At 35.4% G+C, this 72089-nt stretch overlaps 1 protein-coding gene across 2 annotated transcripts; it reads left to right on the top strand.

Annotated features, from left to right (window-relative positions):
- Positions 1–23547: 23547 nt before the first annotated feature.
- Positions 23548–48667, top strand: LOC114079864 (leucine-rich repeat protein SHOC-2-like). Of its 2 annotated transcripts, XM_027921316.3 has the most exons (8): positions 23548–24250; positions 27589–27726; positions 36044–36174; positions 42185–42373; positions 45131–45253; positions 46670–46807; positions 47113–47230; positions 48459–48667. In XM_027921316.3, exons 1-8 carry the CDS (start codon positions 23548–23550, stop codon positions 48665–48667), a joined length of 1749 nt encoding a protein of 582 aa, XP_027777117.3. The 2 variants fall into 2 exon arrangements, with proteins under 2 accessions (XP_027777117.3, XP_027777119.3); XM_027921318.3 differs by lacking the exon at positions 27589–27726.
- Positions 48668–72089: the final 23422 nt, after the last annotated feature.

Genomic DNA, 72089 nt, shown 5'->3' with positions numbered 1-72089 from the left:
ATACTGTTGTGATTTAGGTAGGCAATGACGTCCAAAAGCTCATTTATGATACAATGTAGTAAAGTTTATATGTGAAATTACAGAGTTATGAGAAATTTAATTTAATCAATGCATTAAACCCCTGATAGGGATTAACTGAGTGGTAACTATAGGCAGGTAGAATGAGGCTGGAAGAAGTGGTTCTTTAAAGGCATGCCTTTAAAATATACATTTTTCCCCATTATTAGGGGATCCCAAGTTTGCCTGCCTCTCAATTCTTTTTCCTTTCTGTTTCCTTCTTCAGGGCTGCTTTCATCCACCACACTCTTCTGACATGTCTTTCAATTTCACCTGAGTAATTAAGTGGGTAATTTTTGAACTAAGACCTCTGAAACTATGAGCCTGAAAAATAGATGTTTTCCTTTAAAATTGTCCATATCAGTTACTTTGGTCACAATGGTGAAAAAGATGACTGAAAACGAAATTGGTACCAGAAGTGGGGTCATTGTTGTGACCAATGTGACCATGTAATTCAGAAGATTTAGGAGATTTGGGGGATTTGTTCAAGGAATTTTAAAAAAGTTTAGAGATGCAAACTGAAAAAAAAGTTGTTATTGTTTTATGTGGACCTTAATGGGCAATTCTAGTCAGATCTCAGAAGAGCAGAATGATGATAGGATGGTAAAAAAAATGCCTTTATGATGTTTCAGAGGAGAAGGGAGACTCTTAGAAATTGGACTAAATGTCATTCATTTTATATTCTGGGCAAGAAGTTTTTAATATTTTGCCCATTTCCTGACAATTTTTGTGAGGCTGAATTTAAAGAGATGAATTTGTTAATTTGGTGGAAGAAATTTCAAGGCAGCATTTTATTCAGGTGTTGACATGGGTGTTGAGCTAAGATTATTGTGATAATCATGAACAGAAAGGAGAACAGGAAGATTTTAAAAACTTGAAGTTTGGCCAGAAAACAGAGTAAAATTGGGGCTAAAAATATGGGTGGTCTTGGGGATGGGGATGTGGCTCAAGTGGTAGCGCACTCACCTGGCATGGGCGCAGCGCTGGGTTCGATCCTCAGCACCACATACAAATAAGATGTTGTGTCAGCAGAAAACTAAAAAAATAATATTAAAAAATTCTCTCTCTCTCTCTCTCTCTCAAAAAAAAATATGGATGGTCATTAAAAACCTTATAGCTACCAAAGAGACACTATTAAGTACCTTACGCAGAAATAATAAGAAAGATGGCTTGAGGGCATCTCAGTGGATTAACCACACCTGTCCCAGGGATTAAATCCCTCTGTAGGGATTAAAAGTAAAAATTCTTTTGAGAAGAAACCCTAGGTCACCCTTTTTGTGCTGGGAAGCCTTGGGAGTTTTTTCACAATGCTCAGTCACCTAAGCACTCAGAGGCCATTATAGCCATGTTACCTAGAGACTTATCTACTGCTTGAGAGGGCAGCATATCTTGGTGTCAAACACATGGTACTTGTTCTGCATGTACCTAGGAGGCCAGGCAAAATACAATAGGTTTATATTCTCTACAGGCAGTTCCTGAGAAGACAATGCATTAAAAATATGAGTAGTAAACTAAAGTTCATTAAGAGACCAGATTTGAAAGTACAATGAAGTCTCCCAGCTGGTCTTTCATTTGCAATCCTCTGAACTCAATTTCCCAAGTTGCTAGAATTACAGCTATGTATTAAAGTGACTCTAAAATAGTTCTTTGTTGTTGGTAAATTTGTGTGATACTCATATAGATGGTGTCAGGGGTCTTCTTTATGACCAGGTTCTTATTTCTCTGGGTTTATTCTATTAGTTAATACCCTGTGACCTCTTCTCAAACAACTCACATGGTTTGTTCTTTATAAACAGAAGGATATGAGCCAGGTGTGGTGGTGCTTGCCTTTCATACCAGAAGCATGGGGAGATGAGGCAGGAAGATTGCAAATTCAAAGCTATACTTAGCAAATTATTGAGGCCGTAAGCAATTTTTATAGACTGTGGTTCAAAATGAAAATCAAAATAAATAAATATGTCTGAACATGTGGCTCAGTGGTTAAATATATATAAACTTGAGGATTGTCTCTTGCAGTCTTCATGTATCAGGTTATTTTTCCACATGCTGGTATATGTCCTATATAGCAGAAAGAGAGAAAGATGAAGATGGATTTTTTAGTTGTTTCAGTAAAATCTTGTATCTATGTCCTCTAGTCTCAGATCCGCGATCTATGTACTAGTGCAAATAAGAGTGGTTTCCAACAATGAACTACATACAAAGCAGGAGTGACAACTAAGGCCTTGTGAAATTGATCACACAAATCAACAGGTAAATCAAGTTTAGATACAGATGAAATTCACCACAGTCCCTTGCTGAATATAGACAACTATCACTTTTTCTCTGATCTTAGCACTTATGAATGTGTAGATCCTTTCACAGCACAATGTAAATTAAAATAGAAAGCACAGAAAACTGTTTAGTTAGGATGTCATATATATGGTCCCAGTCTTGCTCTTCTCAGGGTGACACTGGCTGTTGATGTTTCTGTTTCAATTATGCAGCACACTGTCTCAGGCTGGACTGAGGCCTAAGGCTACCCTAGCTTTTTTAAATCATCAAGTGGCAGATATGTCCCCAGTTGTGCACAGATATAAATCTCTCAACAAATGAACACACACAAAAAAATGATGAAAGTAGATTAAGAACAAAGATTCGCTTGACCAAATCCATCTCCCAACAAACCGATTAGCCAAGAAGGAAAGAAAGCACTGAGAGGAGGAGTGACCGGTGGTGGTGGCAGCTGCTAAGGCAGAGTTGTTGGAGCGCTGGGTTTACTACAGGAGTACTCCTGGTTGGACGGGAAGGCTCAGCATATGCTTTTTCCTCTTTCCGCTTTCCTCTCTACCTCCTCCCACCCACCCCCCACAAGTACTGATGGACAGAGGGTGACTAAGGAGCGGAGGGAAAATACCTTTGGCTGGTGATATCAGAAAGCTGTTTGAATTCCCAGCGAGGAGGGAGGCGAGAGAGGGACAGAGACAGTACAGCTCAGTCTCCAGTGTGTGCGCTGGCGAGCCGCGCTCCATCTTCCCTGGGCGCGCTAGAGAGGTGCCCGACCCGGAGCTCGCGCCGCAAGACGGCCCCCTGCGCGCTTGTGGGCGCGCACCCACTGCCTGCACTCGCGCTGTGCGCAGGACGGCTGGCCTGAGGCTGCTGGGGTGCCGCGCGGTCGGGGAGCCTCCTTGGACCTCTGTCTCCAGAGGGCGGGTGTGTGCAAGAGCAAGTGAGGAGAGCAGCTGGGTGGGAGAGGAGGGAGGGCCCTAAGGGCGGGCGGGAGAGAGAGGGGGGCTGGTGAGAGAGAGAGAGAGGGGCGGGAGAGAGAGGGAGGGGCGGGTGAGAGTGAGAGACAGAGGGGCGGGCGGGAGAGAGAGAGGGGCTGGTAAAGAGAGAGAGAGGGGAGGGGGGAGGGGGGCGGGCGAGACAGGGAGGGCGGGAGAGAGAGGGAGAGGCGTGGGCAGGAGAGAGAGAGAGGGAGGGAGGGAGAGGCGGGCGGGAGAAAGAGAGGGGCGGGCGGGAGAGAGAGGGAGAGGGAGATGGGGGCGGGAGAGAGAGAGAGGGGCGGGCGGGAGAGAGAGAGGCGGGAGGGGGGAGAGAGAGAGGGGCGGGTGGGAGAAAGAGAGAGGGGCGGGCGGGAGGGTGCGCCCTGGAGGTCCAGCCGGGGCCACAGTGTGCCTGCAGGTGGCCACTACTGAAACCCAGGCACGTGCCAAAGCGGTGGTTTCTGTGTCTGTGAGGGTTTTGCGTCCTTGGTTCCTACGCTGGTGCTGGCGGCGACAAACTGTAAGAGAAACTGTGAGGCAGGTGGGGTTTGGTGGGGGGCCTATGGCGAATGGGAAGGCGCCTCTGAAGGGTGGGAAGTAAACGCTGGACTTGACCATCTTCCTCCTCGTGTCTTTCAGCGTGTACCTTGCGCAGCGGGAGAGCTGGCATTTCAGTGTCAGGATTCAGAATTGATCCAGTCCACAGCAGAGGGGCCCATATCGCAGCTTCCATTGCTGTGCGTCTCGGCCTGGAACAATGGTAGCTTTTCTCAGCAAGTCTGCAATTAACATCTTATTTGTTCAGGTTCGGTACAGGCTTTGTAGGGACTGTGGTGAAGCGACCTAGGCTGGGAATCTTGCATTGATTTTTGCATAGCAATGGGATCCTGGTTGTGACATCAAAACTTTTGTTTTGTTTTGTGGTCTTAATGTATCTTTTTCTTTTTCAAGTTTCCCTAGTAACAAGCTTGAGGAACCAGTGGGAAGAAACCCGGGAACACCAAGAGAAGGACCTGATTCTCCATGTAAGAGGGAAGGAAAATATAAATTTCCACCGCCCCCCCCCATATTTTATTATTTATTTGTTTAGCCTCCTAAACTGTAGGCTCTTGAAGTATTTGCTGAACTAGCTTCAAATATAGGGACTGCAAAAATATCATTGGACTCCTTACTATGTCTCTACTTGTAGACTCAGTTGGTGGTTTGCAAAACAAACGCTAAAACAGTGCAGTGATGTGTGGGAGGAGACCATAAAGGGTAATTCACTTCAAGTGTGGAGTCTTCCTAAGGGTGAGTTGCTTGAGTCACAGATAAAGTTGAATAAAGCAATTTCCCATCATTTTGTCTCCTCACTCTTCTGCATTTTTATTCCTCTTTTATTCCTCTCCCCTGGGGCGATTATGTAGCCAAGAACAAGATATTTTATTAAAATGTTAGAGTAACAACAGCTGAGTGAAAACAACAGAGTGGTTTGAAATATTAAAATTGGCCCTTTACTTCTTAATACATGTTAATAGAATGACCCTCTTCAAGGCTTTCTCTTCTAGGATAAGTGTTTAAAGAAAAACCCTGTAAGGGAAACGTTAATCATTCCCCAGTTGGCTTTAAGAGTATTTGCAGGAACAAATCACCAGTGAGAGAAACTTGGGTGGCATTTTTGTTTTGTGTCATTTTTGGTTCATTAAAACAATTTTTATTTATTGAAACAAATGTGCAAAGAAAATATTGTTTATATGTTCAAGGCAAAATCCAAACTCTGTAAAACAAACACATTTTTCTTCAAAAACAAAGAACATTCAGCAATACAAAGAAGAAACACATTTTATTTATTTCAACTTCCAGAGATTGGAATCATGGTATCTCCAAAACATTTTGGTCAGTTCTGTGATTTTATCCAGAGAAAAACACAGACTAATGATAGATGTGTAATAAAAATTGAGAGAAAATGCTTTGCACAGTTTGTACTTTAAAAAAAGGAAAGAAAAGTAAGGTTTAAATATGCTTCTATTTTACCTTTAGTGTTTTCTCACATTATCCTTTAACATAGTGATTTTGATGTTTCTTATAAATTCTTAAATGTCAAAACTCAGTGATGTAAGAATAACATCCAAAGGGAATTTTAAAAGGCTTAATTCTAAATGCTAAAGAGCACTCATTCTCTGGATCATTTCTATTCAAGTAGAGTGCAGGGCTGGGTCAGAAAAGAAAGCTACCCTTAAGTGCTTCAGCCTTCACACTGTTTCCTGTAACCTTCATAAATCACAGGTTCCTGAGCCAGCCTGATGATGAGCCTGCTGAGGTATATTTATAGCAGATGATTTGTAGATGATAAATATGCCAAGCAAGACATCATCTCCAGTAACCCCAGGCTCCACTGAGTTCCTCAGGGGTTCATAATTAAGACTCATAAAATAACCCTGGGTGTGGAGAATCTGTTCTCTTAACCCTGACAATAGTACAGTCCAAAGGCAAACCAAGGAGTAATCACTTTGTTTGATGTTTGCACTATGTTCCACATGAAAGCTTTGCCTACATATTGACTCAACAACCAAAGAGAATAGCAGTTTGCATACCCTAGACACTGTCTTTTCCTTCCTATTGACATAAGCCCCTTTATGCTTTAAAGTATTTTAAAATCACCATTTCAAATTATAAGCTGCTTAACCTCTTAAGTCCCAGTGCATGTCCATGACATCTGTATGTGTACAAACACATATTTCACACACATATATAATGCACATATATCCTTCTATTGGAATACATACATATATAAATAACATGCATGTTTTTAAGTTGGAACATGTTTTTGAGGATGTTTCACTACATTGCTTTGTGTATCTCTGCTAACCAAATGAATTTTACCCCTAATTGCCAAATTAATGGTTTAAACTAATTTTGTTTCCTTTTTGACTTTCAACAGAACCATTGAGAAATCAGTTTAACACATCAAAATATGGACTGACATTGCATTTTAAATTAGCCCAGGTATTTAAGGTTAAAGTCCATCAAATTTATCTCTCCTATTAAATATCCATTTGGCTAAGAATTCTTTAGAAAAATGACATTTCTAAGTGTATTTTTATATATTTTCCTCTTTTTTGTTAATTCTTCTGTATTTGAGAATAACATTATTCTCCAAGATTCCTGCTTAAAATTCAGTGTCACCTGCAAAATTCTTCTACTCAAAAATATGTTTCTCACACTGGTTTACTCAGTTTTAGAAAGTTTTTTCTTCTTTTGTTCCTCCCATATCTTGGACACATTGAAATTTTCTAAATTGTTAGTTTCGATCAGGCTTTAGAAAGGAGAAATAGGTTTGTAGATTATTCCTTGTTCAAAATCTTCTGATATATCTGTCTATATTGTCTCCAATATGCACAGAAATGGCTTCTGGAAATAATTTCTATAATTAAAAAGAGAATTACCATTCAACACATTAAGTTTCCTACCTTGTCCCCCAAGAGTCTTAAGGTGCATAGTTTAATAAAGGTATTGTGAAGAGTTAGGGGAAAAGAAAGTTTTAAGTTTGTTGAAAGAGGTTTCCCCAAGATTTTGGCCATGGAACAATCCCTACCCCATTTTTCCATGATATCTGTTAAATTTCTGCAAAATTTGTGTTCTTTGGAAAAATACCTTGGGGACTATTGGCCTAACCCCATTTCTGAATTTTACTGGTGCAGAAACAGACACCTGAGAGGGGCTGAAGTTGTTAGAGAATGTTAGAGGGGAAGTTGGAACTAGAACCCCATCTCCTGACTATTTGGCCTGAGTGGTCGTCTGTACCCTAAGATGGGTCCCAGGATGCCAGGCATCATGAGTAGTGCTGCGAACCTCTTACTCCCTTATGAGTTCTTCTTGGGTCGATTTGCTAAAACAGAGTTTTTTGGATGTTCTTTTAAAAATGGTATCTATATCCTATTGTTATATAATAAATCTTAGGATATCCGCCCAACACAGCATGGCTATGGCACTGGTACTTAGTAAATGTGCTCAATGAGCATGGAAGTGAACGCTCCTAGAAGGGCTTTAAGAAGAGGTTGATCACAGGAAGGAAGAAGGAAAGGGTCAAGAAATGAAATCAAGTGAGAAGGAAAAACATGAAAAAAAGAGGGTTGGGGGAAAAAGAGCCTCTCATGGAAATGAGACAGAAGAGAAAGGCTGGCTGCAGAGGATGAAAAAGATCATGAAACCGAGTGGGAAGCTGTGATCTTCACATGCAAACATGACCCACGAGGCTGATCCAGACGCCCTTTTCTGAATGATGGGGAAGACTACCAACTGCTGAGAACCTTTATGAACTCGTATCAAGATGCATTCGTTGCATGGGTGCATTAAGTTGATGAGGCAGTTTCTTAGGCACCACAACAGTAATGAGTGAGACAAATCTCGTCCTCAGCAAGGTTACATTCTTGTTTGTTACGGAGAAGAGTTCAGACAGGGACTCATATAAAATAACGCTAGGTAAAATTTGATCAGGGCCTCTGGTACTGGGAGAAATCAGGGAACAGGAAAACAGACCATGGAAATTATGAGGCAAAATAAAGACTAAGTGGGTGCGGCATGGGGCATGGATAGGATTGCACCAGGTAGAAACGGAGTAGGACAGACGCATTTCAAGGTGATATGATAAAGAAATGGGGAAGCATGTGTAGCTGTGTCTGATGCCAGTGGGTTGGAGTCAAGGTGGGTATGTGCTGCAAAGAGCATAGAGACATGGCCAGAAAGCCTTCAACCACACTGGGGTTCTTGAAAGTTTAGCTGAGGTTCTGACACTCCAGAAATTGATGAGAAACTAGTGAAGGGCGTTTGATTTGGTGCAGAGAAATAGTAGTACTAGAGGTGATATGTAGGCATAGTGAGGTTTGAAGACAGGAGAAAGAGCCAGCTGGTAGGGGAGGAGGCAGTTAGTTTTGGAGAGACCAACACACCACTCAAATATTGTTATTCAGACAGCTTGTGAGGAAAAGTCACAGAGACCAGCCACAGGAGACTGTTTCAATAGAAAAACCGCCTGCATGGTTGAGAACCACAGCCTTGAAATTCCATATGTGTGCATTTGAATTCCAGCAACCTGCCTAGTTTGCAAAGGAACTTCAAAGCTTGTTTTAGTCTCTTTATCTGTGAAATGGCAACTATTTCTATATCAAACGGTTGCGGATATTCACAAAGAGAAACTTCTTAGCACGGGAACTTCACACAGCCAAGGAGTGAGCATGGGCCACTGAGAGAAGGAACTGCAGAGTTGGGGTTATGCCCCTGAGGCGGTCTGGAACGAATTAGGGCCCTCGGGAAGCCCAAAGCCCTGGCTTCAGCTGAGTCTGGTGAAGGCCTCCTGGAGAGAAGGGGTGAGCTGGGGCAAGGCGGCCTTGTCCTAGCTCCCATCCCAGGTTCTGCCCAGGTTTCATCCAGACAAGTGTCCCAGCAACTCCGAGCTGCCGGACTCCGAGTGCCTCCACTGCAAGGAGCCAAAAGCGCAGGTGCCCCGCTGTGCCCCTCCCCCCCCATTCCCAGGAGCTCTCGAGCTCCGCAGCTATGATTGGCCAGAGGACCGCTATGTCTTGGCCAATCAACGCCGCTGTGACTGGGTAGAAGAATACAAAAGCTGCGAGAGGGGCCTGGGTGGCCCGAAGCGGCAGCCGAGGCTGAGGACCAGGTACCTGGGCGAGTGGCGGCCAGGCTGAAGGGTCCGTGCAGTGGGCCCGGCTGGTAGGCTCAGGAAGACCCTGCCCTCTCCCCCAGTCCCAGCCCCTCCTCGGAGGCCACCGCACCTGGGGAGGGGGCGGGGCCTGGAGGCCCTGGCAGGGTCCTGGCCTGGCGGTGGACAGGACTCTCGGCCCCTCCAAACCCGCCGGCATGGGCGAGTGGCGGTGGGACTGAGGGGTTAGTATGTTGGGCAGCGCCGGCAGGCTCGGGAAGGCCGTGCCCTCTGACCCCGTCCTGGCGCCTCCTCGGAGGACACCACGCCTGGGGAGGGGAAAGGGGCGTGTCCTGGCGGGCGGGGCGCGCCACCTGATCCAAAACGGGCCCTGTGCTGCAGGGGCCTGGCGGTTCCCCTTCCCCCCAGACCCCTCCCCACCTACCAGGCGCTTGTGGGCGTGGGCGCTTGGTCGGGGATGCAGATTATATTTGAATCAAGAATTTATATTTGCAGCAGAGTTTTAATTTTGGAGACGGATCGAAGTGTGTTTCCGCGAGGCCGAAATTCTGGGAGGAGGGTCTACACCGTCCCCACTTTTCTGCTTCCCCCAGAGAAGCCCAGGCACCTCCCGGGAGCCGCGGGGCGGGGGTCCCTGGGGGTCCGGACACGCGGCTGCATTGCAGCAGGTGCAGGGGGAGTCAGACACGTGCCCACCACCCAGGCCTTCCCTGATTGTGCTGTGTCCCTCCACTGGAAAAGCGTCTCCATAAATTAAATATAATCTCAAAGAAACAGGACGCAAGGGGTTCTTGTTGTGCTGCATATGTCAGTTCTGTAGGATGCACGTTTTTTTTAAGAGCTTCGAGCGCTCTGCAGTCGTCGTGTCTCCCAACGCCCCCATGCCCGTGTGCCAACCGGCTGCCTAAGCAGCATCAATAGGATCCACAGGTGATTAAAAATGCAGCTCGGTGTGCGTCAGGATGGGCAGGATGAAACGTTGCCACCTGTTTTTAACTTTAAATTGTTACTGTTGCTTTCCAGAAATTTAGTGTTTTTGTTAAAGGGGTACTATTTGGGATGCCGCCCTATACCTTTTAAAAAAGTGACCACAGCAGATATGTTCTAAATTTAACTATTATTAGGCATGGCTTTAATGTCACTTCATTATAGGTTAATTTAATTCCTAAGAATCTCAGTAGGTGTCTTTTAATATAGTTTGTTCTTATGTAGTAGTAAATGTCAAGGGAAAATAGGAATTCAAAAGTAAGTGCTACTTGGATAATTTCTATAACGCAATCTTTTGCGTTACACTCCTAGAGTGTTTCTGGGTAATTTTATGTTGCTGATAAGGATGATTGGAGCCAGGGAATGCAAAAAAGTAATTTTCTATTTTAAAAAAGAAGTAATTTTCGATTTAAAAAAAATGACTTCCAAAATGGCAGAGTAATTTATCCGATAAATTTCAGGAAGAACATTGGAGAAAAAAATATTCAATTTCAGCCTTTATATTTTCCAACTTAATGTTTCCCATCTCTTGTTTCCTCATTGAAAATTAACTTTTATTGATTAGTATGAAAGAACTAGGGTTTAGGGTTTTTTTCCCCCTACACATTTTCTTAATTTGAAGTTGAGAATATTTTAAGATTGTTAAATAGAAAAAAAATCTACTTTGAAGAGTGGAAATGTGGGATTTTTTATCCTTTCTTTTTTATTTATTTTTACTTTTTTATGTAAAAATGTTTTAATCTTTATCCTTTCAACTACTTTGCTGTACCAAATATGTGGCTGAATTCTTGATTTCTTCATAAGGTTATCATTGTCTACAGATACTACTTTTTGTGATTACTTAATAAAAACAAATTTAGTAAGTTATAGATAATAAGCAAAATCTGATAATTTTATTTGTCTAACTCAATGCCTTCTGTATAATATTTTTAAATAATTTTATTGTTCAATAAGCAGTACTTAAAATTTTGATTTAACAATAGAAGTCTATGCTTTAATAAGCTTCTCTCTATTAACCCTAAAAAGAATTTTCATGTAGAATATTGTAAAATGTTTTACTTCATTTATTAGGTCTGAATTCTAACCTTGGTTATTCCATTGAGCAGCTGTCTCTCCTTGACCTGATAACCTACCTTCTATCAATCTGTTTAATTGTGTGCAAAGCAGAATAAACTACCTCAAAATTGTCCTGTGAGGTGCATAAAATGAAGAATGTAAAATGATTTTGAAATATAAAGGCTTTATGAGCTTCGGTTATAATCATTTTCTTTCTAAGGTTCTGTAGGAAAAACTCTTATAGATTATATTTGCATCGAGAGTGAAACACTTTAAAATATAACTTTAGTTTAAAAAAACTCAACATATATTATATGACAGATGTAACACATTATCCCTTTCCTATAATATACTGAAATTAAACAGTGTGTGGCATTCTTAGACATGGAAAGGGCTAAATGTTTTTGTTTACAAATTATTTTTATTCATATGTGTTTGAATCACTGTACATGCATTTTAAAAAAATATTTTTAGTTGTTGCCGGACACAATACCTTTATTTATTTTTCTGTGGTGCTGAATATGGTACCTAGTGCCTCACATGTGCTAGGTAAGCACTCTGAGCTACGACCGCAGCCCTCTTATGCATATTATAAGATTCATTTTTTTTTTCCTAAATCCAGAGTTGGTTGGAATTATAATGCAGAGTGATTATATAGAATCACATATGCCAATTTATTGTGAATAGACTTGGATAATGATATTTCTGTTTTCTTAATTTCTGAATCTATATGATAGCATCTTACACTAAGGATTACCCTATGTTTATAACTTTAGCATACTCTGTATTTGTGTTGGTGTCACAATTTCATAGCCTCTTATTTTGAGAAAAGAGCTATGGACTTAAGAAGTATTGAGGAATTCAAAAGTCAGCTCATCTTTGTGTTCCTAAAGGCATCATATATCATTTTATCCTAAAATGACATCTAACAGCAAGTCATTGTATATGAAAAAAAAATTTTTTTCTGAAGTTAGTTTTTCACTAATTTTGCATTTTATTTTGAAAGATAAGCACACTGCAGCTGTAATCACTGTAAATTACTGAAAGAACTTATATCCAGAATTTATGACTTAAACAGTATAGAACACTTATGTACTTTAAACTACTTTATAAAAAAATATCCAGAGATTCTGAAATCTTACTTCAGTTTTGACATATGGCAATATATTTTAAAATACATTCCCAAGAAACAAAATTTTAAAGTCTTTCTTTAAAATAATGAGTAGTTCTTATAAGTAATTGGTAGAGAGCTTGCCCATATTTATATATGTGTGTGTATGTAAACATCAGATTTGGGGGCTTGGTATCCTTAAAAGATTTGGGATATGTGTATGTCCTTAACTTGAAATATATACATACAGAAAATGTATGTTTTAATTCCAAGTTTCAAGGGTGCCACATACTGAAATCTTGTGGTATTTCATATAGTTAAACTTGTCAAGAAAATTTGAATCAAATGTTAATTAACTTATTCCTGCTTTGTTGGAGTATAAATTGAACTCTTAAAAATAGAACTGAGCCTGTCACAGTGGTGTGTGCCTGTAATCCCAGTGGCTCAGGAAGCTGAGGCAGGAGGACCACAAGCTCAAAACCAGCCTCAGGCAAAGAAAGGCACAAAGCAACTCAGTGAGGCCATGTCTCTAAAAAAACAATACAAAATATGGCTGAAGATGTGGTTGAGTACCCCTGAATTCAGTCGTCAGTGATCCCCCAAAATAGAATTATGTAATTTTTTACCATGTTCTTAAATATGATGGATTTACATTAGTTTTATCAGTTTAGAACATGTTAAAATTTTGTGTTTTAAAAAATAGATTCTAAAGGAAGTCTTCTATTTGGTAATTTGTTGAATCAGTGCAAGTGAAATGAAAAACCAGTATAAAAATGAATGTAGAAAATGAGCAGATACTGAGTGTAAATCCAATAGGTGAGTAGAGATTTATGACAAGTGCAGGCCATTCGATAGTAAAACCCTACAGTCATGATCATGATTATTCTGTACTTCTATTTACACACACACACACATACAGGTGTGTGTGTGTGTGTATCTGTGGAAAATAGATAAAAATGGTACTGGTTTCCCAGGAATAAAACTAAGCAGAATTTATTTCAAAATGGAAGAGAGATTTTTTTTTTTTTAACAATATCTGCTAACATTGCGGTAGAGGTATGTATTGACAACATATTAGTACTTAAACCACCTTTTTGTCATTTATTGCCTCAGTAACAGCATTGTCTTCATCATTAAAAAATAGAAAGGCACTGAATTTATCAGGACCTTTAAGAGCAAAAAGGAAATTAAAAAATAAGTATTTTAAGTATCCACTGGCCTACCAGGTGATGTCCCAAGTTTAATTAGGGTGACTCTCATGAAATTACCATTTCTAACTGTTAATATAGCAGTTACAAACTGGAAATGTCTCAATCTCATAATTGACAACTGAATCAGATTACATTTCCCATTATCAAGAAAGGTAAACTAAAACACTGATTTTAATGAACAAGATTTCCTTAAAATATGCTATCTCATGTTTAGATCACAACATCTATGTTAATATCAACATCATAAAATCATTATACATTTGGGAGCAAAAATAATTAAGCAATTAAAAATATTAAAATGAAGAATCTTGAAAAAAGGAGATAAATTCATGTTTCCAGAAAATCTATTATTTATTAAGCATTGCACTCTATACTGTGTCGTTTACCCACAAGACTGGCAGGTAATTATTTTACCATTCATACAAATAAGTAAACTAAGTTTCAGAGTGTTTAAATGACTTGCCAAACATGTTGAAGCACAGTTACCCTGTTAGGGTTAGGAAATATAAGTAACTCAAAAGAGCGTGAAACACATTTGGCCAACAGATGATCAGATGTGATTAATGAGCTCAACTGTTGATGGTCCACTGCCTTCAAGATAAGGCTTACTTCAAGTCCATCATCTAAAAACTCTAATAATCTCCCCAAAATTGACACATATTATTACACTTTCCAGACTCAAGAAACTTTCCAGCCTAAGGGCAATATAACCTAAAAGAGAGCAACAAATTTAGAGTTCTTTATGGTCCCTCTATTAATTATCATCCTTGCTCTTTCTGTTATCCAAATCTTTTAGGATATACCTCAATCCGACTCCCTCCATGAAGACTTTTTGTAACAACTCTATAGTCACAGCTACACTAAGATCATATACTGGTCATTTAACACATCTTGGAAATAAGTTTGTTATTTCTTTTTGAAGCAGCCTTGCTTTTCCACATGGCCATGACTGTGATTACTGTGTACCAACACCTGGCAAATCATCCTTCATTCTGGCAACTCAGAAGTTCATGGAGATCACATGGAGACAGTTGATCTTTGCTCTGAAAACTTTTTAAATCAGAAAAGCTATTTTATCACTATGTTGGTTTTATTCATCAATGGTTATCTCAAGTCAGAGCTCAAAAAGTTTTTTTTTCTTATGCAGTAGTAGGGACTGAACCCAGAACCACATGCATGTGAGGCAAGCACTCTGCCATTGAGCTACATCCACCACCCATTGTATTTTATTTCATTTTGAGAGTGGGTCCAATTCAGTTGTGAGGCTGGCCCTGAAATTACAGTCCTCTTACCCTGGCCTCCCATAGTAGCTGGGATTACAGATGTGCACCACTATTTCAAGATCTTAAATGTTTTTAAATATGCGTACTTATAATTACCATGCATCAGATCTATGTGCATGGGCTATAACATATTTTAAGTTGAAGAAACAAATGTTAAATCAAGCTCTAAAAAGGTTAACACTTAAAATTCCTGACATAAGGTATAAAAGTTAATAACAAACATCATTGTAATTTTAAAAAAGCATGACAGGTATGGTAGCATATGCCTGTAATTCCAGTGCCTTGGGAGGCTGAGACAGGAGGATCATGAATGAGCTCAACACTAGCCCTACTGTATTATTTTGATTGTATCAATTTGTGATCATGAAGCCTTGTATTAGAAAATATTAAGAATGATACTAGAGAATATAGTCAGGCACTATTATTAGATTGGTTTTTAGTTCTTTAGTATGTCTTACTGTTGATTCCTTTTTTAACTGAATCTGAAAATTTAACTTTGATGTTTTAGATTCTGCCACTCAAATAATTTTACTTTAAGACCCTTGATATAATAACAGTAGTTATACAATATATTTTTTCTGAATGACATTTTGTTTTCAAAGGAAAATGCCAATTATTTTTCTCACTTAATGATACTTTTAAAATAAATATTTAAAATCCTTATGTTCTCTGATTTGGATATATTCATTTGACTCAGTTCCATTCTCCCTGTCATTTTGGATTTGCAAGAGCAGTATAGCAGTTGGGAGGATATCAGTGTTTTTCCCCTTAATTTTTCCTAGGCAATGACAAGTTTACTTTTTTAGTTCCAAATTAAAAATATATCTGACAGGGCTGGGGTTGTGGCTCAGTGGTATAGTGCTTGCCTACCACGAGCAAGGCACTGGGTTTGATTCCTTAGCACCACATAAAAAGTAAATAAATGAATAAAATAAAGATATTAAAAATGACATCATGTTTGATTCCTTAGCAGCACATAAAAAGTAAATAAATGAAGAAAATAAAGGTATTAAAAATTATATCATGTTTACAAACAAAGTACATCTGACAACATCACAGAATATTTTAATATTTGGTAGATTATTGGAAATTTTAATCTCAACTCTTTATCATTCCAGTTACTGGTAACTTTATACTTTTTAAAATCTCAAAATTTTAATGGTTTTAAAAATATATATCAGTGTTCTAGTTTGTTTGATAAATGACCCGTGTTTTCCAGGAAATGGAACTGTGAATGCTTAAAATATTACGAGATTAATAGATATTCCTGATAAAATGTTTTGTTATCCTCATAAATTTTAGAATTTTTGTGTATAATGTAATGATGACCCCATGAAAAATATAAAGAGCACAAATAATTTCTTCTGAAAAGGCAATCAACATTGATGTTAGAAACACATTTTATCCCAAATCTCTTTGACCATTAAAACTAGAGGATATTGAAATACATTTTGGGGAGATGTTGAGAATGTATTACAGAATATTTTCAGATTAATATATTGTTAGGATAATCATAAATATGTGTTTGGAGACAATCATGGTTACCTAAGGCCATAGAGACCTAATATACTTTTAAATATTAAAATATCTCAGTGTGTAAATATACTCAGAACAATTAATAATGTTGGTGTCTTCTATTGTCAAGGGTATATTTCTATAATCCTAAGAATTTTATTAGAATTGATTTTCAACATTATGTATTAAACTTTGTTTTTTTTTTGGGAACTACATTCTATTAAGACTTAGTAGTAGAAATTTTGGTGTTTTAAGGAACCTATGAAATCATTTAATGTACCCTCAAGACTTAATTTTCTTATAAAACAACTGAAGCCCAGAAATATATTTTTTGCTCAAATCATATTGCAGTTCATCAAGGGATTGAGAACCAAAACCCCAGTTCCAGATCTTTTGTTGTCTTTTTTTTCTTTTTACTGCATTTTCATTTATGTATTATTCTTTTGAGGACATTCCTTTTGAGATGGAAATTAGTTAAATGATATCTCCATTTAACAAGAGAATTGAGGGAAAGGGTTGTTTGTATAATAATATGAGGTGAGTCATATTTAACCAGAAACTAAGTAAGCCACTAGACACACAGTTCTCTCCTCAATAATCTAAATTATTTTTCTCTTCTCTTTATCTCTCATCCACCTTTTGTTGCAACCCAAACATAAATTACAAGTTTTAAGATAAGCATGTATCTTTACTGGTTATACTACTAAGCGAATTATCAGGGCTAGGTATTAAGACTAGGGAAATGGGCCAAGGATAGATGAATTCAATTCTTTTCTGAATTGAGCTGCATCATCACTTCCTAGTGGTTGGTTATGGAAATATTTATCTATATCATCTAATCTTATTAGACAAGTATACTTAAATGACTAGAGTTAATATCTACATTTCGAATTTAAATGTATTTTAAAAAAAACTATTTTGGCACGCTTTTTGCATAGAAATATTTAGTACAATTGGACTTTATGAATTATGCATTTGATATAAGTGTATTATTGAAAGACATTTTTTTTTAAGTTCCAGAATGATCAGTAAATTACTAGTGCGGTTATAGGATCAGGACTGAATTGAGGGGGGAAATAATTTCTAAAAAAAAAAATCTGAGTTTTTTGTATTCAGTTGGCAATTCTTCCCTTAAACCATAGAATGTAATCCTACCTTTAGAAATCTTTTTCTGTCAAATAGTTTTCTTGGTTCATATGTCCAATTCAAATTATTTACATGATTTTTTTATATTTACTTATTGTATTCTGAAATACAAGAGGCATATATTATTATAGGTGATCGTCTTATGACTGTCAAAAATATCTTCTTGGATAGGTAATTTAATTTCTTTAAGCCAGCATTTCCTTATCTATAAATGGGCCTTAATCTGCCTCAGAATTACTTTAGCAACTTAATGAACTGACTGATAAAAGCACTTAGCACAGTGCTTGGCATAAACCAATTGCTCAATAATTATTTTTTGCTGATGCAAATACTGTTGTCAGATTCAAATCATACTATTTGGCAAATCATTTCACTAGACCTTGGTTATCTGTTAAATGGGAATACTGCTACCTGGGATGCTTGCTTTTTTAATAATTGTTTTGGAAATCAAATGTAATAGTTGGTAAACTCTCCTGTCTGAGCTGAAGTAGCAAATTTTATACTATTAGAACCAAGTGGGGTGGGATGGGGGGTAAAAACATAGAGTGGATATCTGCTTTTAGGGAAAGAGTTTAACTAAAGGCTCTAAAACAGATTTGCCTTTGCTGAGTTCTGCCAGACTTAGACACATGGGGATATACAGCTTCCTTCCAGGCCAGCCAGACAAATACAGACTCCTTTGTTGATTGTCATTTAGAGATACCTCATCCCTTGCAAATTGAAAATTACCAATCAAGATATTGATTTCATTGGTGTTATTGATATATAGTACCCATGAAATCCTAGAAGAGGAATCTGTGGCAGGGTATAGACTCTTTTAACGGAGTATCCATAGCCTTTTAGAATCTGGCCTCAAATTTTTTACCTTGTTCAACTTTATGCCCTAATTCCCCCCCCCCCCCCCCCCCGCCCCGGCCTCATCATCTCAACTCCCACATCTTTTCCTGGGAGAGATTAAGCAGGTAAGTTAGGTGTATAGTTTTTTAGTTCTTCTGTGCTCTTATATAGATGTGTAACTCTCACATAAATTTATACTTTTTTATTTTAAAAAGATTAAAAATATTACTCATTATGAGGAAGACACATTTTTGGAATTTACATCCCAATACCAGCACATATGATAACAACAGTCTATAATTACAAAATCTCCTTCAAACTTCTGTAAATGCTTATAAAGTATACTACATGTAACTTTGGGAGATATTACATATGATTTAGCATATACAGTATATGTAAATATAGTGATTTATATAGTTGTGTAATTTTATAGAGATGGTTAGTGCATTATTTAGGTATTGCTTATGTATTATAAGAAATTTATTAACATTCAAATTTACAGAGTCTTGCTTCTTGTCACCTTTTGTTCCTGTGGTTTTTATCAGTTATTAGTTAATTATGTTTTTCTGTTGCCTTTTCTGTGACCAATTTAGAAACCATTACCTCCACTCATTCTGGTCTCTTGAGTAATTGGCAAAGAAGGGGGTGTTGAAATCCTCAATTATAGATGAATATTTGTGAGTTTTCTTTTTAGTTTTATCATGGTCATCTTGAGACTTATGAAATAATTATTTAAAATTTGAAACAGTGACAGGATAAGGCTTGTTAAACCATGGACCAGTGGCCAAACATAGGTTGAGGCCTGGTTTGCTATGAAATTTTGTTGAAACTCATCTACTCCTGTTTGTTGTGTGTGGTCTTCTTCTGCTCTCATACTGAAATAACAGAATTCATGTTCCTGCCACACAGACTTAATTTGGTCTGCAAAGCCTATGTCCCTCTACAAAAAAGTTTTTGACCTCAAAGTTTCGTGTCTTGAAGGCCTGGGCCCCACCTTATGGCCCATTTGGGAGGCTTTGGAACCTTTTATGAGGTAGAATTTAGTGGAAGGAATTTAGGTCTTCAGAGGCACACCTTTAATGGGAATATTGAGACTCTGGGATGTTTTTCCCATTTTGCTTCTTGGCAAGCATGTTGAGAGCAGTCTTGCTCCTGGTGTATTCCCTGCCATGATGTACTGCCTCACAATAGGCCCAAAGGTAACGGGGCCAAGCAACCATAGCCCAAAACCTCTGTAATATGAACCAAAACAATCCTTACTTCCTTAAAGTTGTTTATCTGATATTTTGTCACAGTAACAGAAAGCTTCATGACAGAACCCTGACTTAGAAGATACTGGAAGTCTAAATTAATCAACATCCATATGCAATCATGATATGGATACTTATCTTTGTAACTGAGCATGTTATAAGGCAAAGGATACACATGGAATTTAAAATCCAGCATCCTTTTTTTAAAAATTTTTCCACTTATTAGATGTGTCATTGTTCTTATTTATACATAGGGAATAGAGTTGCTTTTCAACTTAGAAATTCAAAATTGTTTTCATAATTTGTAACATTGTTTTTGCTCATGAAAGTTACCTCAACCTAAACCTTTGCAAGGGGGTGGGGGGGAATCAGTGCCATTTTCTGGTTTGATGCCATTTTGGATTAATAGTAAAATGGATTTAAGAGAGTTAACTTGGTTATAAGAATGGGATTTGTTTAACATCTTCCTTAGGATCTGATTGTGAGACTTTGAAATAAGATATATTAAAACCTCATATAAAGTGCTCTCTTTACAGTAGTTATTAGATGGTTGGAAATAAGAGTTACCAGGAGTGGTGACTATCTCAGTATAAAAACACATTGCTGGCATCAGTTTAATTATTAATACAATTTTAGGATTTCTTCCTCAACTGGATTTGAAGCATTTGAGACTGAGTACTATGTATACTACTACATGAATGAATACAAAATTCTCAATTTTTGTAAATGTAGCTGTCCCTCCAAACATTATGCAATTAAAGTAATTACATAAAGCCCAGACTCTTGAATATCTTATTTTCAAGCAACATCAAAGATTACTCTGAGTACATTTTCCCTTAAAAAGTTTGGCAGTTTCAATTGATTCAGAAATAGATTGAGAATTTACTATTGGACTGTCAAGTCAGTTCGCCTGAACAAAATGTATTTTACTAGATGTGAACTTTTTAGTTAATAGTCCAGCCTGGTTATTTAATTAAAGAATAAAACGCATGGTGAACTGTGAGTAAACTGTGTAGTAGCAAATCTCATTAGGTACAGGAGCTGCAGGATGGGTATGTGACTCAGCTCAAATCCATCATGGCTAGAGTAAAATCATTGAAATAGCTCAAGTATTGGTAGTCTGAATTTCAAATATAGTGGATGATGTTAATAAACTAAGGGAACTCCTTTAGACTTCAGGAGGACCCTGAAATTATGAGTAATGTTTTTTTTTTCATTAATGTACTTATTTCAGGAACTGTCCTTGACCTTCAACCTTCATTGTTTTAGAATGATACTTGAGAATACATTTACTGGTTTTCAGATCCCACATTTGGTCAGATCAAATGTTTCCCAAACTTGACAAGCTTTTATGCAGACACTTTGTTTTAGGTTTTAGGTTTCCTGGACTCTCTTCCATAAAGGTTCTGATTGAGTAGTTTGAGATGGAGCCTCAGCTTTTGCACTTTTAAATATTATTTATTTTTACACAGGAACATTGGAGTTTTCCTTCTAAATTGTGTGTGTGTATCTAAATAAAAACTGAATTTTCAGAAACTTAGTATGATGGCCTTTCTTTCAATGCTTTTTGTTTGTTTGATTTTAGTACCAGAAATTGGACCCAGGGGTACTTATCCAATGAGCCACCTCCCTGGCTTTTTTATATTATTATTATTATTATTGTTATTATTTTATTTTGAGATAGGATCTTGCAAAGTTGCTTAAGGCCTCACTAAATTTCTGAGGCTGGCTTTTAACTTGTGATGCTCCTACCTCAGCCTCTGGGGAACTACTAGAATTTACAGGCATGTGACTCCATGCTTGGCTCATGATGACAGTTTAAGTACATGTAAGCAATGCTGTATCCCTGAAATGATGCATATTTTCCATTATTAATTGTTGTATTGTTGAAGTAAAAGCACTTCATTGATTTGAAGGGGCCATAGTGGTGAATGGCATGAGCCAGAGCTTTCCTGGTATGCTAGCAAATAATAGCACGTTTATTTAATTGTATTTACCGTTGTAAGTTCATGCTTTGCAGGTTCAGATTATAGATCCTTCATTCCCTAGCCAACTGCTTTTATCATTGCAAGTCTCCTGTTTGATCAAATTCCTACCTTTTCACAATCATATGCAAAGTAAGCCCATTCATTCTTATTTTAGGCAAAATGTCCCCTTTCCTGATGTACCACCCACCTGTCCTTGTTTGAACTCTACTCCATTAATAATGGGAGAGTTAGCCTAAGTTCATCTCAGCTGTCTTCACTGATAATGATTGTCCCAAACGTTCTATAGCTTGTGTCACTCATATGAGGAATTAATATACCACACTACCTAGTTACTTAGTTATCTTGAGTGTTCTGACACTCTAACCTGTAAACTTGTGTGGGTGAGGGGCCATAGCCTACAATTTTTCCTGTTCCTGGGATCAAAGCCAGAGTCCTTATTCATGCCAAGCAATATGTATCATCAGTTAAAGCTAACAAGAGTTAAAAACAAGAATTGTGTATTTTAAATTTAAAAGTTTGGGAGAACTGATGCCTTCCACAAAAGTTTTCCATACCATTTCTTCACCAGTGAAATTTTTATACTTTTCCTGTGCTATTAATCTTTCACTTTTCCAAGAATATAGACATCATTAGAGATTGCTGTGTCATGGATTCTCAAGGGTGATCCCTCTGATTAACCTGTATGAGAATCAAATAGAGTGCTTACAAAGTACACAGTTTAATACTGTTTTCCCTTATTTTAAATTTTTTTCCATCTATGTAATTTTGTTCCTTTTGTTCTTTTGCCGCACTGCTGGCCCATTCTTTTATCAACTTTATAACCCTTCCTGTTTTCTAAAGCTATAATTAATTTCAGGTAGAGAAGTTTTAGGGTGCTGGTTAGGAATATAGCCTGTAGATATATGCCGATTTAAAATGTTGGCTGTTTTTCACTTTCCCGATAACAAAGCTAATTATCTAAAAGTACTTCTGTGTTTCAGTGTCCCTTTGTAGAAAATGTGGATAATAGTTCATCTCATAATGCTGTTATATATATATCCACGTAAAATATATAAATATTTGTAAATTCTTCAGTGTTTGTATTAGCACTTAGTAAATGTTAGCTGCTGTTGTGATTTCTCTCACTTTAACTTCCATAAAGTTTTACAACAGAGTGATTTGTAATCATATACCTCTATCAGATTCCAAATTCCTTGATGGGAGAGCCTGCCTTATTTTTTAAGTTTTCAATTCATTAAATTTCAGTAAATACTGTATCAAGTAATAGGAAGATGGCAAAATCCTGTAACCAGTGTAGCCAAACTAGCAGGTTCTGGCGAGGGGCAAAGAGGGATAAGAAAAAAAGACTCACATACAGACAGATGTTTTTGAAGGTAAAGCTGGAGTTGGTGCAGTGCTGTTCTCTGAAAAAGCAGATGATCTAATGAATTATGCCACTATTCTTTATTTATATATGCCTCATTTTCAGGTTAGAGCCTCTAGAAGCATTATTCTTTGTACTCAGATGTTTATAGGGTTAGCAACATCATGCACTATTCCACAATCCACAGTTGCAGTGTGGAACATTAGGAGCTTTGTGTAACTCTCAAAGTTTATTGTCTGAACTTACTGTTAGGTGGGCAGGTTCAGGAGAGGCGGAACTGGTGGAACACTGTGGTATTCTAGCAAGAGATTTCCTCTATTCCCAGGAGCTGTGTGTCTGATTTGAGGCTGATAAAACTCTAGCACAGAGTCTCCTCATGGAGGGCATTACAACAGCAGGTAGGCATTCTGCACCTCTGCAAAGAAACATTCTTGTCTACCAGGCGTGCCCCAGCCATGAGGTCATGTAAGACACTAGTCCCAGACAGTGTTCTCCCATTCTCTGTGACCACTCTTCACAGCAAAGTTCACAGAAAGACTGTTTTTCTGAGACTGTTTACTTCATATTAATTATAACATAAGGTGATTTAATACTCTCTATTATATTTCAGGAATTCTAATGAATCATTGATTGACCAGCACCATTTTACCAGTTCGAATGAGTTTTCAGAAATGGACAGTGTACTTTTGGATCCGACATGTGACAGATGGGTGTAACTCCATGCTAATTACCTTTTCAAGCCAACACTTGTTTGATTGTGTAAGGTGTTTTTCTGTTCAATGTTGAATTTTATTGCTAGAAAATAAAGTAAAAGTTAATGTATTTTTTTTCAAGCTTGAGTCACCATGAGTGGTAATTTAGGGAAAGAAAAAGACTCTAAAGAGAAAGATCTGAATGTGCCATCAGTCAAAGAAAGAGAAAAGACTTCAAAGGCCTCTGGAGATTTGGGGACAGAAAGCCATGAAAAAGAACCTAAAACCAAAGGGAAAGATGCCAAAGATGGAAAAAGGGTCTCCAGTGCTGCCCAACCAGGGGTGGCTTTTTTAGTTGACAATAGGATCAAGCGGCCAAGTCCTGCACGTGGGACTGGGAAAAAATCCAGTAATGCAGAAGTAACTAAAGAGCTCAAGAAGTGCCTGGAAGAGAATTCAGTGCGTTTGGACTTATCCAAGAGGTCTATGCACATATTGCCATCATCGATCAAACACTTGACTCAATTAACTGAACTTTATTTATACAGTAACAAGCTACAGTCCCTCCCAGCAGAGGTGGGCTGTCTAGTAAATCTCATGATACTGGCTCTAAGTGAAAATTCACTTACCAGTTTGCCTGACTCTCTTGATAACATGAAGAAGCTGCAGTTGCTTGATTTACGGCATAATAAACTGAAAGACATTCCTTCAGTGGTGTATAGGTTAGATTCTCTCACCACTCTCTACCTTCGCTTTAATCGCATAACTACTGTGGAAAAGGACATAAAAAACCTGTCAAAACTCAGAACGCTTAGCATGCGAGAGAACAAAATCAAACAACTACCTGCTGAAATTGGTAAGAACATTTGGGTTATTACTATCGATTTTATTGTTTGTTATGCTTAATAATTCTGTTGAGTGCTTTTCCATATCAGAAAATTCCTAATATTTGTTTCTAAGTAATTAGACCTTTGTTACAAATACAGTCAGCTCTGATTTTGATTGGAAAAAAATGAATTTGAAAGATGTTTGCTTAATTGTTAAGTTGTCATCTGTTTTCAAAGCACCAATATATTTATACTAGATATATTAAGGCTCTACGTGCCCATTCTCTAACTTTCCTTTTTTATCTGAAGGCTTTAAATTCACATCACTTTCTACTTAGTGTATTTCTAAAGATCTTCATCTTATACCTTTGTGAAACTGAAGTGCCATAGGAAAATAGAAAAACATTTTTTTTTAAATTTTGGTAGTACCTAAATTTTTATTTAAAACTCTAATATTACTATACTAGAGTGAATCTCATCATCATGTATGTCCACAAGACATTAATTGAAAAAAAAACAAAACAACTAATGTACTTAAATAGCAGAAAGATAAATAAAGGAAAGGGAAGAGGATCTGAGGGGGGTGGATAAAGGCAATTATTTTATACTGAATTTGAGCAAATCATACTCCATGCATTTATAATTGCATCAAAACAAATCCTAATGTATCACTAATATGATGCAATTAAAAAATAGAAAAAAAATCGAACATAGTAGCTGTGCAGGGTGCCACATACCTATAATCCCAGCTACTTGGGTGGCTGTGGCATGGAAGGTGGCTTGAGCCCAAGATTTCCAGATATGCCTGGGCAACATATTGTATCAAAAATGAAATCAAAACAGCAAACAAAAAAAATCCAGGACAGAAAAATAGAAGAAGAGAGATCTGTTGTAAACCAACACTTAGCATTTCTATACCACTCATTCTTGTCTTTTATAGTTAAGCTGAATAGTAAGAAAGTAAAGCAAATGTTTTAAGAGAATGGTAGTAGGAAAAAAAGTAATGAATATAGATGTGTAATGTCAGTAAAAAAGAAATGAATTATCTTTATTTTTAATTATGGGAAAACTTCTGAACTATTTTGAATATAGAAATTTATTGGCATCAATTTTGTGAAATTAAAGTTACAGTTTTGTGGGTTTTTGTAAGAGTTTTAAAAAATCAAAATACAAAATATATTTTTATTTTTAAAGGGAAGCTTTTATTTTGTAAAAGGTTTATTCAAAATACACAAAGATGAATTAAATATATTCTTGATTCAGTATAGATCTTGTTAGTGATAAAGGAAATTTTCTGATTTTAGGCTCTGGAGCTTTTCAGGAAGATAATATTCTGTGTTTTAAAATGAAGTTAAACTTTTAGATAACATGTTTTGTTAGATTTAAGTCTAGACACTTAAATATTAATTTTAACTTCAGATTACTCAAGACTATCTGTTATAGACTTTCTCAAGTAATACATGGTATGAATGAGGTAAGTATAGTTTGCTCAAGAGGTATTAAAATATTCCCAGGAATTTCTATGTGGAAATGATTTATTACATATGGTCCCATAGAAATGAGATTGTAGAATGACTGCCGTTAGTATCATATTATGAAAATTTGACCTGCATTTATGGCTTATTGTTGGATAGAAGTATAGACTTGGAAAAACAAATACTGAATATTTTGTTGTTTTCCGAGGAATTGCGTCAGGGACGCATGACCAGTGAGATACACCCACCCCACATTTTGAATTTTATTTAGACACAGGGTCTCACTGAATTGCATTATGCCACACCCTTGCTGATGCTGGCTTTGAACTCATTGTTCTCTGGTCTCAGCCTCCTGAGATACTGGTATTACAGGCATGTGCCACCATGCTCAGCCAACTGCTGAATTTTTGTATGGAAATGTGAGATATTATTGCTTTTCTTTGTTATTGTTGTTTTGTGTTTGTGATATACTTAGTCCTAAAAAATTTGACTTAAATTCACAAGTCATTCTGTAAGGGTTTCTTTCTATAGCATTGCTATCAAATTACCTAGACATTAATATACTATTGTTGAATGAGGAATTATTTAACAGGATTTTAAATTTAACTTCAGTTTGTTCTTGAGAGTATACCTGCAGCATTTTTACTGAGAATTGAACATACTTTAAATTTTTTTTAAATATTTCTTTTTTAAGTGTAGATGGACACAACACAATACCTTTATTTTTATGTGGTGCTGAGAACAGAACCTGGACCCAGCCCGGGCTAGGCGAGAGCTCTACTGCTGAGCCACAATCCCAGCCCCTGAGCATAACTTTTTAAATTGGCATATTTTATGTCATTAAATGATTCATATTTGCAGCTACCTAACTTTTGTCTTTTATTCCTAAATTTCTAATTCTAAAAAAAATCATGGAATTGAAAGGACTTCAGGTATTATGTCTTTGAAAAGATGATGACAGATCTTAAGTTTTATTCTGAAGTGAAGAGTAGAAGTATCCAAAATTTCCTTAATTATCTTTATTCTTTCAATTAATATAATGCTTTTTACTAAGCACCAAACAGACACAGTGAAGATGAGGAAGTACTTATGCTCTAAGGATTGCTATGTCTTAGGATTATTCTGTTCATTTATTATTATGTAATGTTTTTTATATTCCAGATGATTTTCCTTGCTTTGAAGTTTGCTTCGTCTGAAATTATAGCCATACCAGCTTTGTCTTCATTGTCTATTGTTTTAAATTTCTATTAAATTGAGAAGTTATTTTTATTTATTAAAAAAATTATGTATTTATGTAACATCATATTATATGCCTCTATTAAGCATGTATAATAAGCATGTATATTTTGAGGTGTAAGGCATGTCTCCATCTGAACTCAACATGTATTTGATATGATTGTGCTAAATTTGTCAGCTTTTTAAATCTGGACTATGTCATCCAGCATTTGTGGTTAAATTTGCTACTTGAATATATATACATGGAGCCCTGGATGTAGCTAGTGGTAAAATATGGTCTTAGTAGGTGTGAAACCCTGAGTTCAATCATTAGGACAAAAGAAGAAAACCCCACATGACACAGATTAATAAAGTAATCTTTTACAAGCAATATTTTCATGCTATTAGATGTCATTTTGAAATAATAGATTCAAATTTTGAGTTCAATTTTAATATTTTTCAGAAAGAATGTAAATATGTTGGGGAAAACCAGGTTTTTAACTTACAATTCAAGTATGTTCTTTGATTTTTCCATTTTCAAAAAAAAGTTGCCTATGTAATAATATTATATTTCTAATTATGCTTCAAAATCATAAAAAATACTCCCTTGCATCCTAGTATCACCTGAGATATTATTTAATAATGCTTATTAAATCACTATGTTGGTCAATTTACAGGTGAATTATGTAACCTCATTATGCTGGATGTAGCTCATAATCAACTTGAACACCTTCCAAAGGAGATTGGAAACTGCACACACATAACCAGCCTTGACTTGCAGCACAATGAACTGCTAGACCTCCCAGATACTATAGGTATGAAAGGAGAAAGAAGATATTGATGATTATTTATAGCAACCTAGATATTTTAAGGGTTATTTTTGATCCATTTTGGTAACACAAATTAAAGAAATTATCAAAGTACTATATAAGTAATAAGAATTTTAAGACAGTGTTTGAAAACTTTTTCTATTTCAGGAAAATAAAATTAAATTTTAGGAAATTAACTCAGTCGGTTTAAAAGAAGGTTAAGTTTCATGTATATACTCTATTATTTATAGCTTATTATAAAATGATGGATTTTTGGTATTGTTATTTCAGCATATTACATGGAGGAGGTCCATTTTTGCTAAAGTAGGCAATATTAAAAAATAAAGCCTTTGCTGTTTAGTTTTCTGAACATGGCCAGTATAGTTTAAAGGTTGCTCATTTGTAGTGTTGAGGGAGTAGTAAGAAAAGACATGTTTTAAATACTTCATACATCACACTGCAAAAAGTTTGAGCTTACCAAGGTAATATTCTATATTTATGTAGATTGTTTTCCAAAAGCCCAAACATTTCTACAAACACAAAAGGTAATTTTAAAAACATAATGCTTTTTAGTTATTAGTGTAATATAAGAATACTATAGTGTTTATTTGGCAAAATATTCATATAATTTCATTAAAAATATTTCAGAGATGCTATTGTATTTTTTGAGATGTAGGTTTGTCTTATCTTTCTCTAGAAAGATTTTTGATTGCCTGTGGCAGGTACCTAATGGAATCACTATAATCAATCCATATTCATAGCTGGATATTTTTGTGGTCCATTAGGTAATACAAAGTTTGCTACAGATTATTTAGAGGACTGTTTTATCTCTAATTCACCTATATTATTGGTTGTAGTCATGATTGGTCCCACTCTGCTCAGGCCCTAGATTTGACTCTTGCCAGAATGACAGTCTTGGAGCTGCAGGTTAGGAAAGTGCTCTCAAACTCTTCAGCCTTTTGCTTATTTATGGTCTATTATTTAGTTCTTTTTGTTCTTTTTTATTATTTTGGAAGATGGTTTTTAGAGTTTTTTAAGGGTATGTTTTGAATTAACTCCCAAGGAAATTGTTAAATAATTTAAAAATCCAGTTATTTGGCTCAACTCTATACAGAAAAGCTTACTGAGACTTAGTTATAGTTACTGTCCATTGAACACATGCTTTCCTGAATTCTTGTCATGGGTCTTTATATCATATTCTTATTTGAAGTAGTAATGGGTTAAAAGCATTTTCTAAATGTTTTTCTGAAAGGCAAGATCATCTGTAACACACAATGAATTGTTCTTATAGCCATAGTGAATATTTTATATAAATTTTCTATATGAGATTTATATTCATGGTTCAATATAGTAGGAAACAAGAACAACTATTTCCTAATTTTCTTTCTTTAAAATCTATTGAAGGGGCTGGAGTTTTGGCTTAGTAGTAGGATGCTCATCTAGCATGTGCGAGGCACTGGGTTTGATCCTCAGCACCACATAAAACTAAATAAATAAAATAAAGGTATTGTGTCCAACTACAACTTAAAATTAAGAAAATAAAATCAACTGAAATGGCAATGATGAACAAAGAGAAATGATCCTGGAAGAAAAAAGCATAGAAAATATGTATTGTATATAAAACAAAATCAGACTAACTAAAAAAGGAAACATGAATAAAATACAAGTCTTCCCAAATCAAACTCAATAGAAAATGCTATATACTATAGTGAACACAAACACCAAAAATAGATAGGATAAAGTATAATTTCCCTCCATATCTAGAACAAAAAGAAGGGAATGTATGTAAATCCTGTGAAAAATTATATTATAAGAAATAAAGCTAGAAGTACTAGATAGAGAATATTGGAGTAATCCAATGAAGAAAATTATAAAATATAATTTTAAAATATGCTGATTTCTTAAACCTGATTAAAATCCAGATAATAAAGATAAGACTAAAATTGCTTTCCAAAAAAATTATCAAAAAGGGTACTTTTAATTTTAAAATTATATTCATTGACTTATTTAGAATAAATAATATATTCACATACAAAATTTTACAACCCATCTTTGTTTAGTTTTGGTCTCAAGATACTGCTGGCCAACATATAGTAAGTTGGGAATGCTGTTCCTCTTTTGTTTTTGGAACAATTTATATGAAATTGGCATTATTTCATCCTTTACTGTTGATAAAGTTTTCCAATGAAGATGTCTAGGGCAGGGGTTTTATTTATATGAATGCTTTTTAGAATATTTCCAATGTGTTTAAAGGTTATAGGGTTGTTCAGGTTATTATTTTCTTCTTGAGCAAACTTGGTCATGTGATTTTTAAAGAATAAGTTAATTGCATTTGAGTTGTTATTAAAGACATAAAATTATAACATTTTCTTATATTTAATATATACAGAATCTGATATTGGTAAATTGTCTTGTCTCTCCCTCCCCAATATTCTTTATCAAAACTGTAAGTTTTATTGCTCCTCTCAAGGTTTTATTGATTTTTTCCTATTTCTCTGATTTTTAGTTCATTGATTTCCATTTTGAACTGCATTATTCCCTTTCATCTGCTTACTCTGAATTTTATCTGCTGTTTTTCTAGTTTATCATGGTAGGAGATTGAGGTTATTGATTTAGATCTTCCTTCTTTTTTATAAAGATATGTAGTGCTATGATATTCCATTTAAGGATTGCTTTAGTTAGCACCTCACACATTTTTATATACCATGTGTTCCTTCTTTCTGTTATTGATTTATAATTTTATTCCATGTGGGGAAAAGCATGACCTTGTATGGCTTGAATTATTTTTAATGTATTCAAAATGTATGGTGCAGTATGAGGTCTATCTTGTTAAACATTCTGTGAGCATTTGAATGTCTATTCTACATTTGATGAGTCTGTGGTTTTGTAAATGTCAGTCATGAACTGTTGTGCAGATGAGGCAATCAGTGAATTTATTCTACTTCCTGCTTTTTGGGGTCTATTTTCCTTGTAATTTTTATAGTGTCTGGACAGGTAACGTACACTGCTGTGCCAATCCCTGATCTTCATTTTTGTTTAAGTCTTAATGGTCATCAGCAGGACTGTTACCACAGTTGCTTTAGTCAGTTTTCCTTTGGTTAAAGTCAATCCTTGTAGTATTTCAAACATAGTTTATGGGAACAGTAGTGTCTCTATTGTTATTGTGTTTATGACCTTTTTACTTGAACAGGTTGAATGAGTTTAAAATCATTGTATTTGACTTCCTTTTCTTGAGGATCTTAGTAGACCTAAGAGGTAGTTTTTCTGTTCTTTGGAATTGAATGATCAAAACTACAAGGCCAGTCCAGTATTTTTCATTGTAAATGATTCAATATATTTGCCTGGCTACTCAAAGATTATTCTTTATTTCTGAAATTCAAAAACTAGATTTTATCTGCTAGTGTTTTTTTTTTTCCCCCCAAGGATGCATGTCCCTGGTATGCTATGCACCCACTCAGCATATACATTCAATTTTTATTTCAGTATACTTTTTGAATACAGAATGACATGTTTAATTTGTTATATGTTCTTACATTGAAATGTGTGTCTTTAAGTTTACTTTGAACAACCAACTAATTGGGATGGTAAAGGGAAAAATAATGTGGAATCTCAGCATGATAACTTCAGTGGAATTCCATTTTCAGAAAATAAATTTTATCATCAAATACAAAATCTTGTTTAGTTTTCAAAAGAGAAGCAGAAAATTTCTTTACTATTTCTGCAGATTAGACACGAGAAACAAAAGAAAAGATAATCAAAATGTTTAAAAGTTAGGTTCTTCTCATTGGTGCTTAGTCACTGTGTATTTCTATTTCTCTTTCCTCATTTTTTATTGATGCATCTTAGTTGTAGATTATGATGGAATTTGTTGTAACATATTTGTCCTTGCACAGGATATAACAATATAATTTGGCCAGTTATCACTACCCGGCTCCTCAGGCCTCTCACAGCCTTGTCTAACCCTCTACTGTCTCCCCTTTGATTTTTATTGATCCTCTTCCCCATCTCTTTTCTTTTTCCTTTTTTATTCTAGCTCCCACAGATGAGAGAAAATATACAACCTTGGACCTTTTGAATTTGGCTTATTTTGCTTAACCTAATGGTCTTAATTCCATCTATTTTTTTCCTGCAAATTATACATTTTATTCTTCTTTATGGCTGAATAAATCTCCTCTGTGAACACATACCACATTTTCTTTATCCATTTACCTGTTGATGAACAGCCAGCTGACTCCATAGTTTGGCTATTACGAATTGTGCTGCCTATAAATGTGGGTATACATGGATCAAAATTAAAGCTTTAATGACTTTAATTCTTTGAGAAAAAGTACTGATGAGAATTGTACAACTGGGTCATATGGTGTTTCCATGCCTAGATTTTGTGGCCCCATCATACTGATTTCCACAGTGGTTGTACTAATCTGCAATCCCACCAACAATGTAAAAGTTTCTTCTTTTCTCGACATCATCTCCAGCATTTATCATGATTTGTATTTTTGATTTTTTGCTCTTGTTGGGTGTTTTTTGTTTTTTATTTTGTTTTTGGAATTGAATCCAAGGGCACTTACTGCTGAGCTGTAACCCCAATCCCTTTTTTATTTTGAGGTTGGGTTTCAATAAATCAGTGAGGCTGACCAAGAACTTGTGAATTTCTTGTCTCAGCCTCTGGAGTCAGTTGGGTTACAAGCATTCTATACTGTACCTGCCCGTGACTGCCATGAGATCAAGTGTCAGTGTAGTTTTGTATTGCATTCCCTAGTTTTTAAAGGTGTTCAACATTTTTTTTTCATGCACTTTGTTAGCCATTTGTACTTCTTCTTTTGAGAAGTATCTATTTACCTACTTACTAGTGGGGTTATTTGGGGTTATTTTGTTAGGTTTTTGGAGTTCTTATTTTATCTATTAACACTATTTCAGGAGAAGAGCAGTGATTCTCTCTCAGGTGTGTTCTTTCTCTCATTACATTCCTAATTGTTGCCTTTGCTGATCAGAAGCTTTTTAATTTGATGTTGTCCCATTTATTAACTCTTTGCACTATTTCCTAAGGCTGTTGGGTTCTATTGAGAAAGTTATTGACTGTTCTAAAAGCTGGAGTGTTGACCCTGTATTTTCTTCTAGGAGTTGCAGTTTCTGGTCTAATTCTTAGGATTTTGATCCATTTTGAGTTGGTTTTTGGCAGGGTAAGACATAAGGGTCTAGTTTCATTCTTCCCACCACCAAGTGTTAAAAAGGTTATTTTTTCTCTAATATATGTTTTAGCACCTTTTTGAAGTATCAGATGACTGTGGGTTTGTCTCTGTGTCTTCTATTCTGTACCATTGATCTATGTCTCTTTTTATGCCAGTCCTATGCAGTTTTTGTTACTGTGGTTCTGTAGTACAATTTGAAGTCATTTATTGTGATGCCTAAAGCATTGCTTTGTTGGCTAAGCATTGATTTACCTATTCTTGATCTTCTATTATTCCAAATGAATTTTAGGAATTTTTTTTCTAGTTCTATGAGTAATATTATTGGTATTTTGATGGGGGTTGTATTGAACCTATATTCTGCTTGTTGGAGTAAGATCATTTTAATAATATTTTGTCTATCCATGAACATGGGAGGTCTTTCCATCTTCTGGGGTCTTCAATTTCTTCAATATTCTATAATTTTCATTGTAGAGGTTAGATTTATTGCTAGGTTGGTCAGTTGGTGGTTTTTTTGTTGTTTTTTGTTTTAAAGTCTATTGTGAGTGAGATTGTTTTATGATTTTTTTTCTCTGTGGATTCATTGTTGGTATATAGGAAAGCCATTGATTTTTGTATGTTGGATTTGTATCCTGCTAATTCGTCAAATTTGTTTGTTAGCTCTAGCAATCTTTTGGTGGAATTTTAGGATTTTCTAATTATTGACACTGTATAATTCTTGGAATATTGTGGATGCTATACACCATTGATACTTGAGCTTATCAAACAAATTCTAGCCTCAGGGTCTTTATATTTATTGTATCTCTGCTTAGGCCTCCTTTCTCCTAAACATTGATATTATTTTCTTATTCATACAGTTCATCAAATGGATACATGGGGCTTGGTCAGCAGTTGACCCTATCCATTCTAACATTTTAGCAATATTTTCTTGTTTTGTATTTTTGAGCATGTATTTGTATCCTTATTGACTACTAAGTGGGTGGTGCAATCAGAGCACTAAAAGAAAGGTTTTGGCCCACAGAGAGAATGTAGATGGGGCTAGATGGTAAAATCTCCCAGAAAGTAGGACGAGGGTCCTTTGGGTTCACTTCCTTTGACACAAAGTAACTTCTTTATGTATCCTTCTCTGTCTTGGTTTCCTTAATCATTCTATGTTTCATTTTTTACTAGAAGTGATTCTTCTGATTTTAATTTATATTATGAATATGAAAACATTTATCTTCATTATAAATATCTTGTAATTCAGATGACATATCAAAAACACATGGCTTCATGTATAACGTTTTCTTCAAGGTCAGGTAATATTTTAAAGATCAATAAAGACAAAGAAAAATATTGCCATTATTTTATATGATTTGCTAGTGGTCAGCAAATATAGTACCATTCCTATTTTGAGTAAAGGAAGTTAATAAGTACTATGTTTTCAAAATTTCATGAATCACAGTTATTTCTCATTTACAGTGTTTATTAAAATAATTTTTTTTCTCTTTTTTTCCATCATTCCTATCTCCTGTATCATGTAGCAGAAGCCTGAGTTTTGGTGAAAATCTGAACATTTGAATCATGATCTGTTATACATATCAGCAGTCTTAATTGACTTTTGCGATTCTCCCTGTCATCTCTTGGAGAAGAATGATACACCTGAACAGTATTCACAAACTTAATAGAAGTGTATCTTTTGATTCTGTTCCTTTCCCCTTTCTGCTAGCTTAGCACTTCAAAAGTATAACAGATTATGAAAATAATACATACACAACTGCTGTCTTGAAGTAAATATTTTGCCTGTATGACTAACCACTAACTTCCCTGGAGCGTTGAAAAGTCACCCAAGGCCTCCATTCCCTTCTCCCCTTCAAAATGGATGCAGTTTACCAGAGTGTCATAAAAAAGATGCTAATGGATTTCCTTAGTTAATTGAGAAGATACATTAAAGACAAAACACACTTAATATTTCCTAAATGGTAATTTTTAATCTTGATTTTTATATACTATTTTATTCCTGTTGGAATATTACTTAATTGGAACTAGAATACTTTTGGGCTCAGTTTACCAACCCTGTTGAAGGAAAGTGATGCGCATGAGCCTAACAATAGTTATACTGGGAAGAACTGAGATGATTGCCGCTTTTCTGCAGTATAGTTGACTAGATTTATAGTATAGACTCATGAGATTTTTTATTACTGTCAATGACTAATTTTTATAAATATAGAAAGTAAAACTGTACCAATTAATCATTTTTATGTAACTTTCTTCAGCAAGAGGGAAAGAAACCAATGAATGAGTGAAAGAAGGTTATGAAGCATAATGACTGTCCTCTTAAGTTCCAAGGCTTAATTTGGAATTTATGCCATCAACTTAATGTATGCTATCATCCATTTATGCAAGCATTATAAACATCAAAAAGAAAGTTTATCATACAACAATTTTTAAAAAATGAGCAAACCAAAAAGAAAGAAATGGACAGATACTAGAAGGTTCTGAAAATTGAAAGCCCACAAGTATTTGTCACTAAAAACATAAGTGTGACCTAGAGACCAGACAATCATTTCTATGTCTTCTAACATTGGAAAAGAAAATTTAAAAGTAAAGGCAACATCTGACATTTTAACCTACCCTATGTAGTAATGTCACAGCAACAGTTATATCAAAGGAACTTTTTTTCTTATATATGTTATTTGGTAAGTTTAATTTGATTTGAATCTTTTATGATAGTAGATGTTGTTATATCCATCTGTGTAGCTCATGTGTATTCTCGTACTGACGATAAAACTAGAAATACCTGGAAAATAAAACGCTATTTTTAATGTACTCATTAGTGGCTAATATGTTCTTAAGCAGGATTTGCTTAGATTTCATTAATGTAAATGTATTTTTGTATGGTGCTCAGAAAGTTATTGATCTTGGAGAACTTCAGATTTTCACATTAGAGATGCCCAATCTGTGTAACTTCTTGTCACAAGTTGGTTCTGAAGATTAAGTTGTTAAAAGATGACAATAATTTTCAATAGGACACTTAACAAAGTATAACTGCATATTTGATTATTTTTCTTATACAAGTTCCTTGGTTCTAGAAGATAAGAATCTTGTAATCCAGTGGATAGCCTGTGACAGTAAAGAGGTTCATTTTATATTTCCAGGCAACCTGTCTCATTTGTATCGTCTTGGTCTGAGATACAATAGACTGTCAGCAATACCCAGATCACTAGCAAACTGCAGTGCACTTGAAGACTTAAATTTGGAGAACAATAACATTTCTGCTTTACCAGAGGTAAGAATTGTATGAGAGAAAACATGACTGGATTGAAATAAGCCTTCAAGATAATTTAGGGAAAACTAATCAATCTTTATAGCTGGGGACATAATTTGGTGACTGAAATTGTTTAAATAACAAGCATCCTATATAGCTACCACTAAAATAGAATTCAAAAGAGGAAAGAAAGGATACACAGAAGCTTTTTTAATATAAATAAGGTAAAAATCAGAAGGAAAATTAGTGTTCTATAGTTCCCTTAGCACTGTGTAAATCATTCTTATGTCATTTTGGGCAATGGCAGTAAAAATATTAAGAAAAAGCTGTATGGCTGGTTTAAAATCTCATCTATCCTGCTCAGTTCCTTATACAAATGTACTGTAGAAAGATGATAAATGGCAAGAACTACCTTGATAGAACATACTACTTGTTATTAAAATTAATGTTAGCTGCAACTCTAATGTGACACAAATTATCACCCTTATCAATGCAGTAATATTAAAAGTATTTTGTATATTAGAATCACCAAAATCTTTAATTTTTAAACATTACTTTTTCATTTTTGAAAAAAAATAATTAGTTTTCCATGACAGTAGAATGCATTTGTGCACTTTTATGTACACAGGTAGGTATGATTCATCATCTTACTGATTTTTCCATGTGACTGGCACAGTACTTTTATTTTTGTTTATTTATTTTCTGTGGTGCTGAGGATTGAACCCAGGGCCTCACATGTGCCAGGCAAGGGCTCTGCCACAGAGCCACAGCCACGGCCTGATTTTACGTGTTACAGAATCCCATCAGGAATAGAGACATATGTGTGCATAAGGCAGTGATGTTGGTGTCGTCCTTCCTATCTCCCCTCGCCTCCCCTCTCTTTACTCCCATCTACCTGATCTAAGGTGAACTAACGCACTTTTTCTAGTGCCCCCTCATTATTTTGAATTACCATCAACATATCAGAGAAAACATTTGGCCTTTGGTGTTTGGGGATTGGCTTATTTTGCTTATCATGATGTTCTAAAGTTCCATTCATTTACTGGAAAATGCCATAATTTCATTCTTCTTTAGGGCTGAGTAATATTCCATTGTACATTTGATTTAGCCATTCATCTATTGAAAGACACCTAGATTGGTTCCACAGTTTAGCTATTGTGAATTGAACTGCTATAAACATTGACATGGCTGTGTCACTGTAGGATGCTAATTTTAAATACTTTGAGTATAAACCAAAGAGTTCTATAGCTGGGTCAAATGGTGGTTCTATTTCAAGTTTTCTTAGGAATCTCCATCTGCTTTCCATAGTAGTTGCACCAATTTACAGTCACTCCAGCAATGTATGAGTGTTCATTTTTCACTGTCTCTTTGCCATATCTTCTTGCCTTTATTCTTGATCATTGTCGATCTGACTGGAGTGAAATGAAATCTTAAAGTAGTTTTGATTTGCCTTTCTATAATTGCTAGAGATGTTGAACATTTTGTCATATATTTTTTGATTGTATTTCTTTTGAGAAGTGTCTTAGACCTTTTATTGATTGGGTTATTTTTTTGTGTGTAAGTTTTTTGACATTAATGCTTTATTGTACATGCACACGGTAAAGATATTTTCCCAATCGCTAGGATCTCTCTTTATATTATTAATTGTTTCTTTTGCTGAGAAGACATGTTTTAGTTTGAGTCTATCTCATTCAGTGATTCTTGCTTTTACTTCTTGCACTTTAGGGGTCTTGTTAAGGAAGTCAGATCCTTGGTCAACATGGTGAAGACTAGGGCCTTCTTTTTCTTCTAGTAAGATGAGGGTCTCTATTCTAAGGCCTAAGTTTTCAATCCACTTTGATTTGAGTTTTGTACAGAGGGGGAGAGAGAGGTTTAATTTCATTTTGTACAGAGGGAGACAGGTTTAATTTCATTTTGTTACATAAATGTTACTTTTAACTTGGCTTGTTTGTATATATTAAATCATTTTTGTTTATTTTGTGTTGGTAGTAATTGGGTATAATATAACACTCTTTTAAACTGTGTTTCTCAACAATGAAAGGGAATTTTACTCATAAATGTTTGCTTATGTTTATTCAAGCATAATATTCTAAGAAAAGAATGGAATGTAGACTTAATAATTGATAGATCTTTTGCAATTTTTTTTCTTCCCTAATGATTAAAAATGTAGACACACACACACACACACACACACACACACACAGAGTAAATTTGTGTATCTGAATTTTCATGAAACACTTGGCCAGGGTTGAAAGATGAATTTCAACCAGGCAAAGTGGTGCTTGTTTTTAACTACTCCAGAGACTGAGGCAGGAAGATGGCATGCCTAAGGCCAGCATGGGCAATTTAATGATATCTTATCTCAAAATTAAAAAAAAAATAAAAAGGGCTGAGATTTTAGCTCAGTGGTAAGAGTGCCCCTGGGTTCAATCTGTAGTATTGGTGGGTGGAGAGGAAATGAGTTTCCCACAATTGCAGTTTCTAGACTGCATCAGTTCATTAAGACTAATATAACAGTCTCTTACCTATGACAAAAGAGTACTTCTGCTGGCAGCAGGTTGAATGGGATAAGGAGTAAATCCACAGATATCAGATACAGCTCTGAGAACCAGAATATCTGGATTTTTGTCTTTGATCATAGTAATTTACACATGATCAAAATGTATGTGGTTCTTTTGTTTAATGTCACCCCTCTTGCTAATGAATGACTTGTATCCATAAGAGGGTAAGTAATTAGCACATTGACTAGTTGTTTTTGAGATTATATTTGGACATGGTTTGTGAGCTTAATTAAGAATGACTGGTTTTAATATATATCCATATACATAAGTATAAAGACTGGGTCTATATCAAAATTCAAAAAGTGGATATTCTATTTAAATGTGTGTGTATAGATTGCCCCAGTTTTATTGTCAGGGGAAGCTTATATATGTGTGTGTGTGTGTGTGTGTGTGTGTGTGTGTGTATATATATATATATATATATATATATATATATATATATATATATATGTGTGTGTGTGTGTGTGTGTGCATGCACACGCATTGCCCCATTACAATTATACGCTGTACTTGGGCTACTTTTGACAAACTCATACGTGCATGGAACTCGATTTTAGTTCAGGCTCCTCCCCTTTACATCCCATGCCCCTTCCCCCATTTTCCTTCCTGTATGCTAGTGATTTTCTTTTGCTCATGTACGTGTTCACTTTTGAGTGGTTCTTTCTACTTATACATAAAATTGAAATAGCTTATGTTATGTTTATGTATGTATATAGCATGACTTTAAAATTGCTTTGCATACCCCTTTCCCTTCCCTCCATTCACCCTCTCAGTCTCCTTCTAATCTACTGATCTTTCCTTTATTTTATGAAACTAATCATCTCTTCCTTCATTTCCTTATTTTGCTTTAGCTTTCTCATATGAGAGAAAAAACATTAGACCCTTTAATTTTTGAGACTAGCATATTTCACTTAGCAAGATTAAATACACATAAGGAAATGAAACTATAACTTTAAGCACATATGCTCAAGACATGAAGCTAGGAGCTCTACATGTATTATTTTATATTCAGTATCTTCCTATGATTTGTTGGGAATATTCTTATTGAATAGATAGGGGGAAAAGACAGATGGTTTTATTTTAGTCAGATTTGTTACCATAAACATTTTTTTGAAAATATGGGAGAGATATTATCTAATCAATTTACCAAAGTTGGCAAAGTTGATGAGTAGAAGACCTATGATAGGAATCCAGATATATGTGACTGTAAAGGAAAGATAAACACCTATGTTTCACAGTGTGATATAAGTAATGCATGGAAGAGGGTTGGGGCTGTAGCTCAGTGGAAGAGCACTTGCCTCCTAGCATGTGTGAGGCATTGGGTTCGATCCTAAGTACCATATAAAAATAAAATAAATAAAATAAAGGCATTCTATCCATCTATAACTACAAAACATTTTTTTAAATGTGTTGAAGAGAAGTCTTCTTGTACTCTTAGTATAATAAAATATCAATATTTTGTCATAGAAGAATATCAGTTCAGCAGTTTGTCAGTTTAAGAATAACATTTTTGCAATGAGTCTCAATAAAACTTGTTTGTGATAAAGCAGATTAAAGACATTTTTCTTGAATTGTCATATAAGGTTTTCTTAAGCACTGTTCTTGTGCTCACATTTTGTCTGTGTGCAAAAATAGATGCTAAGGATAGATTTTTAATGTTTAGTGTGAAAATAAAATATTTATTAAATAGATAATTCACTTTCAATTCTATGGTTATTTTCTTCCTTCCTTTTATATTGCCATAACTGACATCTCAGGTACCATGCCTTCATGGAGGACCAACAGCTGAATTTTGAATAGTATTTTAAACCCACATACTCTCAGTGGGCTTTGTTTCTTTTTGCTTATATTTTTACTTAATCTAGATTGGTTTTTTTTCCTGTTCTGAATTCTGATTTCTTTTTTGATCTTTCAAAATTTCATTGCAGTCTATTTTCTGCATTTCTAGGTATTCTAGTATTTCTTCTTTACTTTGGAATTAAATAGGGGTTCTAAAATTCTAGCAGTTATTACATGTTGGTATGGTAAAACTGTTTGTGTATTTTGTCTCCGTTGTCTTCACTACAACCCATAAAGTAAGGCATTATCATTTCAAAAGTGAATAAACCAAGTATTAATACAACAGTTTACCCAAACAGGAATAGTGGTGCACACCTGCAATCCCAGCTACTCGGAAGGCTGAAGCAGGATCACAAGTTCAAGGCTAGCCTGGGCAACTTAGTGAAACTCTAAGATAATTTCAAAGAAAAATGCCAAGGATATAGTTCATAGGTGGAGGAACCCTGGGTTCAATCCCCAGTACTAGAAAATAAAGAAAGAGAGAAAAGAAGAAAGAAAAATGGTTTGCTCCAAATCACAAGCTATTAAATGATAAGGCAAGACTGATTCAAAACTATTTGAATAACCAATAACAAACAGTATTTCTTAAAGATTGGTATGCAAGTCAACAGAGTAGTTTGTTGTAATGCATATTAATTCTGTGGGAGTCAGCCTAGAATCTCAATTTCTAACACCCTTCCAGGGGCTACTAATGTTGCTCTTCCTTGATCCAGCCTAAATAATGAGCACCTATTCTGTGTAATTTATTATTGATGATATACCAATTGTGCATTATTTTCTAAGTGCTTCCTATCTGTGCTTTATATCTCTAAAAATGTTTAATGTTCTTAAAGGCAGAGATTTCTTTATATTTACACACTTAGCAGTTTATTTATGTAGTGGGAAACTAAAGTAGGAACATATGAGTTTACGTGTTTAGTAAGTACTTGCTTAATAGGTACTTGTATTCCTTCAAATTTTACCATATAAAAAGGAATGTGTTATAGTATATCAAAAAGTATAATCAGCTTCTCAATTTAGTATTCCTAAAGAACCATTAAATTATTGAATAATGGTTTATACTGTGACAGGAATTATGTGAATTTTTTTACTATTTATTTTTATTTATTTTTACATGCTGCTGAGGATCAAACTCAAGGTCTTATGTGTGCAAGGCAAGTATTCTACTACTGAGCTAAAACTCCAGCTTAATCTTAATACTAATGTTAATGTTACTACTAATTTATATAGTTATATAACTAAAACCTATATAGGGTTTGTTACAGTAAGTGGCATAGCACTCTCAAACTAGCCATCTTGAGATACTTCTCAGTCACCAATGTGTACTTTATATTATAGAGTGATTTAAATAAACTAAAGCCAAAAATTCAAAAAAATGGAAAAAATTCCTGATTTATTGTGAAATCTGAAAAATCTGAGTGCACTGACTTCACAATTTCCACGAGGCAAGACAACAGCTTGCTGGAATTGAGCATTGACTATCTGGAGGAAGTGTCACAGAACCAGCCTAACCTGTTTCTGTAGATCCTTACCTGCAAGGCCTTGAAGCATTTGTGTTTGGAATTTGCTGTTCTATTAAAATGAAGTTTTTTTCAGTTCTAATTTAGATTTATGCTTGGTTTTTTTAACAGAGCCTTTTATGCAGTCTTGTGAAACTGAACAATTTGAACTTGGCTAGAAATTACTTCCAGTCATATCCAGTGGGTGGTCCAGCTCAGTTTTTCACCATCTGTTCCCTCAACATGGAACACAATCAAATCAATAAAATCCCATATGGAATTTTCTCTAGAGCAAAAGCATTAAGAAAACTAAATATGAAGGTAAACTTTTTGTATCAGGAGGAAAGGAGGAATTACGAATGCATTGATATTCTACTGTCTCTAATGATGTGGGTTATGTGTCATTTTACTTTGTTGATGAAGTCTACTTAGGGGACACACACACACACACACACACACATACAGAGTGGGGGGAGATATTTAGTTGTCAGTGGGCCTTTATTTTATATATTTATATGTGGTGCTGATAATCAAACTCAATGACTCACATATGTTAGGCAAGCACTCTACAACTGAGCCACAACCCCAGCCCCTTGGGGGCAGTTTTTATCAGATAAAAAGTATTTCAGAATTGTGTATAATACCCTAGGATTTTGTCCTCAAAAATTAATCATGAGGATTTATTAAAGTATATTTGTAGGTATATTTATTGCAGAACAGTTTTAAAGGTACCAAATTATTATTACTCTTAGGGATTTAAATTTTTAAAGTGGAATACTGCAGAGCCACCAAAATTGATGCTCAGATTTAGAAGAATATTAAATACCAGTTACAATATTCTTAGTTTATTAAGAATTAGGAAGTCACAGCATATAAAAAATTATTTGCATACATACAGTTTAAAGCTGTTTAGAGTATGATTAAATACAGTAAATACTTAGGTATTTATGTGTACATATATAGTCAGTGTTTTCTAAAATGTATCTCTTTAAAGACCACCCATAAGTAATTCTGATCTGCAGTTCTTTTTATTTCTTATCTCTATACTGTCCAGTGAAAGGATCTCACATTTGTAATAGTTTATTGTGAAAGAGGTGAAGAAATGGTGATTTATCTAGTCCAGTGATTTAATTTTTAGTAAACTTTCTACACAGAGAAAACAGTCTATTTGTCCATACAGCTATTTCATGGCTGAGGCAGGAATTCAGCTTCCTACATTTTTTTAATCTAGGTAGAGGGTTCTTTATATTATATTATTCAATATCTTTCTGTCTTTGATGAGCCAGTCACACATTATTGTTCTTTATAATTTAAATTTACAATTTCTTGACTCTGTCTATACTTTGTCATAAATATAGTATGTATCTTTTATGGTAATTTGGAAGCACATAATTACTGAAGTAGTATAAATTCAAAATCCTATTACAAACAAAAATTTTAATATAGTTACATAATTAATATATGCAGTAACAGTAATGTAGTGGTAAATAAGATTAATTCTGTGTATTCATTTTGTAATAATAGATTTAGAACATAGTGATCCCAATATTAATTAGTTTTTATATTTGATTATGCACTTTTATGAGTTTGACATTATTACAGTATGTTAGCTTGGAAAGGATTGTTGTTTTTAGTAAAACACTTTATAGCACTTTTCCTAAATTTCTATTCAAACTTGTAAAGGTTACACAAAACTTTCTCTTGAAAAAAATCAAAATGAAGCTTATTGTATTCTTCCTCATATAAGCACCTATAGTAAATATTTCTTAATAAAAATACTTTATCATACTGTACCTATTGGTAGTCTGGGCATGGATAGATAATATTAAATATTTTTAATAAATAATAAATTTCAATTTAGAAAATATAAACTGGATTTTTAAATATATATTCACTGATTGGGATTTCTTATATTGATGATTTTGTGTAAAAAGACACAAGGATCCATAAATGTTGCAGAAAAAAATTAGAAATATACACTAACAAAAGAACATAAAAGATGGGACTGAGTTTGTGGCCCAGTGTTAGAGCACTTGCCTAATGTGGGAGGCACTGGGTTTGGTTCTCAGCACCACATATAAATAAATTAAATAACAAAGGTCCATTAACAACTAAAATATTTTTTTTAAAAAAATGTAAAGGAAATCCATGACCAATTGGTTAACATCTTGACACATTGATACCCAACTGGGACAAGGGGGATATCACCCTCTTCCTTCCGTTACCATTGTAATAGTTTATTTAGGGTTGAATCTGATGGGCATGGTAGCACACACCTGTAATTCTAGCAGGTTAGGGGGCTGATATAGGAAGATTGAACAACTTACTGAGGCCCTAAGCAATGCAGTGAGACCTGTCTCTAAATAAAATTTAAAAAAAAAATAGCTGGGGATGTGGGTTAGTAGTTAAGTGCCCCTGGATTCAATCCAAAATATAAAAAAGTGAACATGTAAGAGCAGGGAAAAGGTAATTTAAAATGCTTAATTAATATCATAGCACTCCATCATGTTTTTATTATTTAGTGATGAATGAATTCTGTCTTCCTCTTTTTAGAGGGTGTGTGTGTGCTAGGGATCAAACCCAGGGGCTTGTGCTTGGGAGGCAAGCCATCTACCAACTGAGCCATATCCCCATCCCTTTCCTCTTTTTTTCTGCTCAGCATCTCTTCCATTCCTGAGCTCGCCTGGGTTTCCTTTTCGGCCATGTATCGTCTTATGTGGTGTTCATATCTCAATTTGAGCACCCACATTTTGTCCAATGGTTTCTAAACATTATTGTGAAATAAAACATCAAATTTATGACTATTATCTTTGAACTCTGAAGTGGTTTCTCTGTGTAGTATTTTTATATTTCCATTACTCATATTCACATAGGAAACAAACTTCCTTTTTAACTTCAAAGCAAAAGCTCTGTACTATGCAAAAATCTTGCAAAATCGATGCTTTAGTTGCTGGTTGTAAATCCCTGATTTAGATATAGAGAAGGGGAATAAGGTTTAAGATTTTTTTCCAAAAGACTGTACACATGTAGCTTTGTTTTAATGGTTCCACATGAAATGCTGCATTTTGTCTTTGCCAGGACAATCAGTTAACATTACTTCCATTGGACTTTGGAACTTGGACCATCATGATAGAATTGAATTTAGCCAATAATCAGCTAAGAATGATCCCTGAGGATTTATCTGGTCTTGTTTCTCTTCAGGTGAGTGTATTAGTGAGCATGTTAAACTTCTCAGTCTCTTTCTCAGTTATCTACTTATATAAAATAAGTGATTTCTCTTTGAAGATCTTAATTAAAAGTGATGATAATAAGAACTCTCTTAAACATATGACCTTGTTAGGATGATGCAGGATTGGATCAATTAGTCTAGACTCAATACTTCTGAATACTAATCATTAATATTTAATACTACTGAAAATGAGTTAGTCTAGGTTCAGTATTACCATTGCCCACTAAAAGGTGGTAGGTTTGAATGCTCTAATATAACTTTGAAGGAAGGGGTATTAAAATTCAGCATCCTTAGGCCATTTTTCTGAATTCTTTTTAAAAACCATATCTTGTTTACCATAATAATTATGGATACATGAGACAGGCATTTAGAACCTTTTACTGTATGATGTTGACCTAATTTCCATCCTAAATCACTCACCTGCTATTTGTTGGAAATCTAGCATGTTTTCAGGTCTGTATGTTTATTCCAGTTGTTTCCAGCATCTAACTCTTCTCATCCTCTTTTTTCTTTAAAAATTCATTCACATAAATAAATATCCATCTTATTTTCACCTTCTTAGTCAGGGATAATCACTTTTGCCTGAGTCCCTAAAGTTTTCATCTTTTTGATGAGTAAAGCTTACTAATAGTACTTCAACTTTTAAAAATTTTTCCTATATCATGTTTTTTTTAAATCTTGTTTATTTAATTTGGTAAGATGAAATAGTATTGTGTGATTGAAAGCATGGGTGAAATAAGAAGATATAAAATGAGCTAGAAGTCTCTGAACACCTTTCTTCTTAGTGCTTGTTTCAAAACCCCATTGCATTACTGACTCCTACTCCTCTGGTAGTTTATAATTTATTAGAAAACAAGGACATCTTCCTCCCTCCCCCAATTTTATTTTTTTAGAATGCCTGGAATGTAGTAAATACCACAAATTATAAATACCGTGGATTGTCAGTTGTGACCTTCCTTAAGTGATTGTTTACAACAGGTGGTTTCATAGACATTTGCAACTTTTCAGTATCAGATAGATTAATATATGATATTCATGAAAAATTTAATGTTTTTAAATTTTTTATCATTTAGTTATAGTCAAATTTTTAGTTTAATTTTGACATTAAAAGATTATTTCCAATAACTCTACTGGGTTTGAAAATTTTTAGAGTAGTAAATTAAATATTTTATGTAATTTAATCAAATGTTACCTATCCTAATACTTACTGTTTGGAAAATTATCATTGCTTATAAATTTTTAAGCCACACAGTTGTCATATATATGTCCGGTATAAAAATGAAATACACACACACACACACACACACACACACACACATATATATATATATATTTTTTTTTTTTTTTCCATATCATGTTTTATCAAACTGTCAATTGTTTCTCTGTAGGTTCTAATATTATCAAACAATCTTCTAAAGAAGCTTCCCCAAGGTCTTGGAAACCTTAAGAAGTTAAGAGAGTTGGATATAGAGGAGAACAAATTAGAATCCTTGCCAAATGAAATTGGTTATCTTAAAGATTTACAGGTAAATCATGTCAGGGGCTTTATAAGCATATGATTGGAGTTTTTGTAATTCATCTTTCTAATTCTTCACCATTTTATAATTCTTGGACCAGATAGATTTTTCTATTATAGGATTAGGGCTGAGTTTTAAGTTCACATAATCTCCTTTTATATTTCTAGCAAATGATAATTTTTGAAAGAAGATCCTGTAACTTACTCATCTGATTTAATTTCCCTGTTATTTTATTTTTTTGTGGAAGTATCATTTTAAATTTATATAGTTGTAGGAAATGTGTATATAACTTTTTAATTGTTATTTTTTTTTAGAATTTAGTCTTGACAAACAACCAGTTGACCATTCTTCCCAGAAGCATTGGTTACCTTACCAATCTCACACATCTAAGCCTTGGAGATAACCTGCTTAATCATCTTCCTAAGGAAATTGGTAGGAACCCTATGTATTATTAACTCTACTGTTGTATATTCACACAGTATTTCAGATAAATCTGTTTTTGTAAGCTGAGGTTATATTAGCCTTGTGAGTTTTTTTTATGGAGTACTGATACTTAATGTTAGTGGGTGCTTTGATTGTTTCCCCATGGGGTATTGTGATTAATATTGTATTTTTGAATATAGTATGGTATATTTATATTTCCAAAAAGGTGTGTTTTATGAAATCTTAATTTAAAAGAATTATTTTCTGTTTTTGCTAAATTTGAAAAATCACACAGAATTGAAACAAATTATTATTGTTGGGATTTAGGCTCAATAATAATATTTGATTAATATTAATATTTGGGTGCATTTTAGAATTTTGCTAAATCTTTTTATATCCATTATCTCATATAATTATGACCACCTTTAATTTTATAAGTGAAGGTTGTAATACTGTTTTACACAGAGTTAGTTAAGGTCACATAGTAAATAACTGTGAGTTCTTAAATTAATAATTCTATGTATACTGTTCTGCCATCTATAATGTGCTTAAAACAATATTGGATTAGTAATTAAGAATGTTTTTGGGGAGCTGGGATTGTGGCTCAGTGGCAGAGCACTTGCCTAGCATGTGTCAGGCACTGGATTTGATCCTCAGAACCACATATAAATATATAAAAAACAAAGGTTCAACAACAACAACAACAAAAACAATGGTTTTGGAGATTTTTAGCAATTTAAAATCTGAATCTCTCACTTTTTAGTTTTATGTCTTTGAATAATCTACACAAACTCTTGCTGGAAGACTGGAACTTCTTATGTGTAAAATAACCATAATCGTGTAAGGAAACTTTTTGAAAGACTACATGAATTTATTTTGATTTACCTACCAAATATGTGGTAACTTTCTTCATGAAAGATCTATATCAAACACACACACACCAACACACACATGAATGCCAAACTGTCTCAAAAAGATCTCTAGAGTTGGAGCATTTTCAAAAAAACCAGGCATAAAAGAAGAGGTTCTGAGTAAATTGTTATGGAGTGTGACCTGGTCATCAGGGTTTTAGAAAATCTCCCCAGATAAGTTGTATATGTAGTGAAGTTTGAGACTGATGGTTCTAAGTGTCTTAAAATGGAGAGAAGAGTGGGAAATATGTATTATATATTAATTCCCACTTGCACCTTTGTATAGTGACTATTTTTTTTAATTATTGATTTTAAAAATAAAACAGGTACACTGGAAAACCTTGAAGAACTGTATTTGAATGACAACCCTAACCTACATAGCCTTCCTTTTGAGCTGGCTCTCTGCAGCAAGCTTACAACCATGAGTATTGAGAACTGTCCACTCAGTTACCTTCCACCTCAGATTGTTGCTAGGGGACCGTCTTTCATCATTCAGTTCTTAAAAATGCGGGGTACATATCATGCCATTGTCTGATAAGCTCTGCTGATCCCCCACACTGTTCAAATCATTTGCCATTAATGTGTCATATCTATATCTGTATATATTTATGTAGATATTGATATACATGGCAGATTTATAAAGATTCCATTATGTGTTTCTGCAAATAGATAGAGGAATTATAGCCATTTAGATCTTTATAAGTCTTTTGTAGAAAAGACTTATAATTTTTCTTTGCTGAAATTGATATTTTTCTGTTTTGTATTCTGATGTGTCAGTTTGCTTAAAAAATTGCCAAAAAATTATGAAGTTATTAAATTCAAGTGACAGAATAGTTATATATGATTCTCTTAGGAAAAATAATGGGTAAACTGTTTTTTGTGAATTATTAATACATTTTCCTATTACTAATTGTTATATCAGCTGAATTTTTCTTTAACTTCTTTTGCAATTTGAGATTTAATTTTTTATATATTGTTTACAGTGCTGAAATAGCAAAATAGGACTCATGTGCATTGTATACAAACTCTATTGAAGAAATTATGTTTAGTCTCTGATGCTTAGTAAATGAGATGGTCAGAGAATTGTAAAACTGTTGATCTCAATGTTGCTCCTTGTTAATCTGTAGCAGTAAAACAGAAATAGTGATATCAAATAGCCCTCCTTTGTGTGAAGTTATTACTTTTTAAATCCCAGATTTTTATTTCATGCATAAAGAATGGGGAGATATTAAATAATTTACGGACTTCAAGGATAATCATGAAAACATTAGATGATAGAAAGTGCCAGAGTTGGGGCTGGGGATGTGGCTCAAGCTGTAGCGCATTCGCCTGGCATGTGCAGGGCACTGGGTTCAATCCTCAGCACCACATAAAAATAAATAATACAGATGTTGTGTCCACCGAAAACTAAAAAGTAAATATTAAAAAATTCTCTCTCTCTGTGTCTCTCTCTCTCTCTCCCTCTCTCTTTACAAAAAAAGAAAAGAAAGTTCCAGAGGTGAAAAATACACCAAATGTTAATTTGTTACATATGTTAAAAGGTACTCTAAAAATTAATATTGCACATTTCTTGTTTATCTTATAGAATGTATCATTTAAAAAAGTAAATTCTTCTGTGTCAGTTATTCTTGTTCTTCTGTGACAATTTTTGTTCTGATCTTTTGTTTTACATCTAAGTTATTTCTAAGCCATTAGACCTGTCTCAGCAAAGTCATGATATATGGTTACTCTTATATTAGATGAAACAATTTAGTGTAATTCAAAGGAAATGGAATTAATTCCTAATATCTACCAATATTAAAAATAATAAATAACACTTGAGCAAAGGTCTCCTTCTGCCTGCACAAGAAGAAAGATAGCATACTAAATATATTAAATAAACCTTTGTCTTGATTTAATTTTATTGACTTGGTTAGCTTCACAGATCATTCAGACTGTTGGAAAAAGAATGACAATCTAATTTGTGAGAATTTGAATATGTTAGAGTATTTATATTAAAGTGGGTACCATGAATGTTGATTAGAAAATATGAGAATGTTTTATAAAGTAGATATCAGTACTGTTATTAAATAAGATGTCTTCTGGTAACACTAATTCTCAGGAAACATTTCTGGGTTTATTCTTAACTTTGAAAATAACATTTAAAAAGGGTCATTTTAGTTTTAATTTTAAAAACTGGAATTGGTTTTCATGACCTTAAATATTTCCTTTTTGTATACACTTGGTAAGTATTCTACTGACATTTATACATTGTAGATATAAACTGCCTTGAGTGTAAATACTTGTCTGTGATCAAGACTTTAGTTAGATAGTAGTTTACTTCAGACTGGGACCGTTCTCAAGTTTGGTGGGAAAAAGTCTCCACAGTTTCAGTAGTTGGGACTGAGCTGTCATGTGACAGGTTCTATAGTTTTTGCATTATATACGAGCATGATATATTGGGGAAAATGTTCATTCTTAGATTTGTATATTATGATAGTATGTAAGTAGATATTAGTAACATTCCTTGTTCTAATAAAATCAGTGTGTAACGTCAAATTTCTGTCTGAGGGAAGGAGTGAGTCTTGAGAACCAAGCCCACACCCCCCCCCCCACACACACACAGTCTTACACAATGGTGCTGTTTTCACAACAGTAGAGACTCAGTCTTTGTGCAAATTATTAGAGATATATTCTAACAATTCTATTAGCAGTGGAATAATGTTTAAATGTAGAAGTAAGCATTTCTGATAGTATAAATACCCCTATAAATCACTTAATTGGAAAATCTGACTTGAGTCTATGTGTGCTTTATCAGTAACCATAAAGTTTTCTGTTATCTAAGTTACATTTGATCAGTACTGGTATCATTTATGTGGAGAATTTAACATTTCACTGGTATGATGAAGCTTACTGCATAAGTGGCATTTGGAACAGACATCATATCATTTCTTTTCATTATTTTGAAGAAATCATTCAGTAATTCTGTCTATCCTAGCTAGTTCTTAAAACTTGGCACTCACTACTAAGAATAATGTTGTGTTTATTTATTTTAATATTATTAGTTAATAGAAAATTATGTTAGTGTATAATTTTTCCTCATTTACTATTTTTCTCTCACTTTAGACTCATTTTAACTAGTTTGAAAAGTTGTTAAATAAGAATACAACTCACAGTTTGAAATTTTCTCTAGTAAAGATGAGGTTTCACTGATCTCTGATGGGGTTTGTACTGTCTTAAATACTTTGTTATTCTGAATTATGATTCAAGACTAAAAGTGTAAACAGCCTTTAAATAATGTACGTGTTGTTGATTATTTTCACTATATAAAATTACTTTGGGCCAGTTTATATTAATTTATTTGTAATTGTTCTGCCATTACCATTACCATTTAAACTTCTAGAAAACTTTGAAGCAGTAAATAACATGTGTAAGGTATATAAATTAGATGCACAAAATATTCAACAAAGTATGTGGTAAGTGTCCTTCAATATAGTTGCTTATTGTTTATATTTGCTGTTTATAAAACACCAAAATACAGGGGTTGAGTTTTTTGTTTGTTTGTGGTTTTTGTTTTTTTTACAAACTTTTAAATCTGGCAATGTGGACTGTCCTGTAATGTAATTACTGGATTATTAGAAATAATTTCCCCTTTCTCTGAGCCTTTTAATCCTACTAGTATTCTATCATGTTCTCCATGTGCTATGAAGAAAATGCTTGCTTGGTGTAAGTGTGTGTGTTACAGAGAAAGTGTTTGTGTGTGTGTGTGTGTGTGTGTGTGTGAGAGAGAGAGAGAGAGAGAGAGAGAGAGAGAGAGAGAGAGAGTGTGTGTCTGAATTAGCTGTTTTAAGATGTCAGGTTAAACAAATGTTGAAATTGGGGCTTGAGGTTTAGTACATTTTAGTACATTTCTATCCTGTGTAATAAGTATCAGCTTTAAAAGTAACAGTAGTGCAAGTACTTCTTTCAAAGGGAACCTTCAAATAAGTTTGAGTTCATCAAGTTTGCTTATACTTACCTACCTATCTCAGCAGTAATTTTTATAGCTTACAGCTTTTCTCTATTATTTGTCTAACAGGAAGGTTTTGTTTCAGTACTGGGGGTTAAACTCAATTTATTACCGAACCACATTCACAACACTTTTTATTATATTTTATTTTTTTATTATTTTTATTTTTGGGTGTACCAGGGATTGAACTAAGAGGAACTCGACCACTGAGTCACATCCCCAGCCTCATTTTGTATTTTATTTAGAGACAAGGTCTCACTGAGTTGTTTAGTGCCTCATTTTTGCTGAGGCTGGCTTTGAACTCCTGATCCTCTTGTCTCAGCCTCTGGACTACTGGGATTACAGGCATGTGCCACTGCACCTAGCTACAGACCGTTTTATTTTTGAGATGGACAACTTACTAAGTTGTGTGGATCCTCACTGAATTGTTGAGGCTGACATCAAACTTGCAGTTTTCCTGAGCTGCTTGGATTACAGGAATGCACCAATCCACCCAGCTTAAGAGTAAGATTTTTGACAGTTCGGGTTGTACAAGGTATTTTTTTAACATTTTTTTTAATTTGCAGTTGGACACAATACCTTTATTTTATTTTTATGTGGTGTAAGAACATAATTGAGTTCAATAATACCATCAATCAACTATATGCAGTTGACATCCATCACTCAATGGCATAATATGAATTATTTTCAAGTTCATATGAAACATTTATAGACCACATTTTGGACCATACAATACAATAAATTTTTAAAAAAATGATAAAAATGGTGTCAGACTGCAAAGAAATTAAGCAAGAAATGACAGATGAAAAATTCTAAAATACTGAAGATTAACAATATTGGGGTAATTCTCAATAACATGGGTTATTTTGACCAATGTGCATTTGAATATTCAAAAATAGTTTGGGATAAATGAAAACAAAATATAGTTTATGAAATTCAGTGGGGTAAAGTGAAATTGATGCCTACAGGAAAATTTATAGCATTGTGTGTGTATATTAAAGAAGGATCTAATATCAGTCTAAGATTCTGTCTTAGGAAATAATTAAAAGAACAAATTTAATCAAAAATAAGTAAATTGAAAACAGGAAACTGGGAAAATTAGCGAAACCAAAAACTAATAATTTTCTAGCTAGGCTAATCAGGGGAAAGAAGATAACAGATTTCTCATCAGAAGTGAAAGAGGAGACATCATTATAGCTCCCATGGATTACAAAGTATAAACACAATATGAAAATCCCAATTCCCACAAAGTTGATACCATAGATCAAATGGACCAATTGCTCGAAAGATATAATATGTGAAACTGACACACATAAAAAGTGGAATGTATTAATAGGTTTATATTAAATACTGAATAACCCATGAATTCCTATTAAATTAGAGGCAAGTAGAAGATAGAAGCTCAAATATCAGCAACAGCAGTTTTCACTTCACAGAAAATGCTGGCTAATTCCTTTAAAGACAACCTGGAGATTCAACTCCTCTGTGCACTGGTCCCATGGAATAAAGCCCATACATCTTGCCTGGCCATAGAAAACCACAGTTTTTTCTCCAGCGTATATCTACTTCCTTCCTCTGTGTGCACCAGATAAATTAGCATTCAAACTACAGACAATTTAGAGTTAAATATGCTATATTTATGACCCCAGTAAGTCTTTCTTTATTCAGGTTAGCACTAGATTGGGGCATTGTTACCAGTTATATGGCCCATTGCTAAAGGCAGGATAATGCCCAAGTGTGCTCCAGTTCTTCCTACTCATCTGATGGTACACATTTTTTTCAGTTGTTCCTTTATAACTTTAAGAGGAACTCGAAACAGGAGTAGATATTTACTTGGTGTTTTCATGAATGGAGAGAGAGTAAGGAGGCTCATATTTCATCATATTTTAATAATCATCCTTCTTAATATGTTTTTTTGTGGATGCTTGTGTGTAATTCCAGTGTCACATTGTGCACACAGTGGTCCTATAAGTGATCTGTGTCTCTTATTTTGACATCTACCTTTTTGTTTGATTGTAGCATTCACTCACATTAAATACTTTTCTTGGTATGGTTGGATTTATGTAGGCCCTTTTGTAAATAGTTGTATAGAATACTTTTATTTAATTTTTATGTGGTGCTGAGGTTCAAACCCAGGGCCTCAAATGTGCTAGGCAAGTACTCTACTGCTGAGCCACAACCCCAGCCCTAGGGCCTTTTATTGCACTTAGCTATATGCTCTAATGTACCAGGGCTATAATTTCAGTCTCTGATTCTGATGGGGGTGTATCATTTATGCTCGATAACAAAACAGTTTCTACAAATGGACAATAACAGTTTAAACTCTATATTCAATTTATGAGAATTCATTTATTCCACATGTACATCATGTACATCAATAATATTTAATCTGTGTATATGATATGATTTTATTTTACATTACCAAATTAAAAAGTTGTTTAGTTTTTAATGATTATTGAACACTTAGATATATCTTTTTTTTCCTTTCTTTCTTTTTTGGTACCGGGGATTAAAATCAGGGGCACTTGACCATTGAGCAATATCCCCAGCCCTATTTTGTATTTTATTTACAGACAGGGTCTCACTGAGTTGCTTGGTGCTTCACTAAGTCGCTGAGGCTGGCTTTGAAGTTGCAGTCCTCTTGCCTCAGCTGCCCGAGCCACTGGGATTACAGGTGTGCACCACCATATCTGGCCAGATATCTCCTATTAAAGTGGCTGTTTAAGGCTTTTGCCTAATTTTCTTTTGCAATCTGTCTTTGCCTGTCTTTTTATAAGTGTGTGTTAATATGTGAGGCAATTAGTTTATTTCACCCTGTCACTTCTCTATGCACCCTTTTATGGAATTATTTGATGAATAAATTTTTATCTTAATATTTTACAACTTTTAAATTTAAAATATTATTTTGACAAGAAATATGTATTATTTTTTTCTCCTTTTTGTGATTTTGGGAATTGAAATCAGGGTGTCCTATTACTGAGCTATATCCTCAGCTCTTTTTTATTTTCTGATGGGGTTTTCCTCAGTTGTTTGTGTTGGCCTTAATATTGTGAAACACTTCCCTTAGCTTCCAGAGTACAGGATATTTCAGGTGTGCACCCTCACATGCATTCAACTTTTGAGTGAATTATATTTTCTTTTCTATTTCATAGTATTGATTAATAATTCTTATGTATAGTATGTGAACATAAGTTGTTATGTAGTATAAGTGAAGGGTACTGGTGTATTTTAATTATCTGTGCACATTTATGGCATTAAACCTTTACAACTCCCTCTGGTGGTAATTTTTCAGAACATTTTGATACAGGCCAGCCACATTCAGGTGTGCTGCACCCTCAGTGACAAGATGTTACCACATTTCAAACACAGATCTGAGGGCATTTTATTATCACACAGATGTTCCAATACCTTTGTATTCCCTTCACATCAAAACTTGGTGTTCAAGGTATAAACAGAATCAAGTCCACATGGGGAAGGAAGCCTCCTATACTAGCAACTCTGTGTCCTGGGGAACACAGGAATGTTGTGGTACAGTTTTCACTTAAGTAGGCCATGGATGGAACATTATGATTATATTCTCCCAACTCTTATTTCTATTCTTTGTATACACATTGTTGGTCAGCCATGTAGATTCTAATATTGAAGGGAAAGACAAAGATCATCCTTGTTCTCTGAGTTCTCAGATTTGTGAAAGGATAATAAACTATTATAAGGAGCTAGGATGAGTATCCCAGTGAATTCTTACATGTATTTTCCAAGGCAAAACTCACATTATATAGATATAACACAATATAGTGCCTCATGGTGGGGTAAGATCTTAAATAACCCAGATATTTATGGGAGTATTTCCCATTTTGCAGGATGATCTTACTTGACTCTGGATCATACCTTTTTGTTTTTCAGCCAGTACCACCACTCTGAGGATGTCCATTGAATAGCAGATGTTCACTAATTTTAGCCTCAGTTTTTCATTAAGTAATATTTTATCAATAGCATTTGAAAGATATAAAATTGTTTCTTAAGAACAAATATACAAGTGATCTTACCAGAATATGTCATAAACTAAGGCCAACTAATGCTATTAAATATATGACTCTGTGACTTTTAGATGGTATAGAAAACTAGTTATAATTATACCACGTTTTTAATAAAATAAGGGAATAATTCAAGCAAAGGTATGTAGGACATGAAATTTATAATGTAGCCCTCACTGCATTTCCTGATTAACACATTAACAACAACTACAACCAACAAAAGTGTAAGATATACATGAGAGTAGGGTACATTCTGACATATTATACATACATGGGGTGCAGCTCATTACAATTTTGATCCCATTCTTGTGGTGGAACATGATGTGGAGTGATACTAGTCATATATATATATATATGAAAGTTATGTGTGATTTATTCTACTCTCTTTCCTATTCCCATCCTCCCTTCCTTCCCTTCATTCCAGTTTGTCTAATACAATGAACTTCTATACTTTCCCTTTATATCTCCTTTTTTATTAGTTAGTGTTCACATATCAGAATAACATTTGATCTTTTTTTGGGGGGAGACTGGCTTATTTCACTTAGCATAATATTCTTTGGTTCTATCCATTTACCAGCAAATGCCATAACTACATTATCCTTTATAGCTGAGTAATATTATATTGTGTATATATAACACATTTTTTATCCATTCATCTGTTTAAGGGTACATGCCGTTTTCTTCCCTAGCTTTTAAATATTTTGAATTGAGCTGCTACAAACATTGATGTGGCTGTGTCACTGTAGTCTGCTGATTTAAATTCTTGGTCCTGGTCTCTTTTCAGCAATATTCCTGGGCACCAAGAAGATTTCTGGAATATAATGTAAAGTGGAAGGTCCTCAGGAAGTGGTTGAGGAAGTTGCAGTTTTGTGGTCAACGGAAATTTCTATTTCTATTGAAATTTTAGAGAAAAATATAAAATACTCATTAGGCAGAGTGTCTCAAGGTTTTGTATTGGTACAATCACCCAAGCTTAGGATCTTTTACTTTTATTTACAAATTCAAGAACTCGGTTCTGTCCATGTTCAAGAGGTAAAAAATACTTAGCATTTTAAACAGATTCAGTTATTTATTTCACAGGTGGCTGATGTATAAACAATACATCACAACCAGAACACTCATATCATTTATCCAGTGTATTCCATTATTAATACTTAAAAGGTGAAATGTCACATTGGTAGCCAGAAGTTGAGTTGTTACTCTCAGAATCAGACCAAAGGCAAATAGAAGGTGATCTCCTCAAGGTTACAGTGAGGCCTAAGGAAACGTTCCTTCTCGTATAAGAGAGCACCTCCTCTCAAGCAGATCCAGTGAACATTTATTGAATCCCCAGGATTAGCCAGCACTAGGGATAGACACATGAGTAAGAGATAGCCCCACAAGTGGCTCTTCATGTAGTGAGGACTGGTGATTGACAGAAAATTGCTCCGTTTGGGGTAAGAAAATTCAGCTATTTGACAAATGGTTTCTTTCCACCCTGGACAGGGCCCAAACCTCATTTCTGTCTTTCCAGTGGAGCTTCATTCATTCTGTTGTCACAGAATTTGGCTATTGTGAAAACACGCTAATTCTTCTTTTTAACCTTTGGATATTTTCTGGCTTAAGACTTATCAGCCCTAGTATAATGGTTATGGATAGATTTCCTTACCCAATGTGATATAAAATTCCTCGATCTAGTGAACTGTAAGGGTATTCTGTACTAGTAGAAATAATTATTAATTAGAAATGTGGAGAATAAGTGAATCAGTGTTAGTTTCATAATCTTTCTTGTGTTCTTTCAGGTTTTAAAGGGAGAATATAAAAATATTACAACAGAATTATCCTTGACACTGATATAAGCAGACTCTTTTCCTTCAAATCTGGTGCTATGATTTATCAATGTGTCCCCCAAGTCTCATGTGTGAGACAATAGAAGAAGGTTTAAATGTGAGACGATTGGGTTATAAAAGCCTTAAGCCAGTAGTAAGCCAATCTCCAGTGGTGACTGAAAGCAGTTAGGGTGTGGCTGGAGAAAGAGGGTTCCCAGGAGACACGACTTTGAGGCTTTGAGTTAGGGTGTGGCTGGAGAAAGAGGGTTCCCAGGAGACATGACTTTGAGGCTTTGAGTTAGGGTGTGGCTGGAGAAAGAGGGTTCCCAGGAGACATGACTTTGAGGCTTTGAGTTAGGGTGTGGCTGGAGAAAGAGGGTTCCCAGGAGACATGACTTTGAGGCTTTGAGTTAGGGTGTGGCTGGAGAAAGAGGGTTCCCAGGAGACATGACTTTGAGGCTTTGAGTTAGGGTGTGGCTGGAGAAAGAGGGTTCCCAGGAGACACGACTTTGAGGCATATATTTTGTCTTTATTGTGTGGAGTGTGTGCTCGCTCTCACGCACACACACTCTCTCTCCCCTCCCCTCCCCATCATTGATCCCTAGTGTTGTGTCCTGAGCCACTTGGCTCCACCTCAGTCTCCTGGTGTGATGTTTGTCCTCCCCTCAAGCCCTGAGGATTGGAGCCAGTTGTCTATGGACGGAGACCTCTGTGAGGCCCAAATACAATTTTCCTCTTCTGGAACTGGTTTTGTCAGGCCTCTTAGTCACACCAGAGAAAAAGCTGACTAAAACATCTAGAAATCAACATTGGGAAAGGACCATAGAGAAATAAAAGTGTTCCTTTGGGTAGATAAACACATGCTCCTTACACTAAGGGTATTATACAGAAATAGCATTCAAATGTATTTGTTTTCTTCTTCCTATTTGGTGTTCCATCTATATAGAAGCACAAACTTGAAAGTTATTTATTTATGGTACTAGGGACTGAACTCAGGAACACTTAAACACTGAATGGCTCAGTGGTTAAATATACATATTTATTTATTAAAGACAGGATCTTTCTAAGTTATTTAGGGCCTCACTAAATTGCTGAGGCTGGGTTTGAACTTGTAATACTCCTATGAGGCTTCAAATTTTAAATCAGTTTCCTGACTTCAAGGAACATAAAGCAGATTTTTTTTTTTACATTTTTTATGAAAGAGTTTTATGTAGAGTTTTATAGTATTGTTTTGGTAGAATTTTACTTCTTTGATATTCAGAATTGACCTCCCTATTCATCTTTATTCATGGTACACAGTATTACATATAGTTCTGGAAGTAACAGTGATGTGGATCGCTTAATCCAATACTACAAAAAATCAAATATCAAGAGCTGACACAATTTTGCCTTAGAGAGAACCAAACTGGAGTTTGTTCTGTTGTGTTCAAGAACATTAGAATGTTCATCAGTGTTTATGGCTTTGATACTACTGAGGGCTATCACAGTGGCCTGGATATGTGCTGAAAGCTAAAGTTTCAATTTTGTTGGTTTTTTTAAACAAAGAAATATTTTAAATAAAGCCTATTTCAACAGTGAAATTGTCTCATAGCAAAAGAATAAAATCTTATTAAATATTAGTGTCATTATAGTGAAATGAAAGTGTTATTACTTAATACTGTTTTGATAAATATTAGAGGTTAACCCTAATGTAACAAAAATTAAAATAAAAGCTTCCATCTAAAGTGTGATATTCAGAGTGCAGTGTGTCAGTCCTGACCTAGCAATGGCCATGTCTCAGCCACAGAAAGCCTCTGGTCATCTCTGAATGTAAATATGTGCTGTGAGGCTGTGCAGTCGGGAACTGAGGGACCCAACATGAGAAACAGATGCAAAGGGAATCCTGCCCACCCACAAGCCTATACGCATGTTCAGCCTCGGACTGGATGAGCGGACCTTGGCTAGCAGAGTTACTGCTAATGAGTCTTCCTCCAAATGTAACCAGTCAGCACCCAAAGCACCTTGCACTTCACTAGAATACTTCATAATCAGTTGAAGATCCAGCATCCTGGCCTGCAGGAGCCATCCTGTCCTGCTACCCAGAACCAGATGGGTGTGCATGGTGCTGTGTTCTTCATAGCCTGCCTTCATAGCCTGCCATGTGTTCAAGGGGACAGAGGAATGTACAAACCCAAGTAGAACAGTGTTGGGATGGACTTACGTTAAATAAGTGTATCTTTCTGAATTTTTAAGCAAAATACTCAACTTTCAGCTTATTTTCTAATTTTTATTCCATGGTAATATCAAAAATTGGAAAGTGTTTAACATTAAAACTCCTAATTGCTAATGAGCACTGAGGAAATGGGAGCTATCAGCTAAAATAAAAATAAAGACAAAACATTTTTCTTGAGCATACGTACGTGACAGGGTATTAAAAAGCCAGCACCATCTGCTAACTCCAAGGGAGTTGGCTTGTACACACCACTGCGGCCTTTCTTCATTCAGGGTAGTGTGTTTGCAGCCAACCTCCATGGTATTGTCTGATGCTAGTCTCCTATCCTGGTAACTGCTGGCCTTTCCTAAAGGTTGTGAGGGAAATGATCTCCCTGTTCAGCCTCCTCTCTAAGGATCTTCAGGTCCTGTAGATCCTCAGCAGGGCTGGCCATCCTTTCCAAAGCACAGATGATTTGCAAGTAACAAGTCAGGTGAAACTGAAGCAATGGAGTCTGATGAAACTATTGCTGAACAGTCCCAGGGCTGAATTTATATGAGGTATGTGGTCTACTCTTGCCAAAGGGCCAGGACAAAACTCTTCTCACATAGAGGAAGGAATGGTGGCCACATGCATCACTTCTCCCATGTGCAGAGATAAGGCATTGGTGCTGAGAATGAAACCTTTGCAGCTTCGATTGGACATGCTTTCTTTTTAGGAATGAAGGAATGTTCTTCCATTTTTTAGCCATTCTTTTTTCATTTCTACAAAATTGCATGTAACTTTATAAGTATTTTTAAAAGAGAGTTTTGTAAATATTTAATATACTGCTAATTTGATTTTCAATTATAAAGGTCAAGTATTCTGTCTTTAGGGTCTTTACGTTTTATTATACTTTGATAAAAATGAAAAAAAAAATTGTACCTTTTCAGAATGTTTTAATGTGGATTTAATTTACTGAAAATAAAAGTTTTTTTAAATGTCAAAAAATTGCAGTTTAAAAACTTCAAAAAATATTTTCCATGGCAACTGACATATATGATTTGGTTACTAATTGTTGGAATTGTTGTCTTACTATTCTCTCCCTCAAACCTTGCCCTTATCCTTCTGGCCACATTGTTCCTTAAACATTGCATGCATTTTTTTTTTTTTTTCCTCTCGGGAAGCTGCAAACCAGTGCAGTTTCTAGGTATCTCAGTTCCAGAGCCCACCAAGGAAGTGACCCCAGATTGCGCTTGCCAGAGCCCACTGAGGAGGAGACCACAGCCTGCACCCACCAGATCCCATGGCGGAGGCACCCCAGGCCTGCCTCCACCCGATCAGGTGCCCCAACCCTGCACCCTCCTGAAGCCACCAAGGAGGCGCCCCAACCCTGCACCCTCCTGAAGCCACCAAGGAGGCGCCCCAGGCCTGCACCCACCTGAGCCCACAAGGAGGCGGCCCAGGCCTGCACCCTCCTGAAGCCACCAAGGAGGTGGCCCAAGCCTACACCCTCCTGAAGCCACCAAGGAGGCAGCCCAGGCCTGAGCCCACTCTAGCCCACGGAGGGGGAACCCCCAGGCCTGTGCCCTCCTGAAGCCACTGATGAGGTGCCCCAGGTCTGTGCCCTGTTATGGCACCGAGGATGTGCCCCAGGCCTGTGTCCTGCTGAAGCCACCGAGGAGGTGCCCCAGGTCTGTGCCCTGTTATGCCACCGAGGAGGCGCCCCAGGCCTGTGCCCTCCTGAGCCCACCGAGGAGGTGCCCCAGGCCTGTGACCTCCTGAATACACGGAGGAAGTGCCCCAGGCCTGCGCCCACCTAAAAGATGACCCCAGCCTGTGCCCGCCCAAGCCCACAGAGGAGGTGCCCCAGGCTTGCCCCCGCCCTAGCCCCCTGAGAAGGCGCCCCAGGCCTGCGCCCACCCCAGCCTGCCTGGCCTGGGCCCGGGGAAGGCTCAGGAGCCTGTGGCCGTGCCCTTCTCCACGCCCAGGAACCTTGCTCTGGTGCTGGGAACAGGTGCAGCTGGAGCACCCAGCATCCCTGGAAACGGGGACTGGACTTTGCAGCCCACTGCCTCTCGCTGGGCTTTTGACTGATGTCTCAGGTGCCACACGGGGACCATGGAGATGAGGGCTGGACGTTTCCCCCGCGGCCGCTCCAGACCGCCAGTTCAGGGGGCTGAAAAGGTGTTCAGGACAAACGCTGGGCCGCTGCCCTCACCACTCACAGCCACCCACACCCGATGCTGAACAGAGGGAGCGTCAAGCCACGTGCCTGCCCTGGCACGGGCCTCCGCAGCTCGCCACCCACTGCCCAACGGCTGGGAGGGGGACTCTGCTTGCCTCTTTGCAGACTCACCGTGCTGCCCTCCTGCGGCTTCCCAGCCACTGCGCCCTCTGTGCAGGACACTGCCTCCTTGGGGGCTATTTTGGCCGGCCCTCCGGTGGCGGGCTGCTGGGCCAACGTTTTCCATCTCTGGTACCAAACAATCTAGTATAGAAATGAGATAATATGCAAGCCGCTCGGTTTGAAGGGGAGAGGAAGAGGCAGCCTGTCAATCCGCTGATCTCAGACACTCGAGCATCTGCAAAGTCCGACGTCAAGTCTCCAAGAAATAAAATGTGTGTGTGTTTTAAAACGCAGTCTTGATTATTATTTAGGTATGGCAGGGCCAACAGCTCAGAGGAAGCTGCCACTGAAGAGGGAGCTTGTTATGTTCTGTTTCCAGTTAAAGGGAGCACCATGGCATGAGTGCCACACAGGGCCTGGGAGCACTGGCACCAGTCAAAAGCACAGAAGGAAAAACAAAAAAAAAAAAAAAACAGAAGGGAGAGGAAAATGTGGGCAAGAGCCCTTGGTGTGGTTCTGTGATTAGGAAGAAGTGGAGAGGGGTAGTGAGGGTTAGGATTGGCTGGCTGAACTAATTCAGTGGGACTTGGGGCAAAGGGCTGTTCCTGATCATCCGCTGTCTGCTCCTGGGGACATTAGCTCAGCTGGATGATGTCCAGGGACTGAGGTCTCCGAAAGCCGGCTGTTGGGCATGAGCTGGCTCATCTTTCAGAAGCCTACGCAGGCCCACATTGCCGTCTCTAGGAATCAGCGAAGTTTGGAAGTGGAAGAATGTCCCTAGGGTTTCAGGAAGACCCCCATGTCAAAGCATCAACTGCAGGTGCTTCCAATTTAGCCCCTTTCATCCATTTTATGTAGTAAAGAGACATAGTTTGACTTTTATGGAGGTAGGAATATTTATTTATGTGAAATTGTTTTTAAACTATACCTCCATATCCACCTAAAAAACAGAAACAAAAACCCGTGTCGGTTCTCTTCATCCCTGCTCTCTGATGGGAGGGTTCTTCTCTCAGATATATTCTGAGGGTTTATCTGATGCAGAATCAGAAGGCAAGAAAGACCAGTGGTTCTTAAGTCTGCAGGGCACTTGAAGGAACTGCTGAATGAGTCTGGGAAAGTTATAAAGAAAAAGGGGTAGTTTTCAGTAAAAATTATGTTTTTGAATATGTTCTAGTGATGATGTTCAATTATGAAAATCTCTAATTGTTGTGAAATTATGGGGGCAACCTGGAATATTTTCTTTCAAATATGATGTTACTCTGAAACTCAGTCATGCCTACCATAGATTCAGTTTGTTACATGATTACTAAATGTCTTCGGATAAATATTTTATTTCCTATAGATATTTTTTTCCTAGAACATAGAGCCTTTAATTTTATATGCATGTAAGTGAACTTTAAAATTTTAAAACAAAAGTAATTCACATATAAAACTACAATTCTAACAAAATTATATTCTGCAGATTTTTTTTTGTAATAGCACTTTTTAAAAAAAATTCCATTAACAAAATAGTGTGTTTTCCACTTCATGTTAACTTTACATTCATTTAAAAAATACATAGTATTTCATTAAATAGATTTATTATCACTAAACAATAATAATTTAATTATTTCATACTTAAAGTTTGCTCTCAATATTTAGACAATAAAATGCTGGGTATCTGTGGTATATATAGTCCCTTAATTTTTGGTCTTTAAGGTTGTTTTACTTGCAAGGCTCAGATAGAATGGAGAATGAGTATGGGTAGCAGGATCTGGGGGTTATATATCTCTCACTGCAAGCTAATCATGTGTGAAAATGAATTTAGAGAATCGCATGTCTCCATGAACTACACTGTGTACTGATTAGAGAAAAAAGTGACCTTGACATTGATGAGATTGACTTACCAATAAATTTTGATGAGCACTCAAGATAGTTGAATGCAGTGATACTTCCTGTGTGGTGGCTGCTCTCATAACTGCATTAATCAAGGTTTAAACAGTAACTTCTATAGTTCATTTGAATGATTAGGTGTGTGTGATGTGAGAGTGAAAATTTCACAGCAGATATGGAATTAAGTAGGCAGCTGTTCAGGAATCAAGTAACAACAAAATATGTACAGAGGGGTACTTTATAATGTAAAGGACTTTTAAAAACCTGTTTCATTATACTTGATAGTAAATCTCTTCATTTCTAGTGCCACCCCATGTTAAAAAATAACAATAAATTCTTTGGAGAGCTTTAAAAATGACAAATTTATGGTCATCTTTTATATACTCTCTTCTTCCCACCCTTTATCTCTCAGCCCATTTATCAATTACTTAAAAAAATCACATATCAACTAAATTATATATATATGTGTATATATATATATATATATATATGTAATTTATATATAATTATATAATTTATATGTAATTATATATGTGTGTGTATATATATGTGTATATATATAATAAATTACACACACATGTTCATCTTCATCATTATCACCATCTCAATTCTATTATCTGTAGTATTTGTATGAATATTATGTTCCCGTAAAGATTAATGGATTGAAATTTTGCCCCTGGTATGGCAATATTAAGAATCTTTGAGAAGTGGGACCATGGAAGGTAACTAAATCATAGGGACTGAACCCCATGAATGGATTAATGCTATCTCTGGGAGTGGGCCAAATCTCATAGAAGGTTATTACCAGAATAGAATAGATGCTGACAATATGATCCTCCACCTCCAGAGCTGAGATATATAATCCTCTTTTTCTATAAAGTATCTAGTATCAGGTATGTTGTTATAGCAACACAAAAATAGACTAAGTCAGTTACTCATCTTCATTTGTACTATTCACAAGTTTCTTGAAAGAAGTTTGCATTCTGATAATTGTGTAGTTGGGAACTTACTACTTCACTTTACAGTTAATTTGTTAGCTCTCTCTAATTGAGATTTTGACCCCGACAGACTGTTTTGTTATAATCCACAATGACTTACTTTTTTTCGTAAGTCTAATGAAAAATATCATTTTTATTTTACTTCTATTACATCTAAAATCATTTAAGTTACTTCCTCTCTAAGCCATTGTGACAGTGTCTTTTCCTTATTCTTCATCTGTTCATTTTATTTTACTTCATAGTTACTTCATTTTCACTTTTTACTATACCCATATGCTCAGGGTTCTTAAATCTTTTTGGTTTTCTACTATATCAACATACTGGTAATTCTCAAATATCCATTTGATGACCAAACCTCCCTTTCTTCCAAGGTTATACCCATGTAGTCAATGCCTATTAAATTTCTTCAGCTGAATTTTTTTCTCATTTAAAAATAATTAACTGATACATAGCTCAGCTGAATTCCATAAATGTCATTAAAATGGAATGCGTATATTTCTCATCCTAAAGTTCTACCTGAAATTTGTAACTCTGAACAGCAGTGAGGAGTACTTCCAGTCCCTTAGTAAACCCACCAGAAATGGAATAATCCTTCACTCTTTCCTCCCTAGTTTTCCTCTCCATACTCCATTTATCTTCTGGGTAGCTTTCAAACTCACTCCATAGTTGGAATTCTAATTCTTTCTTATGTGGATTGTTAAAATAGCCTTTGATCTGTCTCTACTCTCTATTCCATTGGGCTGTTCTTAGTACTGTATCAGGACTAAGGTGCATGTATTTAAATCCCACCATACTTTCTAAGGGATTATAGTTCACAATTAATGTACCATAGCTTTCTGAATAACACTGAATTTATTACTACAGAATAACTGACTTTTGTGACTCCATTATTTTTTTTCTCTTTGCATGCATATCTATACCGCTGTATCAAAATACTACTTAAACCCCAAACTCATGCCCCTGGGAATCTTCATTCTGCCCTTCTCTGGAAATCACTTCCCTTTCTTTCATCATGTATACATTTATTCTGAAATTTGGGATTATGGTTAGTTATTTCTTTCTCAAGAAGTCTTTCTCTGACTCTGCTACCTTCGTGTATGTATTTGTTCTCCATCCCTGTGACCCAAATTACTACAAATTTGATGACTTTATAAAGAAAAAACTCTTTAAAAAATCGTTCTCACAAGTCTGAAGTTAGCACCCAAGAACCCCTTGGAACTTTTCTCACTGCTGTAAAATTCACTTCTTTGGGGTTGCAGATTTGTGGTCCCCATGCTCTTGCTGGCTGTCAACTGGAGACCTGTTTCATGGATTGAAGTCCTCCTTCTTTCCTTCTTGCTTGGCTTCTTCAAACCTCAAAGTGCCCTCAGTGATCAGTTCCTATGCTTCAAGTGTCTCTTATTTATGTCCCAGCCAGAAAAGGGACTCTGCTTTGAAGGGCTTATGTGACTGGTTAGGCCTTCTAGATCACTTTCCTACTTAAGAGTGATCTGTGCCGTAAAACATAAGATAAGCATCAGAGTGATATCTTGATATATTGACAGACTCTGGAGAAGGGCAGGACAATTCTGAGGGCCTCTTTAGACAGTCTGTGTACAACAACCTAATAGGATTTTTCTACTTATATGTACTTGAAAGCTTCTTATTGGGGAAATAATATGCCACAAACCCAATTTTATGAGGAAAACTGAACCTTAGAAAAGTAATGTAAATCAATGTTGAGGTATGTTAAATAGGGTAATGTTGACAGAGATTATAAGAAAGTTGTTAAAACACTGAAAATGTGGTTATTTATATTTCTTGGTATACATATATCATCATAATAAATAAGGCACTTAAATTAACATAATTGCTTTATATAATAAATTAATAATAATATCCTGATTGATATCTGGGGGAAACCCTTACCATATACAAACCATTTTACCACATCATATAATCTATTTTGAAATTGAAACAGAAAAAGAAAAAAGGGGAGGATGTAAATATGGTAAAGTGAGGAAATATGCTAAGTTGAGGAATCTTATAAATATATTTAAAAATATAGATGAAACATACTGAGATTAAAGTTTATTTTTAGATAAAGGATATTTATAAATGATTAATCAAACAGATAATTACAGTTTCAAGTCTTCTAAAAATAATTCTGTTTTATGTTGTTGATACTGCCGGTTCCCAGTGACAAGTTCTGCTCCCTCACATGTTGAAGTATAACATTAGAAAATTTACACTAAGGCAAGCATATAAAGCAGGTTTTATTTAAAAAGGGATAGCATAGACTTCTCTGAGGAGGGAGAAGGGGGCCATAGATGGTATTTCTAGAAGTGAGGCCATTCTTCCTTTTTTAATAGGATTTAGGCTTCCTTTGTTCTCCTTCTCTCTTCCCCTTATCTCTCTCCTTCCTGCTTATGCGACTAGGCCCAGGAGATGCTCAGTGGGATGGCCAAAATGTGAGCAGTAGATGGGATGGAGGGGCCAAGTTGGAGCCATCAGGGCTGGGAGGTAATTAACAACTCCCTCTAGGAAGGGGCAATCTCTGGGACAGGTTATCTTAGCAATGAGTTGGAACAGGTGCAGGTTATTCTTGTTATGGGTGGAGAAAGGGCTCTGAAGGTATTAACATTTCAATCCTGCCATTCTCTTGATCTAACCCTTGCCTATCTTCCTCTCTAATTCTCCCTTCATTGTTTACTTTAATAATTTATTTTCAGAACAAAATACTACCATTATATAATTCTGGTGTTATGTATTATACACATATATAATCTTTGAAAGTTTTTTACAAAGTTTTAAAATATTGGTGTATAGAAATACATTCTTAAAAAAGTCACTTTGATAAAGACAGGTCATGTATTTAAACACATCAGCTGCATGCCATAAATTCTCCCTAACACTAAAATATTTCTCAGGGAAAGGATTTCCTTATTAATGCATGCAAGTATATTCAAAATACTATTTTTACTCTCAAGTGGCATGATTAATCAGAAGAAAACTAAGCACAATGGCTAAACATGACATTTATTGTCACCACTGATTTCTTTTGAATTCATGCTAAGAGGAAGTATTTCATTTCTCTGTAGTTAAAAAAAGTATAAAGATTAACCGTATGTTCACTCTCATTTTTCAAGGCATTTTTCTTTTAATGATCAACAATTTTTATTTTTGTTCTAAAATCTCACTTTTCAACTTATATCATTGTGATGAATCATTGAACAGCATAATTCCTATCTGGAAAGGTAATATCAACAGGATCTGTACAGGAGAGTAGTCCACGATGTCACATCAACTACTTTCTTGCCCAATGGCACTCTCTATCCTATCTCCTTCATTACATTCCATATAACATGTTTTATTAATGAACATCACTTAGCAAGCTGAAAGGAAAATTCTCCTTTTTATTTTCTCTTCAATACACTTGATAGATTTAAATACATTTATTTAAAAGCATTTCATTATTGATGTTATAAAATCTGAAGATGAGAGATCCACAAGGCAGACAGTTCTTCATAATTAGACTTACTCTTAGAAAGCAGGATTGGCCTACTATTACATCTGTACTGATGGAAGAATGTTGATTATAAATTCTTTATTTCATGTGGGTTTTTTTCTCTCTTATTTTTTCCTCTCCCTGCCCCCACTAGCCACCCTCTTCTTGGATTATTGCTTTTTCACTTAGATTGGATCAGGACCATTTATACAAATCACCTGTAAACTCACATAAAGCTGTGAAACATCCAAAGCAAGAGTCTTTTGCTTGCTTGTGAGAACATAAGACTTTGTTCAAGCTTTCCCTTGATTTATATCATCAGGCATATGTTTTTAGTCCTTTTCAGCATTTCCAAGTCTTCTATTTCCTGCAGAAAACACATTGTTGGATTTTATGTTCCTTTTTGGAATTTATGGATCCTTGTCTTTTATTTGGTTACTTTAATCCATCTTCATTTGCTTTAATTTCTAACTAGATTTTTGTTCTGCCACATTATTTAATGTTCTTTTTATTTCCTGTACTTCCTGTGCTCTTTTAATTCTATAATATTTTCTTCTGGTGTTTAAAAGTTTTATACAATAATTTTATTTCTGTTTCTCTTTAGAGACACAAACAATACTTCTGTTTCCCTAATATATCAGTGGCTGGATCTTCCCTCTTAGAAAAGAAAAGCATTAGTAAACCTCATGTCTTTACCATCTCCATGATTCCCGGAATATTACTTACTTCTGGTGACATGAGTAATCTTTCTCTTTTCTTACATTTATATATTCAGGAATCATAGTTTATTATATTTATTTAAAATTATTCCACTACCTTTATTGGTTCTTTGGGTTTGGAGAAGGAACCAAAGGCCAGAACATAGTGTTTATGTCTGTAAGAAAGCTGAAGGATCTTGTGTGGGGGACAGGGCATGGGACATGGACTTTCTGACAGAAAGTCCCATGCAGTGCATAATAAGACAGAGTTATCACTTGATTTTGAAATAGCCCAGCAGAAAATAACTATGGTCAAGATGGCACCCCAAGTTCTTTTTTATGTTGGAATGTAGATAGAAGACAGTTTTGCCAGATTGCAATCCACAAACACTGGGAGTTAGATTAGAGAAGTAAAGGACTGAATGCCCAAAGCACGTCAGCCTCCACCTACTTTAACTTTACCCAGAAGAACTCTTGCCCAACAAGATCCCACAGCAATGATGTGAGGGCAAAAGGATAGGCAATACTAGTACAAAGGCAAAGAGGTGGAAAATGGAATGGGGAGAGCTAAAGAAGAATTGGAACTGATCTTCCTGTGTTGCCTCTAGCTCCTCTCTGCCCTAAGCGGGCCACTCACTGCCTCAACAGAGCAGTTTAAAATATACTTGTTAGTGTTGTTGTTTTAGATCCTGTAGTCCACTTTTCTAATCCTGTGGATTCTCAGCATCATTTTTTGAGGCAGTAACCTATACAAGTTGGACATCTTGTTGAACACCTGCTATCTTGGGGGAATATATACAGATGTGAGAACATGTTGAACTCATATCTATATTCAATATGTATTAATTATATAAGGGATTTCTATATGTATATATATAAAGGTTGATACCTTTACTATACTTCATGTTCTTCATTTAAATCATTTGTTTTATTTTTCATTTTCTGGTATTCTGTGATGGTACATATATTTTTTTATAGCTAGATGATATTGTACAGTTCAAAATCTGCTTATTTTACAATGAAAAAAGTTTCCATGTACAATGAAAATATACGTTCTGAAAGATGACCTTATAAAATTCCTTTGAAAGTACACTTCATATAGTGTGAAAATACCAACCAAAAATTTTTTAAATGCAATTTTTAAATAAGTCACAAATTTCAAACATGCAGTCAATAGGCAGCATTTGAAAAGAGTTTTGAAGTCTCATCAAAATTTTTGTTCTTTCATGTACAAAATTAAACGTTACTTAATTTATAGCCTAAGTAACTTCCGAACATCATTTTCGTTTACCAAAGCATCTTTTATTTTTATGGTGCTTGAGCTTGAACCCAGAGCCTGTGCATGCTAGGCACATGCTCTACCACTGAGTCAGCCAAACCCCCATATTGATTTGGCTAAAACAAATACAGCAATTAACGGAGAAGTTTGTTTGATGAATGTACATACACAAAAGCATTAATATGAGCACATTACCTTGTGTTGGTACTGACAAAAAAGCAAATACTGGAGAAAAATTCATACTTACTCAAATTCCAGTTTAGACTTTGTTAATTCTCCTCATCCCCCAAACAATTTGTCTCAAGAAACACTGACTGTACTACTTACCGGCTCCTCACTTCTTGTCCCCTTTTACTATCCCTGCTTCCCTTTTCCTTCTTGTTCCTCACCCTGCTTCTTACTTTTTATTTTTCTTTCTTTTATTTTCTGCCACCACTGTTTCCTCCCTCTTCATATTTTCTCTCCTTTTTCCTTCTCTTTTTCCTTGGTCATCAAGCAGCAGTGGTACTAGGTGCCAAGTTGCAGGTACTAATAATGGTCGTATTCATCATTCAGTAAATGCTTTCCACGTGCTGGACATTGAGCTCAGCATTTAACCAGGTGAGTAATTTTAGTTGGTAGTGCTTGGGATTCAATGGGAAGTTCAGTTCAATTTGCATGCAGTTTGATTAAAATCATGCTAGGATATCTTTGAAATTTGATTGAATTAAAAGACTAATGAATTTATATTAAAGAAGATGAACTTTAAAATAACTCTAGAGTTGTGTTTATATACTCCTAGTAAAGTGTATAGCCCCACTATATATACTTTTTCCCTGGGTTAATTTAAAAATGGAGAAAAATATAATTCTTGAGAAACAAGAATTGTCAATATTTGAAAATAAAATAACAAATTAAATTTAATTGCCCATAAGTTTACTTTATAAAAACATTACTTTTTTTTTAAAAAAGTACTCTTTGCTTTAAAACTCCAATATAAAACATATGGTACTTCATAATAAACTTAGTGGAGATGTTATTGTATGCAATAATAATATTTAGGGTTGCTAAAAAGTTTCTTTCAGAGAAATGTGTTAAAATAGAAAGAAAATATGGAACAGCTTCTTGATAGGCAGGTGCTTCCTTCACTGATGTATTTTGTGATTGACTTTCGAGGGTAAAATTCATTATCATGAAATTCTGTATTGAAATTATTTTACAATAAATTGGTTGCATTAGACAAATGAAAACCTAGGTGTTTTTCTCTAAGAAGTTCACCATGTTTGCTTTTCTC

Source organism: Marmota flaviventris, chromosome 14, assembly GCF_047511675.1.
Source record: "Marmota flaviventris isolate mMarFla1 chromosome 14, mMarFla1.hap1, whole genome shotgun sequence".
Taxonomy (NCBI): Eukaryota; Metazoa; Chordata; class Mammalia; order Rodentia; family Sciuridae; genus Marmota; species Marmota flaviventris.
The sequence above is the reverse complement of the archived record's forward strand: the minus strand, read 5'-3'. Positions and strand labels throughout refer to the sequence as shown.

Bases quoted from the DNA above. Each gene is read 5' to 3' on its own strand.
- LOC114079864 (XM_027921316.3), top strand. From the start codon at position 23,548: ATGAGTGGTAATTTAGGGAAAGAAAAAGACTCTAAAGAGAAAGATCTG. The intron at 24,251-27,588 runs GTAAGAACATTT...GTCAATTTACAG, and splicing joins ACAACTACCTGCTGAAATTG to GTGAATTATGTAACCTCATT. The intron at 27,727-36,043 runs GTATGAAAGGAG...TTATATTTCCAG, and splicing joins AGACCTCCCAGATACTATAG to GCAACCTGTCTCATTTGTAT.